The 72089-nt window shown below is 42.0% G+C and overlaps 2 protein-coding genes and 1 pseudogene across 3 annotated transcripts; 1 reads left to right on the top strand and 2 right to left on the bottom strand.

Moving 5' to 3' along the window:
- Window positions 1-5151: 5151 nt before the first annotated feature.
- Window positions 5152-8808, bottom strand: LOC147306263 (GTPase IMAP family member 9-like; annotated as a pseudogene).
- A 710-nt stretch (window positions 8809-9518) lies between these two features.
- Window positions 9519-10475, bottom strand: LOC147306262 (GTPase IMAP family member 9-like). Its single transcript, XM_086274238.1, has one exon. It carries the CDS (start codon window positions 10467-10469, stop codon window positions 9519-9521), a length of 951 nt encoding a protein of 316 aa, XP_086130364.1. The 5' UTR covers window positions 10470-10475.
- An 8005-nt stretch (window positions 10476-18480) lies between these two features.
- Window positions 18481-65872, top strand: galcb (galactosylceramidase b). 2 transcript variants are annotated; one of them, XM_086274722.1, is made up of 17 exons: window positions 18481-18659; window positions 18812-18880; window positions 18956-19019; window positions 19345-19458; window positions 19959-20098; window positions 20986-21024; window positions 30139-30269; window positions 51353-51508; window positions 51715-51839; window positions 52224-52351; window positions 52450-52539; window positions 52625-52714; window positions 52803-52947; window positions 53054-53234; window positions 53408-53571; window positions 64249-64325; window positions 64960-65872. In XM_086274722.1, exons 1-17 carry the CDS (start codon window positions 18519-18521, stop codon window positions 65101-65103), a joined length of 1998 nt encoding a protein of 665 aa, XP_086130848.1. In that variant the 5' UTR covers window positions 18481-18518; the 3' UTR covers window positions 65104-65872. The 2 variants fall into 2 exon arrangements, with proteins under 2 accessions (XP_086130848.1, XP_086130849.1); XM_086274723.1 differs by lacking the exon at window positions 30139-30269 and adding an exon at window positions 21211-21338.
- The last annotated feature ends 6217 nt before the right edge of the window (window positions 65873-72089 follow it).

The following is a 72089-nucleotide window of genomic DNA, read 5'->3' as shown; positions in this document are numbered from 1 at the left end:
TGAGTAAAAACATTGTGTTGGTACCTCCATTTCGTGAATCAGAAGTTGATACATATTTCAATGTGTTTGAACGTGTGGCTGCCTCATTGCACTGGCCGAGAGAAGTTTGGCCATTGCTTCTTCAGTGCAAATTGGTAGGCAAAGCACAAGAAGTCTGTTCTGCTTTGTCTGTGGAAGAAAGTTTGAAATATGATGTAGTGAAGTCTGCTATCCTTGCTGCTTGTTCCCGAAGCGTATAGGCAACGCTTTCGCAATCACACAAGAACAGCAAATCAGACTTTTGTAGAGTTTGCTTGTGAAAAAGCTACTCTTTTTGATAGATGGATAACAGCAAGTAAAGTTCCTGACTACAACTCCTTACGTGAACTGATACTGCTGGAAGAGTTCAAAAATGGCCTGCCAGAACGCATTGTTGTACACCTTAATGAACAGAAGGTTTCCACTTTGAAAGAAGCAGCTGTGATAGCTGATGAATTTGTGCTGACTCATAAAACTGTTTTTGTGCAGAAACGTGAAGTTACCACCAGAGAACCTCCCCCACGAAAGGATCCTTCAAGCCCACGACAGACTTTTGCTCCAAGGACTGAAAGGGAATGTTTCTATTGTCATAAACTTGGTCATGTTGTTGTTGAATGTCCCGCTTTGAAGCGCAAGAACCAGTCACCAAAAGGAGTAGGCTTAATTAAAACCATCCGTGCTGAGAGAAGGGACCAAAGTGAAGGAGTTGATCCCTGCTTCAAACCCTTCCTCTTAGATGGCACTGTGTCATTGACTGGGAAGCCTGAGGATGAAAAACCCATTCGAATACTCAGAGATACGGGAGGGTCAAGATCTGTGATTTTTATCTGATGTATTACCCCTGAGTGACCATTCCTCTTGTCATGGTAGTATTCTGATTCAAGGAGTCGAAATGGGCTATGTCGAAGCTCCTTTGCATTATGTACACATCAAGTCAAAGTTGGTTAATGGCATCTTCTCTGTGGCAGTACGCCCCTCACTTCCCATAAAAGGGGTGCAGTTCATTTTGGGAAATGATATTGCTGGTGGAAAAGTGCAACCTGTTCCCGAAGTAACAAATGATCCAGAATCAAACTTGAAGAGCAACGACCTAGCAACATGTTTCCCATCTGTTTTTCCTGCTTGTGTTCTCACCAGGGCTCAAGCAAGACGTAAAGCTGCAGAAATTGATTTGTCAGACTCTTCGTTGGCTCAGGCTCTGGCTACAGATGATTTGCAAACCCTGATTGATCTTAAAAGTGGTTCAAAGGATACTACTGAGAAGTGGAAGGATCTACATCTTCCACAGTTAGACTTGCCAGTCACATGTGAAAGCCTTGTTGCTGCTCAGAAGTCTGATCCCTCATTGACTAAATGCTTTACTTTTCTTTCTGAAACAGGAAATAAAAAGGCTTCTTATTTCTTGGAAGATGGGGTCTTGATGCGCAAGTGGACTGCCCACCCAAGTCTAACAGCAGACGTAGAGGAAAGCTGTTCTGATGACTGTGACTGGAGCACTACTTATCAGATTGTTGTGCCTCTTGAGTATCGTCACTACGTAGTCTCCCTTGTACATGAGCACCCTCTGTCTGGTCATTTGGGAGTTACAAAAACGTACAACAAGATACTCAACCATTTCTTTTGGCCAGGATTGAAGGCTGATATAGTTGAGTTTTGCCGCACTTGTAAAACATGTCAGATTGCAGGAAAGCCAAACCAGACAGTTCCTATAGCTCCTCTTCATCCTATACCAGTACTTGGTGAACCTTTTGAACGTGTCATTGTGGACTGTGTTGGTCCATTGCCCAAGACAAAGAATGGTAATCAGTTTTTACTGACTGCAATGTGTACTTCGACTCGTTTTCCAGAAGCTGTCCCACTCAGAAGAATAACTGCACCTTTGGTGATTAAAGTTTTGACAAAGTTCTTCACTACTTTTGGTTTACCAAAAGTAGTCCAGACAGACCAAGGAACTAACTTTCTGTCTAAACTTTTCAAGCAGGTCATGCAGACTCTGGGGATTAAGCATGTTGTGTCAAGTGCATACCATCCTGAGTCTCAAGGAGCATTGGAGCGCTGGCATCAGACACTCAAGGCAACATTGCAGAAATACTGCTTGGATACTGCAAAAGAGTGGGATGAGGGAGTACCTCTGATGGTGTTTGCCATGCGCGAAGCTAAGCAAGAGTCCCTTGGGTTTAGCCCAAATGAACTAGTGTTTGGTCATTCTGTCCGGGGACCTTTGAAGTTGTTGAAAGAACAGTTCTTGTCAACAGACCATGTTGTGAAAACTAATGTTCTGGATTATGTTTCACAGTTCAGAGAGCGCCTCCATAAGGCCAGGTTGGCAGCTGCAGAAGCCCTCTCCTCTGCTCAGGGGAAGATGAAGAATTGGTATGATAAGAAAGCCGTTCCTCGATCTTTCAATCCAGGTGACAAGGTTTTGGTTCTTCTACCAACTGCTAGCTCTGCATTGTCTGCCCGCTTCTGTGGACCATACCAGGTGGATAAGAAAGTAAATGACACTGACTATGTGATTAAAACCTCAGACAGGAAGCGTAAAACACGCTTGTGCCATCTCAATATGCTCAAATCTTTTCATTCTAGAGCTGACTCTCTCTGTGGTCCTGCAGATAAGTCTGTGGCATCTCCGTCCGAGCCAATCTCATCTCCAGAACCTCTCTTGTTGAACTCTTCCTCAGGATTGAGGTCAAGTTTAGATGAAGACGGGCTCAAACTTTGTGATGCCAGCTACCAGAATGCCAGAATGCTTAATTCTGAGGTACTGTCCCAGTTGTCTATATATCTGTCTCACTTGACCCGTGAGCAACAGTTGGACATTGAAAGGCTCGTCACCATTCATTTAACACTCTTTGGGGACATGCCTTCCCGTACTACTGTAATAGAGCACGACATTGATGTTGGGAATGCCGTGCCTATTAAGCAGCATGCTTACTGTGTGAATATGGCAAAAAGGGAAATGATGAACACAGAAGTAGACTACCTTCTGAAGCATGGATTGGCTATCCCAAGCTATAGTCCATGGAGTTCTCCGTGCCTGGTTACGCCAAAATCAGATGGAACACCTCGCTTTTGCACAGATTTCCGCAAGGTAAATGCAGTAACAGTACCTGATTCCTTCCCACTGCCCCGTGTTGAGGACTGTATTGACAGCGTCGGATCTGCTGCTTATGTGAGTAAGCTTGACCTTCTTAAAGGTTATTGGCAAGTACCTCTGACAGAAAGAGCATCAGAAATCTCAGCTTTCGTAACACCTGATCACTTTTTACAATATACAGTTATGGCATTTGAAATGAGAAATGCTCCTGCTACCTTTCAGAGGTTAATGTCAACTGTATTATCTGGTGTGGCAAACTGTAATGTTTATCTTGATGATGTGGTCATCTATTCTTCCAGCTGGTCAGAGCATGTTGACACCTTAACCACTGTGTTCAAGCGTTTAGCTGATGCTTCCTTGACCCTCAACTTGGCTAAATGCGAGTTTGGTAAGGCTACAGTGACCTACCTTGGAAAGGAAGTTGGGCAGGGCAAGGTTCGCCCTATCAGTGCAAAGGTTAATGCCATTCTTAACTTTCCTGTGCCAACAACACGCCGTGAGCTGCGCAGATTTCTGGGGATGGTTGGTTACTACAGGTGTTTCTGTAGGAATTTTTCTGAAGTCGTAACACCACTGACAAACCTGTGCAGCCCGAAGGTACCATTCATTTGGAGTCCTGAGTGTCAACATGCTTTTGAATGTGCAAAAGGTCTTCTGTCGAGTTCACCTGTTCTTGTCGCTCCAGACTTTTCTAAACCTTTCAAGCTTGAAGTGGATGCCAGTGAGGTGGGGGCTGGAGCTGTTCTTCTTCAGGATGATGGACAAGGAGTGAGTCATCCTGTCTGCTTCTTTGGCAAGAAGTTCGATACTCATCAAAGGCGGTACTCGACAATTGAAAAGGAGACTCTGGCCATGCTTCTGGCTCTTCAGCATTTTGACGTGTATGTGGGATCTACTTCCCAACCTGTAGAGGTCTTCACTGATCACAATCCTCTCGTGTTCCTCTCTCGTATGTATAACAACAATCAGCGACTGATGAGGTGGGCTTTAATTTCACAAAACTACAACATTGAAATAAAGCATAAAAGAGGATGTGAAAATATTGTGGCTGATGCCCTCTCAAGAATGTGATGGTGTAAGGTTAACAAACTTATACGTTTGTTTTTCTGGGTGGAGGTGTTACATCCCCCAGGAGGATGTCTCTTCTCCCTATTAACCCTTTGTTTTGTCCAGGCTCCACCTCCTCTGTCCTGATTGGATGCTGTGCAGAGTCCGGCTGATTGGTAATCAGCAGAGCACTATTTAAGGCCTGTGGAGCTGTGCTTCTGGGCCCTCCGGCCATTTTGGTTGCCATACTGGTGCAGGCTTGCATGCCTTTGTATTTTGTGTGAGCATTATTGTTTCATGTTCAGACTGCTTGTAGGGGAGAGCTGCCTTTTGTTTTGACACCCTGTTTTCTCCTGTTTATGTGTTGTTAGGTAGGTTATGGTTATAGGTTGTATCTTTTGTTTCTTTGGAGTTAGGTAAGTTTCTTTTATTTCTACGTCAGGGATGTTTTGTTTGTTATGTTGGCCTTGGCTCTCCCTGACGTTACACCTCGGTCTGAACCTACGTCCCATCACCAGTATTAAATAAACCTTTTAAATTTACCATCTTGGCTCCTCCGTCTCTATCCACATTTATGTTCGTCCCTTCAACCCCCTAGACTAGCCAGGGGACGTAACAGTGAGTTTGGTGAGGAAGATTGTGAAAAGTGCGCTTCTGGTCAAAAATTCCAATAAACACACTCCTAAACCTTGTGGAAAGTCTTTCCAGAAGAACTAATCCTGTTGTAGCTGCAAAGGGTGGGCTAACATCAGATTAAACCTACATATTAAATCACATTTTAATGAATTAAAAATAAAATGTCACTCACATTTATATGCGTGGTAAAGCAGATGAGCTAATACTTTTGGCAATGTAGATAATGCTTTGTTAAGCAAAGTTGGCTCTGACTAAAACAAGTTAACAACATAGTCTACAGCCAAAAAGCAATATTATAAAAGTAATACATTAAACTAGGCAATAGTTTTTTGCTTCTATGAAGTTAGAATTTCTTATTGCAACAGACATGTTGCATGCTTCACTGACTGTCCTGTTAAATTCATTTCTCTTTTGACTTCAGCCTTTAGGTTGTTCTTTCTCTGTTGCTCTTCATCCTTTCGTTCCTTTGCAAGTCTCTGTTTCTCTTTCTTTGAGGCCTTCTTTGCCTTTTTCAACATGTTTACTGTGTAGTGACCCCCACAATTCTCCACAGTCATTCTGTTAATTTTCTCTAGAAGCTGCCTGATTTGTTCTGGGTCTTCCACTTCGTTATTGAAGACATGATATCTGCCATAGACACCCTCAATGAGCTCTTGAAGTCATAAATTTTTTGAGATGAAATTTTCAGTAGTTTGTTTCTTTAGTTTGTCTCCATGTGTGAACAGAACTAGCGAGTATTTGGCTGCCTCTTTACCAAAAGTACTTTGAATCATCTTCACAGTGTCTTCCTCTTCTTGTGTGAACCTACCAAGCTTTAGGACCATCAGGAAGGCATGAGGGCCAGAAGCAGACAGAGAAATAGATATTTTAATTTTTTTTAACACTTCTTCTTCAGCCACATTATTGTCAAATACCCCAGGAGTGTCAATGATGGTCACCTTTCGACCTTCCACATCTCCCTGAGCTCTCTTGCACTCAGATGTCCAGGAGGGTGGGGACAGTTCAGACTAGAGATGGACCGATCCGATATTACGTATCGGTCCGATACTGACCTAAATTACTGGATCGGATATCGGAGAAAAATAAAAAATGTAATACGATCCATTAAATATCACGAAAGCACCTCACAAAACTTGCAACACGCCGTAACTCACCTCAGAACGTTAGCACGTCGAAGCAGTATGCATCACGTGATAGAGCGGCTGTGGCATGCGGGATCTGTCGGTGGTCTGGATAGCATTTGGAGCTTCGCTAGCAACCCGGCATTTCATCTCCGACAAAGTTATCCCCGAGAGAAGTAAAGCAAGTGTGTAAGTCCATCTCTGAATGTTTGTAAAGCATTCCTGCGTTAAGCTTAACAAGCGACTGCCTCTTCTTGCTGCTACTTCAATCATGAAACTGCTTAATGATCAGCTGATCGGCTTTTCTGTCGTGAGTCCGTCTCTCTTGTTTGGTTTTGGCCCACTTTGCACCAGAAAGAGGAAACCAGCGGATAAACAACAGCAACACGTTTAAGCTTGATAAGCTGTTGTTAGAATTTATTTAATGTTACTTTCTACTCGAGGATCTTTTTCTACGTAGCTGACGGCTGGTAACTGTGCAGGGGCGGATCTAGCAAAGTTTAGCCAGGGGGGCCGATAGGGCATTAACAGGGAAAAGGGGGCACAAAGACATACTTTTCTTTCTTATTCTCATTTAAAATGTCGAGCTTTTAATAAATAATTATCTGACACCCAAAGTTTTAATTTGATGTAAAAGGAATAGAAGTCAATTACTGTATATAGTGACTATTAAGTCTAATATATATACCCTAGTAAGATATAGTACTTTTTCCTTTGGGAAGGTACCATCTGTGCAGTCTGCAATTTTGTTGAAGAAAGATGTTGAATCTATTTAATATTTCTTGAAAAATAATTGATTTCTGTGCATTTTTTTTCACACTGCATCAAATTAAGGTTGATTACGTCGATTAAGCATCATGAGGTGGAGCGTGAGGGGTGGTTCCCTATTTTTTATTTATTTATTTTTGTTGTTGCTGGGAGTTGGAACCCTATTAGTTAGGTTGCTTAATATTTACGCTAAGTACTCTTTAAAATACCAGAATAGGGAGGATGGTGTAGGTTTAAGTTTATTAGATTGATCAGTATTGCTGAACTATCGGTATCGGACATAAAAAAGTGGTATCGTGCCATCTCTAGTTCAGACTGAAAATCTTTTCTTCCTAAGATGATGTTTCCTGTTGCACTCTTCCCTCCTCCTGTTTTTCCCACCAAAATAATTCGTAGTTCATCACTCTTCTTCTGCTTCCTAGAACCTGCAGACATAAAACATAGGAACATCTTTTTTCTTTTTCAGTTTTTTTTCTTTTTCTGCCGTCATTGTATAAAATATTGAACTTTAGTGTAGATTGTACAGTGTACAAGTTATTTGCTCACCATCACAGTGTAAGATAAAAGCTGGCCTTTCTAGACTGTCAAGCACCCAATTCTAAGAGACTGAAAAAACAATCTCCATAAACTAATAAAATATGAGTGCATAAATTGGTGCCGACGCTCATTAGCAAATAAGCATTTTTATTTTAACCTCTATCTACCAGGCCACCCACAACAAATCTAGGGTTACGTTACTGACCCTTTTTTTAAATCGTATTTTTACCTATTTGGAACACCCAGATGGAAAAAAAGAAACTTTAAATACAAAAACCCTAATGACACAATGTAAGCAACTTAATTTAAAAGGTTTTGTTTTCACCCTACAAGAACATGCTGACTTACAATTTCTTTAAAACATTTGTGTGTGTATAGAATAGAATAGAATAGAATAGAATAGAATAGCCTTTATTGTCATTGTACAGAGTACAATGAAATTGGAGTGCCACTCCCTTGGTGCAAGATAAATAATAAATATAAATGTAAAATATAAAAAGTACAATAAAATAATCGCAAGTACTCAAACAATAGTAAGTACGATATATACAGGATAACGTGTGTGTTTACAACCCTTCAAAGGTCTGTGTGAGGTTCAAGCCTTGATTTTACTGTTGAAGTCCTTAGAGAGACTGCCAGACAAACATGTCTATACACCTATATACCACGTTGAGCAGACAGTCACTCTAGGGCAGGGGTCTGAAACTCAAATGAGCTGGGGGCCACTGCTAGCACTGTCATCTCATTGGAGGGCCACTCAAGTGTTCGAGAAGTACAAAAAAACAAAACAAAAAATACACTGACAAATATTTATGAAAATATAGTGGGTTTTTTAAATTTTAAATATTGTATAACACAAAACTGCAAAAGTGAGTGCAAATCTTTTTTCCTTACTAGACCCCTGCTCTAAGGCAATCACCGATAGCCAAAACACAACAACCATATATCAGTATATCCATGTCCAAAAGATGAACACTGAACATTTTTGAATTGGGTTCAGGTCATTTAAATGGTGACACATATTTCAAAATAAATGAGTTTCTTCCATTTCAAACACCAGCATCAAAATAATTAATTAGAATTAATCAAGAACTTTGAGTTGAATGTGCAAGTCCATTGTTGATCAACAGCAAGGCAAAATCCCCAGAATATTAGAGAGAATAGTATAGAGCAGCGGTCCCCAACCTTTTTTGCGCCACGGACCGATTTGTGCCCGACAATATTTTCACGGACCGGCCTTTAGGGAGTTGCGGATAAATACAAACAAAATAAAACTAGTACCGGTCTCGAAAAAAGAAGATTTATTCATAACACACGTGAAAAGACCCAGGAAAACCGAGTTAATGAAAAAAACGATAACAAAATTACGCTAAAAACCGATAAAAACCCTGAAAACCATACATTTCACACCCAAGTCTCAACTCTCGCGGCCCGGTACCAAATGACTCACGGACTTGTACCAGTCCGTGGCCCGGGGGTTGGGGACCGCTGGTATAGAGATTTCACATAGATAGCTACATCTCTCCTAGAGCTCACATGTCCAAGGTTGTGGAATATCGTACCAGCATGACTGGCTGGTTTCATGTTTGTGCTTGAACAAGCTTAGAATCAGAGATGGGCAGTAACGCGTAATCCGATTACTTTTTTCAAGTAACTTGACCAACACTGCTTAGAATGACACTTTTTCAATCCAGTCTGACAAAAAAAATACAAAATATTCCCAGAACAGAATTTATATAGATACTGATATTCCATTAGTAAATGCCTGCATTTGTATAGCGCTTTTCTAGTCCATAGGACCCCAAAGCGCTTTACACTACATTCAGTCATCCACCCATTCACACACACATTCACACACTGGCGATAGCAAGCTACATTGTAGCCACAGCTGCCCTGGGGCGCACTGACAGAGGCGAGGCTGCCGGACACAGGCGCCACCGGGCCCTCTGACCACCACCAGTAGGCAAACACGGGGTTAGTATCTTGCCCAAGGATATTTGGCATGCAGCCAGGATGCAGCCTGGGATCGAACCACCGACCTTCTGATTAGTGGCTGACCTGCTCTGCCACCTGAGCTACAGCCACCCCATTAGTGATTATAATCATTTACAAATAATAGTGAAGTTATTAACAGTTGAGTATCTCTCACTTGTACATGTTCAAATTATTTCTCTAAGTATTAAAAAGTGATTAGGAAAGTCGTATTCTTTATTTGTGCAAAAAATGTTTCTTGAGATGCAGTTGACCAAAACTGCCAAAATTTTCCTGGGGAATAATTTAATCCTCCAAAATCTTCATTGTATGTGGCAGCAATCTGAGACTCTCACTGCTAAAGCACCAACTGTAGCTCCAACAGCTGCTCCAGCAGCAATTCCAACTGCCAAACCTATCGGACCGCCTGCAATTCCAAGCACACCTCCAATGGCAGCACCACAGGCTGCTGCAACAGCTATTGCTGGTGCTGAAGTGAAGTCATTTGATTTTTCAGCTCTGGCTCTGGCTTCATAATGATATCTCATCTGCACCTTGCACTTCTCTCTGGTGGCCCTTCCTCCATATTTGGCTCTCAGTTTATCAAGCTCTCTCTGCTTCTGTGCTTCCATCTCCTTCAGGAGTCGCTCTTTCTCCTTTTCTATGGCTGCCTCTGCTTTCATGAACATTGCATTGGTATAGTAACCTCCACCATTAACCACAGTCATCTTGTCAATTTTGTCCAGGAGCTGAGAGATTTGTTTGGGATCTTTGATTTCATTGTTGAAGACATGGTATCTGTTACCACACTTTCGAATGATGGCTATGAGATCAGGACTTTCTGAAATAAAGTTTTCAATGGTTTGCTTCTTTAACTGGTCTCCATGTGTAAATAACACCATTGTGTATTTTGCTCCATCTTCACCAAAGGTGGTCTGGATCATCTGAACAGTATCTTTCTCTTCCTGAGTGAACCTGCCCAGCTGAAGAACCACAAGGAAGGCATGAGGACCAGGGGCAGACAGAGAGATGCACATCTTGATCCTATTCAATACTTCTTCTTGAGTGAAATTCGTGTCAAAAAGGCCTGGAGTATCATTGACAGCTACCTTTCGACCGTCAACATTCCCCTTTGCTTTATGGCATTCAGATGTCAGAGAGGATGGTGACAGTTCTGATTCAAAGGCCTCTCTCCCCAGGATTGTGTTTCCTGCTGCACTCTTCCCCACTCCCGTCTTCCCCACAAGAACAATCCTCCTTTCATCTGAATCCATGGCACCTTTGTACCCTGTTGGACAGAAACACACTGTTCATCATACAGTGCTTTGTTGTTCAGGGTGGCATGCACATGCAAAATGCAAAAAACATCTTTTATATGCTGCTTAGAGATGGTGGTAACTCTTAAAGCTGAACCAGTGAGAACCTAATAAGAATCAATAAGAGAACTGATAAGGAAATTCTGACATCCAACAGGTGAAACAGCTCAGAGATTCTCAGTTTCAGTTAATATTGGATTTGAATGCTTATCTCTTGTCTTTGATAATGCCAAAATAAACAAAAAGATTCTAAAGAAATGTTTTGGGGGATTTAAACAGATTTCATGGGAAAAAGGCTTCTCTAGTATTCAATCAGAGTGCTCAAGCCCTGTGTGAAAAGTGATTGCTCCCCTTTCCAGAAATGGCGAAAACATGGAACCATGGTGAAGCTTCCCAGGGGTGTCCAGCTGACCAAGAGTGCAGTGATCACTCATCCAAGAAGTCACAAAAGACCCCAGAACATTTGCCTCAGTTGAAGTCAGTGTTCATGACTCCACCAAAAGAATGTGTCTGGAAGAAAACATCTTGATGATCCCAAAGACCTTTTGGAAAATACTCTGTAAATGAGGGTGTATTGTGATAAACAGCTGAAACACCCAATGAGTTGGGGGTGCACAACTGATGATGTTTCGTATTCGTGACAAATGGTGGTTTACATTAGTCTTCAACTAACTGAAGAATTACATTACTGAAAACACCTAAGGTCAGTTAAAGAAAACTTGCTTCACTGATCCTGTGACAAAGTGGCTGGACTGAATGCCATTTGTCACTTGCATATATTGTTATTTTGTGTTCTGTTATCTTATAGTCAATCATAATGCTTTAATTAGTGATGTGCGATACCACTGATTTCCTTTCCGATCCGACACCAAGTAAAATTCAGGGTGGTATCGACGATACTGATCCGATACTGATACTTTGTACAAAAACGTATTTTATTTATTGCATCTTTTATTGTATCTCAAATTATAGAGTCATAATGATTACAGGACATTCGATTAATTGTTCTTATCACTTAATAATGCAGAATTCATCATATAGAAATAAAAAAACTGAAGTTGTGCGCTATTTGAACACGTTGCCTGCCTGCGGCACTAAAGGACTCCGTGAAAGACGTCTGTCTCGCCCTAGCAGCACCTGTCCTGTCCCTCTCCTCTCCTCCTCTTCAATTTGCCTCAACATATGCTCATCATATTCTGTGATATGATTTACTCTGAGGTGTTTGACAAGGTTAGTGGAGCTGCCACAACACCTTACTTTTTTGCCACATGTATCACAAACCACGCCTCGGCTGTTTGTGGATGTAAAATACGTCCGCACATGACTCCATTTATGCGCAGCCATTGTTGTGAGTGTGCATGCCAAGGGGCTGCAACACATTTATACATCCGTATTTCGCACATGACTATGAAAGGCGGAAGAGGAAGTAGTTCCTTCCTATGTAGACAATCCGAATGATATAGTTTCTTTCCATTGTGTTCCCATTAATGGAACTGGCCTGAGGATCAGCTCTGAAAAGTCGAAGCTCATGCACGTCAGCTCCATGGACCCACGACGGGGGATCTACATCGGGACACAGCTGCTAGAAGAAGTGGAGAACCTACCTCGGTAGCGCGATTTCCCATGACGGCAACGCGGAGGTGGATGTCAAGTGCCACACTGGAAAGGCAGCTGCGGTATTTCGGAGGATGAACAAGATCTGGTTCTCCCCGACCATCTCCCTCAAGATCAAACTCCGCGTGCTTAATTCGATCGTGATCCCAACTGCCATTTATGCCAGCGAAACTTGGAAGGTATCGGCCTGCATCAACACCAAGCTCGACGTCTTCCAGCAGCGATGTCTTCGCCGGATTCTGAAGATCCGCTACACCGACCACATCACCAACGAGGAGGTCCTGCGAAGGAGTGGCACAGTCAAACTTCACAACATCGTTGCATGCCAAAGACTCCGACTGGCCGGCCATATCCTCCGCATGGATGATGCATGGATTCCAAAAACAGCGATGTGCTGGCAACCCCTGGGCATTAAAAGACCACGAGGACATCCCCGCAACACCTGGTGAAGGTCCATCAAGACCTAAAGACATCGAACATATCATTGGAAGAAGCTGAAGCCCGCACACAAGATCGAGCCTGGTGGCGTTCGTTTGCCACCCGATATGCCACATAAGGCATGGGAGGATCTAAGTCTAAGTAAGTAAGTCCTGTTAATGATAAACTACAAATTTACCCTAAATTACTAAAATATCAATATTTTAATGTGAGAATCGATTCTACAACATAAATGACTGGTATCGGAGGAATCGATATTTCAGTATCAATCAGCACATCTCTAGCTTTAATGTAGACACTGCACATGTAACCTTGGCTCTACATACTCTGTTTGGCTCTGTTTGTGGTAGCATTGTCTATATATTGAGGCGATCGTGGCTCAAGAGTTGGCAGTTCGTCTTGTAATCGGAAGGTCGCCAGTTCGAGCTCCTGCTCCGACAGTCTCAGTCATTGTGTCCTTGGGCAAGACACTTCACCTGTTGCCTACTGGTGGTGGTCAGAGGGCCCAGTGGCGCCAGTGTCCGGCAGCCTCGCCTCTGTCAGTGCGCCCCAGGGCAGCTGTGGCTACAATGTAGCTTGCCATCACCAGTGTGTGAATGTGTGTGTGAATGGGTGGATGACTGAATGTAGTGTAAAGCACTTTGGGGTCCTTAGGGACTAAATAAAGCGCTATACAAATACAGGCCATTTACCATTTATTCATTACATCTCTGCAAATGTTCTTAAAGCGAAATGTCACTTCATCATTAGTTGATTTGAATCTTTCATTTGTTTATGTAGTTTGGTTATACTTACCATTGTGTGTTCCTTGGTGCAGGTCCTATATGTGAAACAGGTATATGGGAATGGCCGCCCCAGTACTTCCTGATTTTATAGGATATGATGTCACTGATCATATCAATTGGGTGTAACCAAATGAAGGGCTGTTTCTTTTGTGTAAAATTGTTTATTTCATTTAAAATAACCTCACGAGTCAGATTAAGTGAAGAGATTGACTTTTCACACCGTTTAGTTGGGTAAATGAGTTTGTTAAGTGGAAAAATGATTTTATTCCTGTTTCTTTGTCTAGACTGTGTTATTTAGCCTACCCTATATTCTCGATGGTAGAGGTTAATGAGGTTCAGATGTGAATGGAATTCTGTATAAAGCAGGTGAGATTTTGACTGTCAGGTTCTTATGTTTTGTGAAACATTTGTTGAAAGGCAATGCTAGAAAATAAAGAAGACTTAAAAGTAGGGATGGGTATTGATAAGATTTTCACGATTCCGATTCCATTTTCGATTCTGTTTAACGATTCAATTCTTTATCGATTCTCTTATTGATTCTTTAAAAAAAAAAAGGAGAACACTAAGGCCGATTAGCTTAGAACTTTGTTTTATATCTTCCCTTTGAACAAGATAGAAATTTAGGAGTAGCATGGCCTTATAAACCCAACAGTGAGATATTAAGAGATCTAGCCTATGGCTCTTCAATGGGGTTTCACAGGGTCCCCGGGGAAAAAAATTGTAAATGTAAAATAATAAAATAAATATTCTTCTGTAGCAATAACAAAGTATAACATAAATTATTCTGTAACAATTACACAAGAATATCCAGTAATGTCTCTGCCTACAATTAAACACATTCCCTTACCGAAAATTTGAGGGCATCTGCTGTGGCAAATGGGTGCAAGCCTTTTACCACAAACTGAGTCACTGCTCGGTGACATTCGTCTATCCTGGCCTGAAAGTAGACGCTACCGGTAGACTGCAGCGACAACTGCCAGCGAGCGCCAGCCAGACTCTGTCTGTCTCTCTCATCATGGTCACCTAAATGCAGCACACAGTAATGGCAGGTTTTGTAATAAGGCAGATCACACTAACATAATATGCACTGTTAGTTGATTATTTACCTGCTGCATTAACGGGAGAGGACGTACAAACGTTACCGCTGCTGCTGGGTTGAGATTCATGAGTCTGGAGTGGAATTAAAATCACGACATTCATTTAAGGTCATCGCGTGTTTTGTGAGCAAATGCTTTTGCATATTTGTAGTGTTCCATCCATCCATCCATTTTCATCCGCTTTGTCCGGGGCCGGGTCGCGGGGGCAGCAGCCTAAGCAAAGAGGCCCAGACCTCCCTCTCCCCAGCCACCTCCTCCAGCTTATCCGGGGGAATACCAAGGCGTTCCCAGGCCAGCCGAGAGATATAATCTCTCCAGCGTGTCCTGGGTCTGCCCCGGGGCCTCCTCCCGGTGGGACATGCCTGGAACACCTCACCCAGGAGGCGCCCAGGGGGCATCCTTGTCAGATGCCCGAACCACCTCAGCTGGCTCCTTTCGATGTGGAGCAGCAGCTGCTCTACTCTGAGCCCCTCCCGGATGGCCGAACTTCTCACCCTATCTCTAAGGGAGAGGCCAGCCACCCTTCGGAGGAAGCTCATTTCTGCCGCTTGTATCCGCGATCTCGTTCTTTCGGTCACTACCCACAGCTCGTGGCCATAGGTGAGGGTAGGGACGTAGATCGACCGGTAAATTGAGAGCTTCGCTTTTACACTCAGCTCCCTCTTCACCACGACGGACCGGTGCAGCGTCCGCATTACTGCAGCTGCAGCCCCAATCCGTCTGTCGATCTCCGGCTCCCTTCTCCCATCACTCGCGAACAAGACCCCGAGATACTTGAACTCCTCCACTTGGGGCAGGAACTCATCCCCGACCCGGAGTGGGCACTCCACCCTTTTCCGGCTGAGAACCATGGCCTCAGATTTGGAGGTGCTGATCCTCATTCCCGCTGCTTCACACTCGGCTGCGAACCGCTCCAGTGCGAGCTGGAGGCCCTCACCCGATGAAGCCAACAGAACCACATCATCTGCAAAAATCAGAGATGAGATTCTGAGGCCACCAAAGCGAAAGCCCTCCGCCACTTGGCTGCGCCTAGAAATCCTGTCCATAAAAATTATGAACAGAACCGGAGACAAAGGGCAGCCCTGGCGGAACGCTGGACCAGCTCTTTATCCTCTGCAGGATACTTGAGGGTGCATGGGAGTTTGCCCAACCAGTCTACATGTGTTTTGTGGACTTGGAGAAGGCATTCGACCGTGTCCCTCGGGGTGTCCTGTGGGAGGTGTTGCGGGAATATGGGGTGTCTGGCCCATTGCTACGGGCCATTCGATCCCTATACAACCGTTGCAAGAGCTTGGTTCGCATTGCCGGCAATAAGTCGGACTCGTTCCCGGTGGGTGATGGGCTCCGCCAGGGCTGCCCTTTGTCTCCGGTTCTGTATTTGTAGTGTTTCCTCCCTTAAATTAAATATCTACTATGCAAGTATTGCAAGTTGCCCTGTTGTTCTCGTAAAGTATGACCAAACTTTTTAGCGTTTGCCATGTTTCCTGCCAGGTACTGTAAATGACGCTCTGCAACGTAGTGACATCATTCGGGGTGACTGGAATCGATAAGGAAATTGTTTGCAAAAATGGCAAACAATTCCAAGGAATTGAAACAGTGGGAACCGGTTCTCAACAAGAACCGGTTTTCAATACCCATCCCTACTTAAAAGAAACTTGAACAGTCTGCAGATGCTGTTTTGCTATCACTTTCCATGCTGCTTATGTTATGCTACCTCACACCCCCCCCCCCCCCCCCCCCCCCACCCATTCAAGACTTGTGCTAATTATTTTAGGGATTTTAAAATCTGGTCCTATCAAGCAACCCATTTAGTCGCTTCATATTTTTCCCATAGTATAGGTTTATCTTTCTTTGTAAAATCAGACAGCTGCTACTACACTAGTACTTTAATTAGCATCATTATCAGGAGGCTTAGTTTAAAAAGAAAAGACATGTTTTTCACGGACCATAATAACTACTGTTAGAAATTCTGAACCTAAAAATAAATAATGCTTATGCTAATTGGAAAGCAATAAGTATAACCCTGGCAGAGGGTCTGAGGGGGTGTTCAGACCTTTTTGTAATTTTATACAAACCCTTTTGGAAACAGTTCGGATTCAAAGAATTCTAATGAAGCATGTTTCTGTTCTTGTATGACAGCTTGTTCCAATATTAAACTGTAAAGATATTCACAAGTGGATTTCTTTCAGTTCAGTGGGTTTCTTAGATTTAGATTACAATCAAGTATTGATCAAATAAGAAAAAATCCCCAGCATGAGAAAATGAAGCTGACAAGTTTGAATAAAGTATTCCTTGTGTGGGCCTGGTCCTGCCCTGACATAGATCAGCAGGACACAGCAGCAAGCTCAGCCAGAAGCTACACACAGCTAAGTTGATTCCTGAAAGGAAAAGAAAATGAGCTGTCCCCAGACTCTTCTTTGTCAGTGGTATTAAGGAGGTCCTCAAAGTATTCCTTCCACCGCCTGTCTATATCCCCAGTTATAATCAGTATTACCCCAACTGCCACTATCCACTGTGTAAATAATGCACTATATTCCCCTTCTGAATTGTCTGATGGTTTGCTAGAATCGCTTTGAGTCAGACCTGAGTTTCATGGCCTCGCCGAACTACTTTTGCTTCAGCAAGTTCCTGAGCAAGTTCCTAGTTTTCCAGTGTTAATTCCTAGTTTCCATGTTCAGGGTGTTGGTTTGCTTTTCATGTGTTTATTTAATGGAGTGTTTTTCCCAGCAATAAAGCTACCATTTTAAGTTACATTTCCATGTTCGATTCCTGTATGTAGGTCCTTTCTCCTGCCTGCCACACAGCGAAACATGACAACAGTGACCACTGGGTAATTTGTGTTATAAACATGGATAAACATTACTAATTTGTAACGTGGGTTGTATTAAGTGGTTGAGAGGAGGCCGCAGAAACACTCAGCAGGACACTCATGACCACACTGGTACTGGAAATTCCACAGTGTTCGTCTTTTAATAAACACACTCTTCACCAACCGCTGCTGTCTTACATGGAGCAAGCAATGTTCATACAACCTGTAACATTACTTTGAGTTTGGGAGCTGAAAAAACGAGGTCCATCTCAGTCCATGTGTCCATGTGTAAGCACGTTTCTCCCACACTCTACAGAGGGCAGTAGCACATACTTGTGACATCACTAAACATTAACTTGGGTTGTCTTAAAGAGACATCACACAGTTGAGATTGTTATAACTTCCTAATCAGTGTATATGTGTATATGAATTTAATAACCCATCTCAAAATAGACAGAGCCGGGTCCGTGACACAAATCGTGTTATTTTTATTTTTTAACAATGAATATGTCATTTGATGGTTTTTCCTCATTTCAGTCTTGTTTTTCAATTAGACTTGCTTTAATTTGTTTCACAATAAATATATTTAATAACCCATTACTTTACAAGTTCTCTCATTTAGAAGACTTCACTAAAAGGGATATTGTTTATGGACTCATTATGCACAATAGCAAAGATGACTTTCTGGTGAATGCTATAATCACTCTTTGTACATTTTAAATACACAGATCTAAACATACAAAGCTGGCTTTTGTAAAATTTTTATTTCATACTTTAAAGCCCTTATTTTATGAAAACAAAAGATGCAGTGAAACCTTTGAACACAACTGAAGAATGTGATTTAGTTAGTAAGCCCAAATTTACCCCTTTATTTTCTCTTCCTTTTTTTAAAAAACTGAAAGCTAATTTCTTGTAATCACCTGCTCCAAAGGAATCTTGCAGGAGCCATGTTGTTATATATTAATTCTTGTTTTTGCGTCAATAAAAAAAACAAAACAAAAAAAACTCTTCTAATGCAGCAGACAAATGCCTCACCGTTTTTCCCCGGATTTTAAGGGTGGGTCGTGTGTACCCTTAAAAAAATCATTGCGAACACTGTTTGAAGATTTTTTTTTTTTAAATTGCGGACGTTCGTAGAACGAAATAAACGTTTAAAAGTAAGTACCGGTGTGACGGGTTTCAACATCACGTGGCCGCTCAGCTGCGCTGTCATGTGATAGAGAATGTGCGCGCGCGTACAGCGTCTTGTCAGCTAGCGCTCAGGATGGGCTGCAGAGAGTCGGCGTTATTAGTGTCCGTTCTCCTCTTGGCTTTGGCTTTGTGCTCTGCTCAGAATTATGTCCTGAGCGATGACGGGGGTCTGGGAAGGGTTTTTGATGGAATTGGAGGTTTAAGCGGCGGAGGGGTGAGTTTAGTGTATTTTACTAGAGTACTTCCTTGTACAACACTGCCTCCACAGGAACAATCTGATCTATGCATGCCTGCCTGCATGTTTCTGTTTCTCTGATTAGCTTATTATTTTACTAACATAACATTTCTACGTGTGCCTTAATGTAGGCGACGTCTCGGTTACTGGTGAGTTATGCGGAGCCGTACCGCAGCCAGATACTAGACTTCCTGTTTAAGGTACGACAGAAGCAACTCATTCACACAGTTCAGTTTTAAGCACGGGAACTCACTGCTCTGTGTTCCTATTTTCAGCCAAACTTTGGAGCTTCTTTGCACATTCTGAAGGTGGAGATCGGAGGAGATGCGCAAACTACTGGTAAAGTACATTTAGTCACACTACATTCCTGACAGTTTCTAATTTGTTACTTGTTACATTTCCATTTCTCTGCTGCCAGGTCTGAAATGCATTATGACACACAGCTAAAGTCCAGCAGAATGACATAAATTCCTTCTTAACAAGGAAACACTTGTGACATCTGCTTCATATGGATCTTAAAGTCTTGTATGGATAGGATATTGGCTATAATTACCACATATTTTGGTGCTGGGGTCGTGATAGACACTTTGGATCATAGTATAACTTCAAGAATAAACTGACTCTCTCCATTTTTTTGGTATTATTGAACCTCTGATTTGATCAGATGGAACAGAGCCGTCTCACATGCGCTATGAAAATGATGAGAACTACTACAGAGGCTACGAGTGGTGGCTTATGAAAGAGGCCAAGAAGAGGAACCCAAATATCACACTCATAGGTAAGAAGGAACATTGTTTCCTTTTCTGTCTGATAACTTGACAGCAGTAAACCAAAACCAGTAGACATCAGAGGGAAAATGTCATAGTAGGAAACTGAGATTTAGAATCTACATGTGTTGTTACAAATGACCACTCCTGCTTTTCTTGGCATGAACACATTTGGTATTACTGGCAAACCTCATGGAATTTCTGCCAGAACTTTCCACCCATTTACTTCTATCCGGAGATTTTGTTTTTTTTTTTTCATTTATTTTTTTTAAAAATTTGAATAAAGTAGTTTTGATATAAAGGTTACAATTCAATGCATGCAGTTATTTTATATGGAATGTAAATAATACAATAATATTATTGATATTATTGAAAACTTTAACAAGTCTGCTCAGTTTGTTGGATAGATGGTGGGGGTGATTGGAAATGTGACCAGATAGTGAAATTTATATTAAATGTAACACAAAAAGAATCATTGTCTTTTCTTGTGTGTCTGCTTGTTTTCATATAGGTTTGCCCTGGGCGTTTCCCGGTTGGGTGGGCCGTGGCAAGAACTGGCCCTATGACTACCCGGATGTCACTGCAACATATGTGGTGAACTGGATCCTTGGTGCCAAGCAGTACCATGACCTAGACATTCAGTATGTTGGGGTGTGTATACCACTTCTCAGATTAGAATGCAGCTCTGCACAAACCCACAAAATTCATGCAATAATCATCTCTACTTCAACACATTGCTTTTGTGGTCCTTACAAAGGCTGCTTCCTCAAAAAGTGAGTGCTTTGCAGCTTGGTGGCTTTTGGCATGTTTTGAACTTTCCTTTCATAACAGGATTATAATTAATTAATATAGCTATTAATTATAATTCTTTGTTACATTTCAAACACACACATTCATTTTTGAGCTCTGGTTAAACTGTTTGAACATCTGACTGCTTGCATTATCTCTCAGTATCTCTGGCATTCTCAGGATTTTAATAACCAAAAGTAGTAATGGTCAAAACTTCTAAACACTAAGCAGTTATTTGCAGCCACCTAGTGACAGTAAATTCTCTAATGTAAGTCCTGTTACCAACTTCTGTATTTCATCAAATATAAACCAGGAATTGGAACAAAGATGGACCTCTAGTAGCAGATGTGAATCTGGTCAATGTGACCAAGTGAAAGCCAGCCCACAAACACAGGGAGGAAAAAAGTAGTTCTGTTAATGTTAAATGTTACTTATTGCTCTCTACAGTAACTTACATGGCTTTGATTCATTCATGTTGTCTTAATCCTGTGCGGCTGTTGTTGCATGGAATTAGCCCTGTTAGAAAATGAAGGGTTTCTGTCCACTAAAGTGTGACTTTAACATGGTAAGTGGGAACATATCAAAACCTTTGTTGTAAAATGTGACAGATGACATTTATTAGTTGCTTAGTACTGAAGGCCTGCCTGGAATATAAAAGCTTTACCACGTGATACTGGATTGATGGATTTGCAGGAAATTGAGCCTGCAAAAGTTTGTTTGCAAACTAAAATTCTCTTTCATCCATTTAGATCTGGAATGAGCGAAGCTTTGACATCAAGTACATTAAGGTAAACATAACTTACTGTTATCTTTCATTGTACTTTTGTCATAATGAGTAGCCTGCAGTGTAAATTGAAGTAGAAAAACAGCCACTAACATTGAGTTGTGCTACTGAGAGATGCAGTGTGACGGTGTTTGGGATGATTTTAAAGCTCTAGCCGAGTTCCACTGAGAGCATGTCTTTGTCGCCAAAGGTGCTCCGGAACATGCTGGATAAAGTTGGTCTAATTGGTGTTGGCATCATCGCAGCAGACGGCGATTGGAGCGTCGCTAATTCTATGATCCTTGACCCATATCTTAATAATTCTGTTGATGTGATTGGGTAAGTACAGAGTCTCAAGAAGTTTGAAATGAAATGCTCCCACTGCGTAAATCATTGGACCAGATGGCACAGTAAAAGCAGAACTTTTACCATGTGCTATAAGTTTACTTGAAGGCTATTTGGTGCTTGACAACTGATTGCGTAAATCCGAAATGTCCACTGAGTTTGGGTGCGTCTCTGTTAAAGCACACTCTTCTTCCACAAGTACCCAGCTGAATGTTTGTGGCTGTTATTTTGCTGGACTTGAAAGATAAAGTCGGAGCTGAATCATGTGTAGGTGTGTTGCTGCTGAAAAAAAAATTTCAGATCTGCCACATTTCTTAGGTGGTTTTAAAGCTGCATTAAAAAAATTTTTTTAAATATGAATATTGACCCAATACAGAAAGTAATCATAAGTGCAGAGAAATTTTTTTATTGAATTTGGAGTCTAATTTGCATCTGTCTCTCCTGGGTGACAGCATGTTGATGTGCTACTGTAGGAAAAAACGAATGACTACAGTTGTGCCACACACTTATACAATCAAGCACCTAGGCATGCAGACTGCTTCTACAAACATTTGTAACAGAAGGGGTCGCTCTCAGGAGCTCAGTGAATTCCAGTGTGATGCCGTGATAGGATGCCACCAGGACAACAAGTTGTTTTTCAAGAGTTGGGTTCAGCCTCTTATTTCCAGTGAAAAGAAACAGTCCATAGATCACAGTTTTGAGCCATTTTATTGATTTATTGGTTTTAACTCAGTAGGCGTGATTGCGGATGCCACGCAGTTGCATCCACACTGCCCCACACACCACACCCCACTACAAACACATAGTGAAACACTGTCAGTCATGGACTGACCCATTAACTTTACTGAAGCAGTGTAGGATCATCTTGACAGAACAGAACAAATGGCCTGTAAATGGTAAATGGCCTGTATTTATATAGCACTTTACTAGTCCCTAAGGACCCCAAAGCGCTTTACATATCCAGTCATCCACCCATTCACGCACACATTCACACACTGGTGATGGCAGCTACATTGTAGCCACAGCCACCCTGGGGCGCACTGACAGAGGCAGCTTGTTAAGGAATAAAGGTAACCATACCAAATATCAAGAGTTAGTGTAAAAGCAGATGAAGCTGATCACCAGCCTCAATCCCTGCCCCCCTCAAATTCCCTTTCCTGGACACATGACTGTGATAGCTGGCCTGGTGAAGAGACAGCTGGAGTGAATGCATCTATGTTCCGTTTCCTAGTGTAATATAAAGAAAAAAAAGGAAAGGTTCAAGACTTTACAGTAACATTGTAGCATCAGAGAGCACCAAAATATATCAAACATTATATGAAGGACTGGGAGCCATAACCTCAATGATCACTTATAATATCTTCTCTTCTCTTTTGGCTCTCGGCGAAGGCAGTTGCACTTTTCTCCTCTCCTCCTTCCCCTTATCTTCCCTGCTTAGCCTCTTGTGCCCTTGTCTTGTCTCGTGTTTTTACTTTTCCCTGGAACACTCTCTCACAGTCTGTTCTCTAAAACCTAAAATAGAATTATGGATTTGATCAACTGGTCTCTGAATGCTATTGACACCCTTTTCTCAACGAGAAGTCTGGGCTTGGGAGAGCCCGAGTGCCCTGGAGGTACTTTCCCTGCCGGATACACGATGGACGGGTGGCAGACATGGAGGATCGTGTGCTTGGCGGGACTGTCGATCGAGGACGCTGAAGATATCTACCTATTCGGAACCATGATAACAGGGTTCTTGCTGATCGGAGCTGGCTTGGCCCTGGCTTATCGGAGAATTAAGAAAGCGGAACCGGCTGTTCAAACCCCTCCAAGGCTGCCCACTGGGATTGAAACGGTGGGACGAGGCACGACTTCTCAGAAAGAGCTCACTGAATGCAGCATGGTTAAAATCTTGGAGAAGCTTACAGCTGCCGTGAATACTCAGAATAAGACCTCTGAGTAGAGCTGGGCAATATAAGATTTTTTCACATCACGATATGTTTTTTTTCATTTCAGGCGATAACGATATCTATCATGATATAAGCCAAATAACTATATTTGTAAGATTTAAATGTGCCGTTGCTCACAAGTAAAGTGTGAAATAATCAGCAGCTTGTTTTTATTTAAATATTTATTTCCCATAATAAGTTCAACAGGGTAGATGTACTTAAGGAACATGAGACTTTTTCAGATAAATAAAGGCAAATATTGCAAACTACACAAAAGGCTATGGAACGCCAGGACTGCCATAATGAATTAATTAAATACACCATTAAATAATTAATTAAATGTGACAATAATTAATTAAAATTGGAATTAATTAATTAATTAAATAAATAGTTATGACACATGTAATTAATTAATTATTGACACATTTAATTAATTATTTAATGATATATTTATTTATTTCATTTTGGCAGTCCTGGTGCCTGGCTCTCATCTTGAAATAATTTTATCTGTCAGCCTCACCCATCAAACTCAGGGGGCGGGGTTAACGCTGCCCATGCAGCTTCTCTAACATTTGATTGGTTGCCGTGCAAAGTAAATCAAAACAGGTCGATCCTAGATAATCGATTGCTTGTGTAGACTTGGGGAAGCCAGGTATCCCAGAATGCAGATCAAATCACAGGCAGCAGTGGTGGTGTAGTTTTAAAATACCCCGTTTTTCTGTCACCAACTACACTTTTAACAGTGTTTTAGCCGCGAATGTCGCGCCGTATGTCTGGTCAGGTTGTCAACATAGAACATGTTTGCAAAAGTGCTCAGATGTTTTCAGAGATTTAACTAGCTCTGCTAACAATTAGCATGCAGAGTGCACCCAGGGGGTTACGTTAACCGGTTTGTTTACATATTCCACTCTCCGTGTTCCACATGTTGCATTCGCAGATTCTCATTTTCACCGAACAATCGTCTCTTTCCGCCTGGTTTTGTGTCTCTGTGCTTCTGTAACATAAAGAACGAGCTGACATTTTTCTCACGAAACCAGCGATCAGCTCAACAGACCCTCAGTTTACCTGCATGCATCCTCCTCCTCATCTGTCAGCTGTTTAACACCTGCTGCTAATTCAAGAAACACGCCTACGTTACCTGGTGATAGTCACAGTTTAACTGGGCAGCCGGTGCTCGATATAAAGCAATGTCAGCGCATTTTTCTGCACAAGATAAGTAAATATAGTATTTTTCCCGAGCTGCTGGAGCTTGTTTCCTTACAGAGGACTTTATAGGTGAACAGCTTCATCAGCGGCTGATGTCCAATCACCGGCACACAGCTTTGAAACCTCAGCTGAGTTTTAGCTCTCAGTGGTTAAATGCTGGACTTCATTCACTCAGGTTCTGTCTGTCGGGTCACGTTTACTTCGCTGTTTTATTTACAACTGAGCAAATCGGTTTGGCTGAGGTTAAAGTTACGTTTCATAACTGCATAGTTTCACAGACGTTTAATGGTTCACTGGCACATGTGTTAGACTGAACTATTCGCTTTTCTTTATCTGGTGTGTTTTGGATTTAACAGTGAATTTTGAGATTAAACTGACTTTTATAACGTTTTTATACAAAGAGGAAAGAGAAGGCGCATTTCCACCGAGAGGAGCAGAGTTTGCAACAGCATGTTCATCATGAAGTCTGCAACATGGACAGAAATATTATATCATCTGTTTTTTAATAGTTATTCAACTGTATTCTAAGCACCAGCTGTCTGTTAGAATGAGATTTTTTTTCTTTCTCTCTGTTGGCAGAGGTATAAAAATGCGCAGGAAAATCTGACGTGCATGGCAAACTTCACCGACAATATTTAGGGAGGAATAAACACACATCAAACATAAATGAACCATTTTTTTGCTTTTTCGGTCATGTTATGTTTACCTGTCAAAGGCTTGTTACAAACTATGAAACACATCGTGCAGACTTCTGGATGTTAGAAGAAAACTAATACTGCTCATGAAGGAGACTAAAGGCAGGAAGGTGTCCTTTAAAACTAAACATGTTAATAGGACCTCCCTATTTATATCATAGTTTATGATATAGCACGTGTATTTCAGTAATAGCCTGCTGATTTCAGTGTAGTGGTGAACAGTCGCACAGCTCACATAGGCGTTATCTGTGATACTCCTTAACTATAATTTATCCAAGTTAACTTCAGTTAACCATTCAGACGGTTCTTTTGCAATGAAAAACATAAACACCCATGCTGCCGGTAAGCTTCCTCAGTGCCAGCTGTTAACATTATAGCTGCTTATGCAGTAACCATGGTAACCACGGACTCTGAGCGGCTGGATCGACGGAGGTCAGACAACAATTTTACATGTATGATCTTAAAACAGGACACAGCCACTATACGTGCTGGCCTCATATCAAATGTGACGGCAGACTGAGTCTATGTTTGACATTTTTTAATATCTAATCTTCCTTTTCAAACATTTAAACAGCAGCGAGTCTGCAGCTGAGGGAATACAAACTCAAATTGTCGGAACAGGTTTGCTCGTTTCTTGGATTCATTTGGTGATTTATTAAATGTATAAATGTTATTCTAATCTGCTGCTGAGTCTCTTACACTTTTCTTTATGCTGTATATTTTCACGTCTCTGGAATACTTGGCAGTTAGATAGTCAGCTGGGAAACTTTGTGTTAACTCATGGAGCTGAGGATATCGTGGATATGCTGACCTCGCTCCGTGGTGTACAGGGCCGTTTACCCTCATGATTAATATTCACAATAAAAATATTAGCCGAACATCATGAAGTCTGTATGTGTTTCATAGTGTCGAACAACCTTTGTACAGTTAAAGCCAGCAGTTACTACATGACGGAAACACCAACGTTATCTCTTTTATGCGTTTATACACAGATGACGCTGATTACTGAACAAAAACCCAAAGATCAGATGTTAAACAGATTTATTTGCACTTTCTCCTCCTTAAACATGTTTTTAATGTTAGTTATAATTCAGAATTGGCGACTGAAACACGTAGGACACATAAGAACATCAGGAAATAAAACACAGATAAATATAACCTCAGTAAAAGAAGTCAGCGGGGGTTATTACAGCTGTGTACCGGGGCCTGCGCTTTGTCGGTGGGATTGCTTGCGAGGCAAGCGGTTCTATCCCACGCTTTGCCGTGAGACTGGGCAGACATCTCCGAAATCATCGAAACACTTTTGCAAAGAGGCTGTATCTTGACAAACTGACCAGACACATGAAGATTAAACCACTACATGCTCGGCTACAAAAATATTAAAACGGTATTTGGTGACACACAAACAGGGTTTTTCAAAGTTCAGTTCTGTTAGCTTCCACATGCCGGTTGTTGTGTGCTAGAAACAATGGCCACCAGGCCAAAGCAATGGTTTTGACTCGATCAGCGTTAACCCCGCCCCCTGAGTTTGATGGGTGAGGCTGACAGATAAAATTATTTCAAGATGAGAGCCAGGCGCCAGGACTGCCAAAATGAAATAAATAAATATATCATTAAATAATTAATTAAATGTGTCAATAATTAATTAATTTAATGTGTCAATAATTAATTAATTTAATGTGTCAATAATTAATTAATCAAATGTGTCAATAATTAATTAATCAAATGTGTCAATAATTAATTAATCACATGTGTCATAACTATTTATTTAATTAATTAATTCCAATTTTATTAATTATTGTCACATTTAATTAATTATTTAATGGTGTATTTAATTAATTCATTATGCCAGTCCTGGCGTTCCATAAAAGGCAGCCGCTAAAGCGTTTAAGTTTCAAAATAGAACAAACGAAACAGACTACTAAATTGTCAATTCCACTTAGAAACAAAATATTAATTCTAAAAATAAATCTTAGTTTGTTTTACAGAAGAACAGACAACACTGACTAACTTTTGTCAATATCAAATAAACTGAGAACTAAAAGGAAATTCTCAATCTCTCCTTGTTGTATAGCTGAGCTTTTCAAACAGTTTTAACAGTTACTTTAGTCTGACAAAAGCCGAATGACGAATTAGCGCTTCCAGTCAGAGACTGAGGCTACGTCCACACGTACACGGGTATTTTTGAAAACGGAGATTTTTCGTTTTAAAAAATAATCCCGTCCACACATAAAGGCAGAAATGAAGGAAAACGCTGCTATGAACATGCCAAAGCAGCAGGTGGAGCTAGATTCCTAACCGTGCAGAAATGTTGGCCAATCAGAAGTCTAGAAGCCTCGGTGGGAAAAAGTAAACAAAGCTGGGGCATAGAAGCAGAACCGAGTCGTATGTGTGTGTCACGCTTGGTTGATTTTTCTAGTCGGCACACTCATTTCCTCCATTACCCGGGCGGTACGGTGGCTGGCTGCTTCCCAAACAAATACACATGTGCGGCTTGGCACTTGTGCTGTACGTAACAAGTCACGTGACGTGACGCTGCGGCTGTGATTGGTTCGGCTCTGCGCTACTTAATTTGGATTGGCTGTTCTTTTTTTTCTTTTTTTGTAAGAGGACAAGAGCGGCGAGGTCTATCGCGATATTTTAATTTTTCTATCGAGAAAAAGTTATATCGCGATACATATCGTTATCGTTCTATTGCCCAGCTCTACCTTTGAGCATATATTGGATTACATCAAGGAGAAGATCACTCAGAATAACATCTCTGAGGGAAAGTTGGATTACATCGTGGAGCAGCTCACTGCAGTCGTGAGTAGGGATGGGTATCGTTTAGGTTTTATCCGATACCGGTGCCAAACTGGTACTTTTGAAACGGTGCTGGTGCTTAAACGGTGCTCAAACCGGTGCTTAAAGAATCGAGAACACAAAATTGGTCGAAAAACCTCTCATGTTCAGCTGTTTTTTGTTTTTTGTAAAAAGATAACAATGTTAGCCTTTTCTGCAGCTATGGGGCATATATGGTATCGCTCTTGGATGGAAGCAGTGCTTAATCAATGGAAAAAAACACAAAATTTGTCCAAAAACCTCTCATGTTTAACTGTTTTCCACTTTTTCTTTGGTCATTTTAGCCTTTTTGGCCAGGGTGAAGGGAGTATCTGCCATCAAACAAGAAGACAGCCGCATGTAGCTATGATGGTGTTTGCTAGTTCACTTTACTGCATTAGGTCAGCCTACTCAACGTAAATTACACACGAACAACATTAAGCTACTCACACAGAGAAGAACGGCTGCTGCTGCCATCATCATCTGTCATCATTTCTGCTACACTGGCAGGGCTAGGGGCCAGGACTCTCCTCTTCGAGTTTTTGGGGGATGTTGCTAACTCCGGGTCCGATAACAGGCGCCACACCCGCAGTAGATGTGCACGGTGTGAGGTCTCGCAGCAAGCTATCAAATACGGTGCATTTCTCGGCTTTTAAAAAAACCCGCTATGCGTCGCCAGGTGTTTCATCGGATATGAGGTGTTACTTCCTTTGACAGTATCACAGTATCAGCTTAAAGCACTTGCAGGCTGCTGAGTTTGCATATTTTGCTGTGAAGTACAGCCAGACTTTTGACCGCTTCGCCTTGGGCATTTTTAATCTGTAGCTCTGCTCTAAAAGAACGTACGTACCTGGGCCCGCCTACTATCCTCGGAAACGTAAAATGATTGGCTAGAATCTAAAGTGTATCACAGCTCAGGGAAAAAAAAGCACCGAAATAAAGCACCGAAATGTGCGCTGCTTTTCGGTCTGGTTACTACCGTTTATGTCAGAACCGGTGCCATCATGGCACCGGATACCGGTAACCATCCCTAGTCGTGAGTTCTCAGAATCGGCTATCAGAGCACAAGAATGACAAGACCACGGAGCGCAAGTTTGATAACATCATGGAGAGGCTCGCGGCTCTCCAACAGGAGATTGAGAGACCAGTGTGTGTTAAAGAGCAGCTTTGAAATTCTCATGAGTTGCTCGCATAAAAGAAAAATCACCATTTATTGCGGCTATCCCTTCGGCGCCAGCTGTGGGCTCAAGGCTGGAGCCGAACAAAAACTCCCTGATAACGACTGTGTTTAGACTGTTCCTTCCCATTCCATGCTAGGCCACCTGGGTTGGCTGGAAGACTGTTTCCTTAGCCTGGCAGGCGAAGGACACTGTCTCAGCTGAACTATGGACATGCATACACATACACTGATATGCACACACTCATCACCCCTCCCTTTCCAAACGCCTTCGATGGTTGTTCCCTCCTGGGGAACACGGCGGGTCTGAGCCCGCGCTGGAATGGTAGCGCTGGGCAGGATGGCTGCTGTGTTTGCTTCGGATTACTCCTCACCCCCTACCCATCCCTGTGGCTTGTCACGTGTTACATAATGTTGTGCTGTGGACATTTATGTGCTTTTTTGTGCAGAGGAGTTTTTTTGTTTCTTGTTCTCATGCTGTCCTTCCCGGAGCCCAGCATGAGTAGAGGTCTCTTTTTTTCCTTTTGTACTTTCCCATTGTAGTGTATATTTCAATGTTTTTCTGTAACGCTACCGATCTCCGACCTGTTTCCCCATGTGATGTCTGTGTTGTGTGTGTATGGTCGGGGGGGGGGGCGTCCCATTTCACTGCAGGGCGTCCCATTTCACTGCAGGGCACCCTGCATGTGGTGAATAAAGCCTTGATTGCTTGATTTATAATAAATTGTCCCAAACATGGACAGAATCACTGAAATGTTAACTGTAGTCAGTAGTTTATCCCTCCTATTGCATCAAGTCTCTACAAAAGCATCTTTAATGCCACCAGTTTCTTGAGAAACTAGTTCTGGATATAAAAGTTTTATGTGGAAAGCAGCAAACATTGTATAGACAAATTCTGAATTGTGCTAGCTGTGAATCCGTCTTCTCTGCTGTCAATCTCCTTCTATGACTGTGACTGTCTGCACCAGCTGCTGCGATACACTCTGGATAAGAGTGGTCTGGAGAGGGTCAAGATCATAGCCAGTGACAACCTGTGGGAGCCCATTGCCTTCTCTCTGCTGCTAGACCCTGAGCTGAGCACAGCTGTAGACGTGATAGGGTAGGATCCTCCTCTGTCAATAGTTTGTATACGTAGCTTATGTTCTCTATCCTCAGCAGCTAAAACTTCAGCCAGTTGATGGTTGCTGCTTAAAAATGAACCACCTACAAGGCTTTAAATGGTTTGGCACCTTCATACCTTTCTGATCTTTTGCACCCTTATGTTCCATCTCGTACTCTCCGATCCCAGGATTCTGCCGTTTTAAAGGTTCCTAGAGCCAGAAAAAAAAAACTATCGGGGAACATGATTTTTCTTTTCATGCCCCATTTTTGTGGAACAACCTTCCTCAAGATATTAGGCAGGCATGCTCTGTGGAGGTTTTCAAAGCTAAGTTGAAGACCCACTTGTTCACCCTATCCTACATGTCTTAATTCTTTGCCTTTTAGTTTTGTTTTTTGTTTTTTTTATCGTTTTTAACTTTTATTATGTTTTTAACTTGTTAATTTGTGTTTTTAACTTGTATTGCTATGCATCACTTTTATTTATTTATCTCTTTATTTTCAAATAGCTGTACAGCACTTTGTCTGAAAGCACTTTATAAGTTTATAAGTTGTTGTTGTTGGTTATTATTATTATTATTATGTAAACTACTAGCAGTAAAAACAACATGCTTTTTTCTAATGGCAGTATAGCACAGAGTCGTTTGTTATTCTTTCTTTTGCGTTTAAACAAAGTGCAGCATTTAATACCTTCTAAGACGGATTTCATCCACGTTTCAGAGCCCATCACAGCACAGAAACAGCTTTGGTGAAGGTTACAAATGATCTTCTTATGGCCTCTGACAGTGGACTCATCTTTGTGCTTATTGTGCTAAACCTCAGTGCAGCGTTTGATACTGTTGATCACTTACCTTTCATGACCACGTAAACGGGGTGGTAAAATCAGCATTCTATCACCTCAGACGTTTAATGAAGGTTAAGCCCTTTCTTTCCAAGCGTGACTTGGAAAGTGTTATTCATGCCTTTATTACCTCACATTTAGATTATTGCAATTCTCTTTTGTCCCGAATTCGAAAATATTGAGCAATGGAACAAACCAACAGAGGCCCAGAAGAGTGCAGTCAAACAATGATTTATTGAGTACACGCGTGGGAAGATGTATACAGCAACACCAGCATCGATCTTCACCGAACAGCTCAATTCAGAATGGTTTTATTCATGTCAGGGTTCAACCCCTTCTGCGTCACAAATTAACATAATATGCATCAGTTTCAGTAAATGGTCAATCTTAAACCGCTAAAATTAGACAAAGAAGTTCCTTTTTCTATCACATCTTCCATACAAGGCAATTAGGTTCAGACACAGACGGTCCCTCTGGGCTTGTCCTCTTCTTGACTCATCTTCTGTCATCTGTCACTAAGCAAACTAAAATGCAGTTAGAAGCTAAATGAATACCAGGCCTTCGGCCTGGCCTATGTTTAAATCATATGTCTGTAAGCATGAATGCTGTTTATCCTTCTATTGCTCCAAGTCACCTACACAATATATTGTGAAGACATAGCGCTTCACAAAGCTTGAAACCTTTAATAGACTGAGCATCATCTCTGAATGAGCACAAATATGCAATGTGTGTATAAAGTGATTATGGCTGCACCTGTAATAAAAGGTTAATCCAATGCCAGTATCTTTAATAAACATCTTGATGCTATATCAATGCTGTAGGTTATATTATCAATGCAATGTTAATGATAAAGAATATATTGTAGCAGTAAAATAATTTCTTTTATTTCCACACTTTTAATAGGGGTTGGGCAGGGCACTTTGTCACGCTTGCAACTAGTGCAAAATGCTGCGGCACGATTTTTAACTGGCAAAAGGAAATTTGACCACATCACTCCGATTTTGGCCTCTCTACATTGGCTTCCAATTGAATTTAGGATCTGTTTTAAAGTCCTTTTATTGGTTTTTAAATCTCTAAATGGTCTGGCACCTGTTTATTTGTCTGACTTGTTGAAGCCCCATGTTCTCATTCGTTCTCTTTGATCAGCTGAGCATAGAGCTGGGCGATATGAGATTTTTTCATATCACGATATGTTTTTTTCATTTCAGGCGATAACGATATCTATCACGATATAAGCCAAATAACTATATTTGTAAGATTTAAATGTGCCGTTGCTCACAAGTAAAATTTTAAATAATCAGCAGCTTGTTTTTAAATATTTATTTCCCATAATAAGTTCAACAGGGTAGATGTACTTAAGGAACATGAGACTTTTTCAGATAAATAAAGGCAAATATTGCAAACTACACAAAAGGCAGCCGCTAAAGCGTTTAAGTTTCAAAATAGAACAAATGAAACAGACTAAATTGTCAATTCCACTTAGAAACAAAGTATTAATTCTAAAAATAAATCTTAGTTTGTTTTACAGAAGAACAGACAAAACTGACTAACTTTTGTCAATATCAAATAAACTGAGAACTAAAAGGAAATTCTCAATCTCTCCTTGTTGTATAGCTTAGCTTTTCAAACAGTTTTAACAGTTACTTTAGTCTGACAAAAGCCGAATGACGAATTAGCGCTTCCAGTCAGAGACTGAGGCTACGTCCACACGTACACGGGTATTTTTGAAAACGGAGATTTTCCGTTTTCGTTTTAAAAAATAATCCCGTCCACACATAAAGGCAGAAATGAAGGAAAACGCTGCTATGAACATGCCAAAGCAGCAGGTGGAGCTAGATTCCTAACCGTGCAGAAATGTTGGCCAATCAGAAGTCTAGAAGCCTCGGTGGGAAAAAGTAAACAAAGCTGGGGCATAGAAGCAGAACCGAGTCGTAAGTGTGGAGGGACAGTAACTGTGTGTATATGTAAGCATTTAAACACTGCAGAGAGTAGAATTAACAGTAACAGTATTGTAGAAATTCATTTCACCGAAACAATAACGTGGCGCACAGTGTGACGCATGCACCAGTTTATTGTATTTCCAGACTTGCTTTCGGCACAATTTACAGTGCACGCTACTCTGTTTTTTGTCAGACTTGAAATAGCCGAAATACCTTCACACTACGGAACTTCTATGGCTCTTCCGTTCGACAATCTCTCCGGCGTTGGAACCATCATCTGTTTTCTCTTCGGTCACGCTCGGTTGATTTTTCTAGTCGGCACACTCATTTCCTCCATTATGCGCTGGCTCCATTACCCGCTGGCTGCTTCCCAAACAAACACACGTGCGGCTTGGCACTTGTGCTGTACGTAACAAGTCACACGACGTGACGCTGCGGCTGTGATTGGTTCGGCTCTGCGCTACTGAATTTGGATCGGCTGACCTTTTTTTTTTTTTTTTTTTTATTTAAGAGGACAAGAGTGGCGAGGTCTATCGCGATAGCTTAATTTCTCTATCGAGTAAAAGTTATATCGCGATACATATCGTTATCGTTCTATCGCCCAGCTCTAGCTGAGCAGTTGTTGCTTTTGGTCCCAAAGTCACGGCTGAAACTTAGAGGAGACAGAGTGTTCTCTTTTGCAGCGCCGATGCTTTGGAACAACCTTCCTCTCCATATTAGACGGGCTACATCAGTGACAGTTTTTAAGTCCTTATTAAAAAACTATTTTTATTCCCTGGCCTTTAACTCTGTGGGTAACTGACATTTTTATTAATTTTGATGCTATGTCTGATTTCTGTTATTTTATTACTATATTTATATTTGTATTGTACAGCACTTTTTAAAGTGCTATATAAATAAATGATGATGGATTCCCATTCATTTTCTATGACGGTCACTTTTGAACACCACAGATGTAACAAAATTGATTAAAACACTCAAAATTCAACGAAAGAAGTGCTCATCACTTTAATATGTTCAAGTGCATAGTGTGGAGGATGTCATAAGGCCTTTAGGCAGTTGGATGTAAAACACAATATTTAGGAGTTTTTAAATTTGTAAATCGGTCTGATTTGACCCGAACACGTCAGGAAATGGAGAGTCCTTTTCACACGCTAAATTTAATTATGGAGTTCCACTGGGTTCTTGATATCCCTATGGCAGTATCATTAGAAGGCATAGCATACCACCAGTTCAGAAGTTTTGGCGCGAGATATGTGAAGACTTATCAAAGGCTACGTTCACACCGCAAGTCTTAATGCTCAATTCCGATTTTTTGATCAAATCAGATTTTTTTTGTCTGCTCGTTCACACTACAATAAAATGCGTTCGCGATGTCTTATCGAGCGCTTCTCCGGCGGTGATAATTGGCGTCTGTCTTGTGTCAGTGACGTAAAAAACGGATTTAATGCGACTTGACCATTTACACAGCAGTCGCTTTCTGAAACATCGGATATGTATCGGATTCAGTACCACATACGAAAGTGACCCAGATCGGATTTGAAAATATCGGATTTGTGCCGGTCACACTGTCATACCATGATCGGATATGGGTCGCATAGGGTCAAAAAAATCGGATTTGATGCGCTTTCGCCTGCAGTGTGAACATAGCCAAAGTGTCTGAAATGTAACATTCCAACTTCCCCTTTAGTGTGTTTGTTGGGCAGCTTAGATAATGTCACTACAGATAAGAATATAGCCCATATGGTTTTCACTGCCGTATGCATAGCCAAGAAAACAGTCCTCATGAACTGGAAAAAACAAAAATAATCTTAATTCTAACCAATATAGAAATTATCTATTAGATTACATTAGTCTCGATACAGCCTCTACCACCACATCAGATCAATTGCTCTGGGCTCCTTTGATTAGCTCCATCACCTAGTGGGGGTGGGGGGTCATAGTTTGGTCCCACCTTCGCTGTAGTGATTGGTGTGGGGGTAGGGACAGGCTTAGGGCGTCGGGGGGTTCCCCAGTAGCATCTTCCTTGGGGGGCTCAACCCGGGGTAGCGGTCATGGCCTATTAGGGGCTCTTAGGTGACGGTTTCCTTGTGGCTGCATGCAGCGGGGCTAGGGGAGGGTCTGTGCTGACGGACGTGGGTTACTGACCTGGTAGCCTGGCTGCCCCTGGGTGGGTCCGGGACGGGCGTGAGGTTCTGGGGCGCTCCGTCTCTGGGCTGGGGCCTTGGCCGGGCCTCGGGGGCTTGGGTCCTGGTTGGTATGTTGCTGGGGTTGTGGGTGGGTGGGTGTATGGGGGCCCGGCCCTGGCGCAGGGTTCCGCCAGTGCATCGAGCCACCTGGGGGGCTCTTCAACTGGTGGGGGAGGTTGTTACATCTTGCAGGAGCTCTCCTCTCTTCAGGAACTCACTCTGCAGGAGGGGGAGATACAGGAGAGGTGGAGGAAGATCTCAGCCTGGGCGTCTATTGTCTTGTGTAGTCTGGAAGATGAGTGGATGACGGGGTGGGTGCAGTTTTCTCTGTGGTGGGGTCAGATGGGCTGTCCTGGGCTCTGTGGGGCCGGGTGGCGCTGCTGTTCTGTGCCCCGGTCCGGATGGGCCTGTGCCCCCTTTCCCTGGCGGGTTGCAGAGTATGGGGGTGCCTACTGGGGTCAGCGGGGGAGCTGGCCCCAGGGAGAGGTCACTTGCCCCTCCCTTCCTTCCCTCCCCATCTCCAGCTGCCTCCCTCTTCCCGCTCCACCACAATCACCCACACATGCAGGGCCTTGGAGTAGGGGTGTGTCACCAGGGTGCAGGGGAAGCATCCCCCCTCTGTCCCCTTCTGGCTTCTTGTGCCTCAATTTTATCTCACAACTTAGACATTCACATTATTCACACTCTCATAACACATACATATAGGATCTTGGGGGTGGGCACGCTACACGGACTCCAAAAGACCATCAGGGTGTACACCTCACCCCTGGCGTCATTGCCCACCTCTCAATTTTAAATACACGTAGACACTGAGGGCTATCAGGAGGGGCTATGCGCTTACCTGCTGCTCTCTGGCAGGTAGCTCCATGCCCTCCTGGGTTTTAAATGCACCTTAGAACACACATGCATCAGCACTACATATGAGCGGGTGGAGGGAGGTTTGGAGTCTTCTCTCACCCCCGTTCTCTGCGACCTGCTGGAGCGGGGGGCCAGGAGGAGGAGTTGGCCGTCCGACTGGGGTCTGGAGTGTGGGGCCTCCCTGCTGCTGCGGAGTCGGGGCGGTCTGCTTTTCCCCACTTCAGGGAAAAGGGTAACACCACCTGGGTCTGGGTGCAGTTTCCCCCTCCAGGGGCAAAGGTACCTAGACCCGGTTCTTAGAGTACGCTTGGGGAGTGTGATTGTGTGTACAGTGTCTCTCTATGTCTGTCTCCACGTTGGGTGAGTGTTGAGTAATTGCATATGAGAGCATAAGGGTGGGAATGGATGTTTGTATCTGTGTGTGCCTGTATGTCTGTGTCTATATGTCAGGTTGGGTATCAGACGCCACCTCTCTGGGGACATCTCAGGCCCTCTAAGGTATGGAGGCCTATCTCCCCCCACCACTTCCCCTGCCAGTGGCAGACGCCCTCAGACATCGGTGCTTTGGTGGTTCTTTGTGTCCGGGGATGGGCGCCCGGGTACACACCGGCTCACTCCTTGGTGGCTGCTTGTCGGGGCCTGGAGCCTGGGGCTCGCTTTGGCCACTTCGGGGGTTGGGTGCCCTCGGCCTCTCGGCCTGGGGCTCGGTCACTCTGGCACAGCTGGCTGCCGGCGGAGCTCACGGGCACGTCACTGCAACCCCCCCCCTCCTGGCTTCTGCTCCGCGGCTGCTGAGTGACCCCTCATCTGGGGCTCTCCTCAGCTCTTTCTGGGATAGTGGCGCAGCTGCCCCTGTGTTGGTCTTCCTTGGTCTCTTGTGTTCTGAGGGCCTCTGGATGTCTGGAGTTTTGATCTCCTCCATACCTGCTTCATGCCCTGGTGGACGGGGCTGTGCCCCCCCCCCCCCCCCCACACACACACACACACACACACACACACACCTCCTCTAGCAGATCATTACATGAAGGAACCTTTTAAAAACAAGCGCGTCCATGCTCACAGGTGTACACACGGGTGATCACACACACAAGCTACACCCTTTTTGGCTCCTACCTCAAAGCACACTGTGCGCTGTTGATATTACGTGCTGCACAATAATGTTTAATATTTAGTATTTACTGTCATATTCCCATATATCATCGTGATGTTGCTTATTGTATTGCTCTCCTTTTCTTCTGCTGTTTTTCTTTTTTCTTTCTCAGGTGATCTAGGTTATTGTATTGTATGTATTTTTTTTTGTCTGCTTATTTAGTTTTTTGTTTTTTTTGCCCTTTATCCCCGTCTGTCTTCTCCGCTGTTTTTTCCCCCCCCCCCTCTTCCTTTCTCCCTTTTCTTTTCCTCATTCAAGTCTGTCCCGTATCTAGCAAGTGTAAATAAAAAAATAAATAAAATAAACAATAAAAGGTGAATCAAATAAACCATTACGGCAAAGGCTGGGATGTTCAATTTGGTAAAGTAAATCCGTTGGGCATCTTTCTTGGCCTTTAGACAATAATTCTGATGGCAAAAGAACCAAACGGGACAGGCAAAACAAAAAAAAAGACAGCATACATTTTCACTGCCATGCAGATGACACCCAGCTTTATCTATCCATGGAGCCAGATCACACACACCAATTAGTTAGACTGTAGTAATGTCTTAAGAAGCTCATAAAGATGTCTCATACTGACCTTGATGACCTCTAATTTGTTTTTGCTTCTAGTATCAGAAAAATGGTATCTAACTAGATGCTTACTCTGGATGGGATTACCTTGGCCTGGATGGCATCCTGGATTTAGGATAGGTACTTCTTCCACAATTGTAAAAAGTTAATCAATATTTGATCAGAGCATGTGTTCACTGTTCATCAAAACAGTGATCAGTAATTTTACTAATAACCAGGGAAGTACAGAGCAGAAACAGCTTTTTAATATTGTTCTTGCTCGCACCTTTCTGAACACTTTTAAGATTTAAAATAAACAAATATATAAACTTATTAAACAAAAATTTAAAGAATTTCAAGGAAATTGTGCAAATATTTGTCAGACAGCTAATAGATGTGTGATGTTTCCCTGTGGTCTGCAAGTCCAGGCCCAGAGACCAGACTGATGGATCTAAAACAGATATAACTAAAGTTAATCCAGTGGTTACCTGCACAGAGATAACCACAAAGCATAAACAACTTAGCTGCTGCAAGCTAGGTGTGCTACGAGCTTGCTGTGTAATGTAATATAATATAAGATTTACACAGCATGTTCAGACCAATGAGCTACTTACTAAAGATGTCCAAACCCTTTTCTTTCCAAGCTCCTTAGACTATTAAAGAAACCCTGTCACATCCTTCTCTTCTGTCCACTCCACAGATTGTCTGTTCAGGTTCATCTAGGTAATATTTCAGGCTCTCTAAACTCACAGTTAGTGGAGCTCTGCAGCCAGATGTCTAAGAAACAATTTTACCTTTCTTAGGAATGCTGCATGCTTAAATCATAGAAGCTATGTAATGCTATGTAATGCTGTGCAACAAGCACAGAATTACACAGCATCAATGGGACAGCAGTGCAGAGGATTCAGAGCTTATCTTAGAATCCTCGGGTTTAAAATATTGTTTCAACATTAAAGTAATCCAGTGACACACCAAACAATAACTTGATTGTTCCAAGCTTTATTTTTCAAATTGTAACCAAATGCAGTTTAAAAATGTGATAGCGACAAAGAAAAACTATTTCTTCTTTCCAAAACAAAAACTGAGAAAGGAGTCAAGGATTAAATGGAATTTTAAAAAATATATGATTTTTTGTAACCGTATCATCCAATTTCAATAATATTATAATTCTTTTCTGTTTCTCTTGTTTTCCCCTCTGGTAAATAAATCAGTTCCCTTTCAGTCTATTCACTCAGTACACATAAGTATGGGATAGCCCTCGCACATCCTGCCGAAGAAACCTTTATTCACTCCTTCAAGGCAGATGACCTGTGTTGACATGCACACAGCCCCACCTGCACATATAACCCCTATCATCACAGACGTCTCTCAGTTCTTACGCTCTTCCCCTCGCTGAGAACACCTCTGCTGAGTTGGGCTAGCTATCTGCTGCTAGTTAGGTCCGTTGTCTGCTGACTTGAACTTAACTTAACTGCCGCTGTTGGTGTTAGTCTCCATCGCTGGTTCCTGATGACAAGCCCGCTGGCACCTCTTCTTAACGAGGTCAGAGTTGCCACGGATTACATCATCCATGCGTCCCGCTGTGCAGTGCTCTCCCTGGGCAGAGGGATGGCTTCGACAGTAGTAGCGCAGAGGCACCTGTGACTGACCTTCTCTGGCGTCCCGGATAGGGACAGGGCTGTATATCTGGACTAACCAGTGTCTGCGGCTAAGTTATTCGGACATTCACTAGATTCAATCTGAGGAAGAAGCAGACAGAAGCTTTGCGCGACATCATCCCCAAACGTCAGGCGAAACCCAAACCCACAGCTACCTCGCACAGGCCCGCCACTCCTCTGCCAACTGGCAAAAGACCGGCGCCCACTGCTGCAGTGGGTGTGCCGCCAGCGGGAGCACATCCTCCACCCTGAGCTCCGCACCAGTCAGCCTGGAGCAAAGGACAACCCTTGGACCCCCGGCGGGACCCGACGCCCAGGAGGAAGCCTCAGCCCTCCTACAGTGGCTTGCAAAAGTATTTGGCCCCCTTGAACTTTTCCACATTTTGTCACATTACAGCCACAAACATGAATCAATTTTATTGGAATTCCATATGAAAGACCAATACAAAGTGGTGTACACTTGAGAAGTGGAACGAAAATCATACATGATTCCAAACATTTTTTACAAATAAATAACTGCAAAGTGGGATGTGCGTAATTTATTCAGCCCCCTTTGGTCTGAGTGCAGTCAGTTGCACATAGACATTGCCTGATGAGTGCTAATGACTAAATAGAGTGCACCTGTGTGTAATCTAATGTCAGTACAAATACAGCTGCTCTGTGATGGCCTTAGAGGTTGTCTAAGAGAATATTGGGCGCAACAACACCATGAAGTCCAAAGAACACACCAGACAGGTCAGGGATAAAGTTCTTGAGAAATTTAAAGCAGGCTTAGGCTACAAAAAGATTTCCCAAGCCTTGAACATCCCACGGAGCACCGTTCAAGCGATCATTCAGAAATGGAAGGAGTATGGCACAACTGTAAACCTACCAAGACAAGGCCGTCCACCTAAACTCACAGGCCGAACAAGGAGAGCGCTGATCATAAATGCAGCCAAGAGGCCCATGGTGACTCTAGACGAGCTGCCTCATTTCCGCAGAGTCGTAAACAAGACAGTCAGCATCAAAGCAGCAGGAAGAAAATAAAGGTGCTATTGCAGAAAAGAGCAATACAAGTACAGCCGTTAGTTTGTTCAAAAAAAAAGGGGGGAGGGCTTCATCCCATCCACAACCTGTGAGTCTTGAACATGTATCTACGAATGTACAAGGTCAAGATGCTAACACTCAGACAGCTCTTGAATGCAGTTGGTCCGGGAGATTGGTTTGCAACAATCGATCTAACAGATGCTTATTTTCATATGACTATACACCCGAACTACAGGCAGTTTCTGAGGTTTGCATTCGAGGGCGTAGCCTACAAATACTTGGTGCTGCCTTTTGGGTTCTTGCTTGCTCCTTGCACCTTTGCAAAATGTGCCGAGGTGGCGCTAGCACCCCTCCGAGAGAGAGGCATCCGCATCTTAGCCTACCTAGACGACTGAACTCTCGTAGCTTGCTCCAGAGAGCAGGTGGAGACTCAGTTGTCACTGGTTTTGTGACACATTCACACACTGGGTTTCTCTGTGAACTTTTAGAGCTCGCTAATCCCGAGTCAGCAGATTTATTTCCTCGGTTTAGAAATATGCTTGCTTTCCAGCCGCTCACGTTTGTCAGAGCATCGCTTCCTCATTCAGGTTCAGCTGGATTCTCTCTCATTGCCTGTGGGCATCGTGTCACCTCGGGAGGAGGCATGCTAGCTCTCCGTCCCTGGAGGAAGCCCAGGCTGTTGCATCAGGGCTCTTGGACTGGGAGGGTGTTGTTTTGCTAGGTGGTGTCCACAGATGCTTCCCTAAGGGGGTAGGGAGCGCTGTGCGGTGCATCAGTGAGAGGGATCTGGTCCCCAGCCCGGTGCGAGCTGCACATCAACCACTTAGAGCTGTTAGCAGTGTTCTTAGCTCTCAAACATTTCCGTCCAGTCCTGGAGGGCCAACATGTCCTAGTCAGGACGGACAATTCAACAGTAGTCTCTTACATAAACAGGCATGGAGGAATACGCTCCTCTCAACTGTTGAAGCTGCCTCGCTCTGCTGTTATGGTGCAGTGTTCATTTTCTGTCTCTAAGAGCCATCCATGTTCTGGGTTACCTGAACTTGGGGCCAGACCTTCTCTCTAGCGGGGGGTCCTCTGGTGAGGGAATGGAGGTTGCACCCTTTGATAGTGGCTCAGATTTAGGATCTGTTAGGCAAGGCACAAGTAGATCTTTTTGCCTCCAGGGTAAATACTCACTTCCACATGTTTTTCTCCATAATCAACCACGATGCACCGTTGGGCATGGACACGTTAGCACACCAATGGCCAGACGTGCTCCCTTGTGCATTTCTCCCAGTGAAAATGACATCTCCAGTTCTGGAGAGAGTGCATCAGCAGTCGCTCTCTCTGATTCTAGTGGCCCTTTGGTGGCCCACAAGGTTGTGGTATGCAGAAATAATCAGCCTGCTAGCAGCGAGTCCTTGGCAGCTTCCTCTCCGCGGGGACCTCCTCTCTCAAGGTGCGAGGAGAAGTGGTTCATCCACGCTCGGATCTGTGGCGGCTTTATGCTTACCTGCTGAGAGGTCAAACTTGATTGCTAAGGGTCTGCCAATAAGTGTGATAGCGACAATTCAGAGCATTAGGGCCTCATCCACTAGAGGCTTGTATGCTTACAAATGGTGAGCTTTGAGCAATGGTGCCAGGATTGCCATACTCTCCCATTTCAGTGCTCTATTGTGGTTGTTTTGACATTCCTGCAGGAGCTGCTAGATAAGGGCCTTTCATTTTCAACAATTAAGGTTTATTTAGCAGCTATATCTGCTTGTCATATTGGCTTTGACGGGATGACATCAGATGCATCTCCCCTTGCCTTACGTTTTCTGAAAGGGGTTCACCGGCTGAGACCCATGCTTCTGCCCAGTGTCCCTGCTTGGGTCTTATCTTTGGTGCTGGAGGCCCTTTGTGGCCAACACTTTGAACACATTGAGACTTTGGATATGAAATTTCTCTCATATAAGATGCATTACTTCTCACTTTGGCTTCACCAAACACATGTCTGTGTATTGCGTTCAGATGCTGCCTTTTTTCCCAAGATCATGCCAGCATCTTATAGCTCAATGGAGTTTGATTTGCTGAGCTTTTGCTCCCCTCCTTTTGTATCTGAGGAGCAGAGAGGGCTACATTCTCATTGTCCTGTGCGTGCGCTACGTACCTACATTGAGCATACTCAGAATATGCGTTTATGTAACCAGCTGTTCATCTGTTTCGCTAGTCCAGCCAGAGGTTCCACCAGGGGGATGGCAACTTCATGGGCTCTTTTGGGGTGCCTATAGCTGATATTTGTGCAGCAGCTAGTTGGGCATCACCACACACTTTTGTGTGGTTTTATTGGTTCGACATTAAAGCCCCTTTGGTGGCTCGCACTGTCCTTTCTGCTGGGTCTACTGCACACTAAGGTGGTGGTGGTCCAATTCCAGTTCAGTGGCTGCTCTGCAGGGTGTGTATATATCTTCCATACTTATGTGTTGTACCTCGCTCCTCTCCTTCAGGGAACAGAAGTTATAGACATAACTGTGTGTTCCCTTTCAGTTGATTCACTCGGTACAACACAAGGTGGCCCCACTGAGCAGTTTGGCTCGGTGAAGAGCGGCTATCGAACTGAGGGATGTCTGTGATGACAGCGGTTATATGTGCAGGCGGCGCTATACGCATGTCATCACGGGTCATCTGACTTAAAGGCATGAATAAAGGTTTCCTCAGACAGGACACGTGAGGGCATGATATCCCATACTTATGTGTTGTACCTCGTTCCTCTCCTTCAAGGAACAGAAGTAATAGTGATAGGTTTGTAGCATAAACCTATTCGCTGGAACGTTAAGGACAACTTACTACACAGCAAAAGCAAGACACAAGTAGGCAAAGTTCTCTGTGTTACTCATGCATGAGGGAGGCCTGCCTGGAGCCAAGTGTCGTTCCACCCACTTGACCTCTGTCAGACTCTCAGCCATAGCACTTCTTTTATTGTGGTTACATGAATATACATAGGTTCATTAACATATGACGTCTACATACACACAAAGAGTACCTTGCCTGTGCGTTGTGTAAGTGTCTCCACAGACTACTAAGGATCAAACCTCTACCAACACGACATTGATTATAAAACTCTAAGCATAAATGAGTAGATATTTCTAAGCATAAATGACAATCCGCTATATAACCCTGACAAATAGACATAACTGTTTGCTTCACAAGCTATAAAATACAGGCTTTACAATCTGTGACTGTTTGATACTCAGCTTTAACTCCTTTTGTAGCTACTTTTGTTTTTTGTTTTTTTGCTGTATGGGAACAGCTTGAATACAGAAATCTGAACTGTGATCACCAAGTTTGACCTTTTGTATGTCCAGATGGGACTATTGCAACTCTCTTTACCTGGGCCTCCAACTCTCCCTCCTTCAGCGCCTGTAATTAGTCCAAAATGTGGAAGCATGCCTCTTAACTGGCACTAGAAGGCATGAGCACATCACCCCTACCCTCGCTAACTTACACTGGCTTCCCGTCAAATATCGCATTGATTTCAAAATCCTTCTGCTCACTTTCAAAATTCTAAATAACCTGGCCCCTAGCTACCTAAGTGATCTCCTTGATCTGTACAACCCAAAGAGAGCACTAAGATCCTCCAGCCAACTGCTCGTAATGCAGCCGAGGTCTTGTTTAAAAACCAGAGGGACTTCCGCTTCCGGCCGCATGGAGTGAAGTAGTGGGTGCGTTCAGCTCCGCTTATTATTTTTAAATATTGCATATGCATACTTAATTCTTGGTTAGCAGAAGCCACGCTAAAATGGATACTAAGAAGACCAGAAAATACACACAAAAGACCATAGACATCGATTCGACCATCTCGAGCGGGGAATATGGCGAAGCAACTAAAGCTAAAGCTAATGCTAACGTGGAGACGGGGGAGGAAGCGCCTATATCTGTGGGTACGCTGCGACCAGAAATACGTGCAGGACTGAAACCGTATGAAGACAGTTTGGACAGCATTAAAATCCAGTTGGCTAGTATACATAAAGGAATCAGCAGTGATATATCTGTGTTGCAAGAAGAAGCTAAAGCAGATATTAAAACCACCCGAGACGAACTCATGGGAAAAGTTGAACAGCTGTTCACTATGCAAGCAGAGGCAGCGAGCACACAGAAAGAGATGGAGAAGTCCCTGAGTGACATGACTGACAGGCTGACAACACTGGAAAAGTCCTATATGTCTCTAAAGGCAGACCATCAGAAGCTACAAGAGAAATGCACTAACTTAGAAGATAGAAGTCGCAGACAGAATATCAGAGTAGTTGGTGTTGCAGAAGGCGCAGAAGCGAATAACATCACCGATTTTGCCGCAAAGTTTCTGGCGGAGGTCCTCGGAGCAGACAACTTTGACTCCCCTATTGTTATTGATCGAGCTCACAGAAGCCCCAAACCACGCAGCGGGGAGCGACCGAGGCCCATTATTATCCGATTGCACTACTTCACAGACAAGGAGAAGATCCTGAGACTGTTTCGTAATAAAGGAAACTTACGCTTCAACGGGTCTCCAGTTTATATTTTCCCCGATATAAGTCCTGAGGTTGGGCGGATGCGAGCAACCTTCAATCAACTGAAGCAGAAACTCCGCAGCGCTGGCATCCAATACAGCCTGTATTATCCAGCCAAATTGGTGATTACGGCAAACGGCTCCAGATACACGTTTACCGACGCACAAGCAGCTGAGAAATTTATCTTGTCCAACAAGCTGATCACATCGGAAGATGAAACTGAATGGGAGGCGCTGGCCAGCTGATCGAGAAAGACATTACTGGATGGTCACACTCACTGACTGAGTTGATAAACTCTTATTCAGGTGAAATATATTATTATGCTGTTGAGGATATTTTTACATCTTCTTCCTTTCTTTGTTCTGTTTTGAGAGAATGAATAAGTTTATAGAAGGAGAATGAATTAGAATGTGTTCGCAAGAAAATTCATAGTTAATATTTAAATTGATTAATATTAAGGTAATTTAAGTTATAAGATGATGTTTATTCTCTTACCAATGTAATCTCTTCTTGTATGTAAACCATCATAATAGGAATTAAGGGTAATGGCAGAGCCTGAACTACTTTTTTTCCCCCCTTTATTTATTAATTTTATTATTATTATTGATATTATTATTACTGTGAGTGTGCTTTATCAAAATTAAACTGGATATGAATAATATAATTCTTTAGGAGCTTAGTGGTAAGTCAGATGCTCATATCTCTCTCTGAGTTGAGACTTAAATACTTTTGTTGTATGGAGTCCCCTCTCTGTCCAAGCTCTGTTGGAGTGCTTTGGTCAGGGAGGAGCAGAGAGGAAGTAGGGACTGTTTTTGTGGGGTTTTTTGTTTGGGTTCTCACCTGCACTTTTGTTTGTATTTTGTTTGGAGGCCATTTTATTAAAAAAGGAGGGGGGAAAGGGTTTAATTGGGTTGCAAATCTTTATTTATAAGTTAAATAATGGTTATTGATAATTATAAAAACCTAGTAAATTTTGTGTCATGGAATTGTAAAGGACTCAATAGTGCTGTTAAGCGGGGCAATATTCTAGCACACCTTAAAAAACTGGGGACAAATACTGTATAGGATATTTGCAGGAAACCCATTTGAGAAATCAGGATCATCAGAAGCTATGTAGCAGATGGATTGGGCAGGTGTTTCATTCTAACTTTACAGCTAAGAATAGAGGTGCAGCCATTATTATCAAAAAAGGGATTCCCTTCATAGCGTCAAAAGTATTATTGGACCCTCGTGGACGTTACATCATAGTTACAGGAAAACTTTATAACAATCAGGTTACACTAGCAAATATTTATGCCCCTAATGTTGAGGATGCAGGTTTTATTAAATCATTTATATCCTCTTTACCTAATATGGACACCCATAAACTGATAATTGGTGGCGATTTTAATTTCGTTTTGGATTCTATTCTAGTCTTGATAGATCATCACAAAGATCAGTATTTAAATCAAAATTTGTGAAAACTATTCAAGAATTTATGAAGACATATAAACTGATAGATCCATTTAGAGCTATTTCCCCTAACTCTAAGCAATTTTCATTTTTCTCTTCTGTTCATCATACTTATTCTAGAATAGACTTTTTCTTAATAGATTATAGATTTCTTACACAGATCCAAAGTTGTGACTATAAGGCAATAGTTTTATCTGACCATAGTCCAGTATTGCTACAACTAGCAATAGGAGATAGACCTACTGCACCAAAATGGAGATTTAATAATGGTTTGCTGTTAGATAATATCTTAGTAAATGAAATAAAGGATCAAATCAAGCTATTTATTTCAATAAATGGCACACTTGAAGTTACGAGATCCATACTATGGGACACATTAAAAGCCTACTTGAGAGGCCAAATTATCTCATTGAGTAGCTATAGGAATAAGCAACGAAAAGAAAGAGAGTTAAACATAACAATGGAACTTTTAGAAATAGACAAGGAATATGCTATCTCTCCTTCATCGAAACTTTATAAAAAGGTCCCATTGCAGACAGAACTTAAATTGCTTTATACAAATGACACGATAAGATTACTTACACAACCTCGACATAAATACTATGAACACGGGGAAAAAACAGGTAGTTTACTAGCAAGGCAAATTAAAGAAGTTGCAGCTTCAAGACTGATTACAGAAATAAGAACTAGTGCAGGGCAATTAACAACTGACCCAAAGAGAATTAATGATGTATTCCGAGAATATTATAAAGCACTTTACTCTTCAGACTTAAAAAAAGATCCAAACATAATCGAAAGTTTTTTCGATTCTATTCAAGTTTCATCTATCAATATAGAACACAAACTATTGTTAGAACAACCAATAACATTAAGGGAGATAAATCAGGCTATTCAAAGTATGCAGTGCTCGAAAAGTCCCGGTCCAGATGGGTATAGTGCTGAATTCTATAAGACCTTTAGTGAACAAATTTCACCCGTTCTTTTGGAGGTATATAACGAAGCTCTAACTAAAGGATGCTTACCTTCAACCATGTATGATAGCACTATCTCTCTAATCCACAAGCCTGGTAAGGATCCTTTGGAACCTGGTTCGTACAGACCAATAAGTCTATTGAACGTAGATAATAAAATATTGGCAAAAATTCTGGCTATGCGATTAGAGATAGTTCTCCCAACAGTTGTGTCGGAGGACCAAACGGGATTTGTAAAAAATAGACAGTTATCTTTTAATATTAGAAGGCTATTCAATATTATATACAGGGAGTGCAGAATTATTAGGCAAGTTGTATTTTTGAGGAATAATTTTATTATTGAACAACAACCATGTTCTCAATGAACCCAAAAAACTCATTAATATCAAAGCTGAATGTTTTTGGAAGTAGTTTTTAGTTTGTTTTTAGTTTTAGCTATTTTAGGGGGATATCTGTGTGTGCAGGTGACTATTACTGTGCATAATTATTAGGCAACTTAACAAAAAACAAATATATACCCATTTCAATTATTTATTTTTACCAGTGAAACCAATATAACATCTCCACATTCCCAAATATACATTTCTGACATTCAAAAACAAAACAAAAACAAATCAGCGACCAATATAGCCACCTTTCTTTGCAAGGACACTCAAAAGCCTGCCATCCATGGATTCTGTCAGTGTTTTGATCTGTTCACCATCAACATTGCGTGCAGCAGCAACCACAGCCTCCCAGACACTGTTCAGAGAGGTGTACTGTTTTCCCTCCTTGTAAATCTCACATTTGATGATGGACCACAGGTTCTCAATGGGGTTCAGATCAGGTGAACAAGGAGGCCATGTCATTAGTTTTTCTTCTTTTATACCCTTTCTTGCCAGCCATGCTGTGGAGTACTTGGACGCGTGTGATGGAGCATTGTCCTGCATGAAAATCATGTTTTTCTTGAAGGATGCAGACTTCTTCCTGTACCACTGCTTGAAGAAGGTGTCTTCCAGAGACTGGCAGTAGGACTGGGAGTTGAGCTTGACTCCATCCTCAACCCGAAAAGGCCCCACAAGCTCATCTATGATGATACCAGCCCAAACCAGTACTCCACCTCCACCTTGCTGGCGTCTGAGTCGGACTGGAGCTCTCTGCCCTTTACCAATCCAGCCACGGGCCCATCCATCTGGCCCATCAAGACTCACTCTCATTTCATCAGTCTATAAAACCTTAGAAAAACCAGTCTTGAGATATTTCTTGGCCCAGTCTTGACGTTTCAGCTTGTGTGTCTTGTTCAGTGGTGGTCGTCTTTCAGCCTTTCTTACTTGAGTGGGATTTCCTCTTCTCGACCCTATCAAAGTATGGCATAGGCCCTAATTATATCTCCTTTGTTAAGCTGCTTTACACAAAACCTAAGGCCTCGGTTAATACAAGTAATATATCTTCTAGTCCTTTCCTCCTCCACCGCTCTACAAGACAAGGGTGCCCTTTGTCCCCATTGCTATTTGCACTTGTCATAGAACCTCTTGCCATTCAATTACGCTCTACAAAAGATTATAAAGGAATAAGGAGATTTGGTGTAGAACATAAGGTCTCTCTATGCAGATGATTTTTTTGCTATATATCACTGACCCTACTAAATCATTGCCAAAAATTATGACAGTTTTAACTGAATTTGGGAAAATTTCTGGATACAAAATCAACTTAACAAAAAGCATATTGTTTCCGATTAGTTCTTTAGAAAAATTAGATAGCGCTACATTGGTCTCGTTTCCTTTTACAATCTCAAATACCTTCAAATATCTTGGAATAACTGTAACCCGTGAATTCTCTGGCCTTTTTAAACATAATTTTGTTAATTTATACCATCAAACTGAACAGAACTTGGAAAGACTGTCTAAACTGCCCATCTCGCTTGCTGGCCGAGTAAATATCATTAGGATGAGCACTTTACCCAAATTGTTATTTTTGTTTCAATGTATCCCAATATTGATCACAAATTTTTTTTTAAGAAAATAGACCAGTTTATCTCTCAGTTTATCTGGAACAAAAAGACACCCAGAATAAAAAAGATATTTCTCCAAAGATCCAAGATTACAGGAGGAATGGGGTTGCCTTGTTTTCAGTTTTATTATTGGGCCTGTAATATACGTTGTATGTCATTCTGGGGCGGGGAACATAGACCTGATTGGGAACGGATGGAAAGTATGACTTTTTTCTCCAATACTCTTAAATCTTTGGTTCATTCAAACTCAGATCTGGGTAAGCATAAATGTAAAAATCCGGTAGTGTCTGACTCACTAAAAATTTGGTCTCAAATTAGAAAGCATTTTCATTGGCGTCAATGTTCAATCTTTACACCATTAATTCATAATCAAGCATACACATTGCTCTCAGGATCAACATTCCAGCTATGGAGTTCCAAAGGGATACACACAATCAAGGATCTGTTTATTGATAATCTTTTTCCTTCGTTTCAACAACTTCAGCAAAGATTTTCCATAGAAAACAGAGATTTTTTCAAGTATTTACAAATACGTCATTTTTTTAAAGAAACGTTTCCATCCTTTCCCAATGAACCACAAAAGCTAGTTTCAGATGATCTATTCTTAATGAACCCGCTAAAGAAAGGAGCTATTTCTAGGATCTACAACCAACTTTTGCCAATAGACAGTACAACTACATTGGACCACTTGAGATATGCTTGGAGTGAAGAACTGGCTACTAACATCACTAAAGATCAATGGACTAAGGCACAAGAACTGGTTCACTCCACTTCTGTCTGCTGCAGGCACAGACTACTACAATTTAAGGTCTTGCATAGGCTCCATCTGTCTAAATTGAAGGTTTCAAGGATGTTTCCAGGGGCTGACTCAAGATGTGATCGATGTGGCCAGAATTCTGCCTCATTGTCACATATGTTTTGGACATGTCCTAATATCGCTACCTACTGGTCTAAAATATTTAAAACTTTGTCTGATATTTTTAAAAAACAGCTCCCCCCAGACCCAGTAATGGCACTATTTGCTGTAGCTACAGTTAAAAACTTAAATAATAAACAAATTCGTGCTCTGAGTTTTATAACATTGCTTGCAAGACGCCTTATACTTCTAAATTGGAAAAATAAAGCCCCCCCAACTCATTCTGCTTTATTAAGAGACACAGTGTATCATTTACAGTTGGAGAAAATTTAATTTTCATTAAGAGATAATGTTAAACAGTTTTACCTAATTTGGCAACCCTTTATAGATTACTTTAATAAGTAAAACTGGGAGGTATGGCCTCCTCCCATATCTGCCCCAAGATTATATATATATGGGTCTACGCAGGTGTTGTTGTTTTTTTGTTGTTGTTTTTTGTTTGTTTGTTTGTTTGTTTTTGGGGGGGGGGGGGGGTTCGTTTGTTTTGGTTTGTTGGTTTGTTTTTGTTTTTTCCCTCTCTCCCTCCTTTGAATATACTTATTTAGGATAATAAATGTGTATGTATAGACATAGATATGATTGTTTATATAATGGTAATTATATTTTATGTAAAAAGGATGGGGAGAGGAAGGGAGGGAAGGGGGAAAAAGAGGGGAGGGGAAGGGAGAAGGGGAAAAAAAACCCGATGTCAATGTAAATGAGATATATACTTTGTTGCCTGATTTGAATAAAGAAAGGAAAAAAAAACAAACAGAGGTGACCATGCCTTTGACATTACCGCCCCTAGACTCTGGAATAATCTCCCAGTTGATATCCGTAAATTGGAATCAACTCAGTCGTTCAAATCATGCTTAAAACACACCTGTTCAACTTGGGGATGGCAAGTGTCCTGCACTACACCATGCAATGTAATTTTAATTGTAACTGTACTACTTGTTCCTTGTTCTGCCCGCATTGCAGTACACTAGTCTTTCAAATGTGCTATAGAAATTAATTTTGACTTGACTTGACTTTTGTATGTGGTGATCAGGGCTCACTACCCGGGTACCACCACAATAACAGAGGCCCTGAAGACACAGAAGAAGCTGTGGTCGTCAGAGGACTACAGCACCTTTAACAATGAGGTGGGAGGAGGTTGTTGGGCTCGTATCCTCAACCAGAACTATGTCAATGGACAAATGACAGCGTAAGTTAAAAAACAAGCAGTACATGCCAGTAAAAATATTAAACATTACACAGAATGTTTTTAAATTTATTGAATTTTAATCAATTTGATGGTAAGTTTATTTTTAGTTAGAATAAAGTGTAAACTTGGTGAATACATGCTTTGGACAGACTGTTAAGCCTTAATGTTGAACAATGTGGTTAATATGACTGTGATCCTTCCTCCAGCACCATCTCCTGGAATCTGGTGGCCAGTTATTATGAGGATCTCCCATTCGGCAGGGATGGGCTCATGACAGCTGAGGAGCCCTGGAGTGGCAACTATGTGGTCGAGTCTCCAATTTGGATCACGGGTCTGCATACAGAGACAGATAGTTTGAAAATGTGTTTCAGATCAACATAACATTTCTCATAATAGCAAAGTTATTAGAGAGTGGTCAGTGGTCATAAAGGTCAGCAGTGTACTTTTAAATCCAGAAATCATGACACCAACCCTTAAGGTTCTGAGTAAATATAATTCATTATGTCACTGCATTTTTAGTGTTGACTGTATGTTGCATACTGATGGGGTAGACTGCATAGAAGACATCTCACTTGTGAGACAGATTTGATGGGTTGGCGAAAGTTTTGGCATGAAAGCAATCTGATTTTTTTTTAGAAGTGAATTAGTTTGGTAGTTGTTAGGTCTGGCTAGTGATTGTTTTGTAACCCTTTGTTTTCAAATGTTTTCCTTGCAGCCCACACCACACAGTTCACCCAGCCAGGATGGACCTACCTGCAGACTGTTGGACATCTGGCACAAGGTGGAAGCTATATTGCCTTGACTGATGGGAAGGGAAATCTCACTGTTGTCATAGAAACAATGGTAAGTTAGTTACACACACACACACACACACACACACACACACACACACACACACACATGAATGCTCCTTTTAACAAAGCTTTTTGTTTCCTTTATAGACTCACAATCATTCAGTGTGCATAAGACCTCCACTACCTCCCTTTAATGTAACATCCCAAAATGCAACTTTCTGGCTAAAGGGGTCTATTGTAAGTTCATGTTATCTTCTTGAATCTTGCTTAGAGTTTCTGACTTGTACATCTCTCATGTTCAAGATTATTTATTTCTTCTTAGGCATCCATTAAAGAGCTCCAAGTGTGGCGGTCACAGTTTGACTTTAAGACGAACAAGCCCTCCTTTTTTGAGAAACTAAAACCCCTGAAGGTGCTGTTTACACTCTGAAGAAAGATGCATCTCAGTGATATGTGGGCACCAGTTTGTCAACTGTAACACTGTCTTTATATGACATTAGCTTGTAGATGGCTCGTTTACCCTGAATCTGGCTGAAGACGAGGTTTACACACTGACCACTGTTAGCACAGGAAGCAAAGGCAGCTATCCCGACCCACCTCCCTCAGCTCGCTTTCCTAAAGTGTACAAGGATGACTTTGATGTTCGTAAGTTAACCATGTGCATGAACCCAAAACTCACCGAATTTTTAACGTCCATTAAAATGACATAAAATGTGACCTTTATTTTAAATCTGCTTCTGTGTATGTATAGGAAGCCCACCTTTTTCAGAAGCTCCATACTTTGCTGATCAGACAGGAGTGTTTGAGTACTACATTAACCTGACTGATCCTGGACCTCACGTTTTCACCTTAAGACAGGTTCTAACAGAAAGGCCCATCACATGGGCAACGGATGCTGATCAGACCATTAGTGTCATCGGAGACTATTACTGGTGAGTAGTCCTGTGACTACTATGATTACCTTAGTTGGGTTAGTCACTACTATCACTAACCCAACTAAAGTAATTCATGGGGTGTCTGTGGCTGAGGAGGTAGGCAGACACACACAGACACACAAAATATATATATTTTTTTCTCCACCCTGTTACATTGTTATTTTATACAGGCGGAGCCTGACAGTGACATGTGACGTCTTCATGGAGAAGATGAATGCTGGTGGTGTGTTCATAGCAGCCAGAGTGGATAAAGGGGGACAGTCAATCCGCAGTGCTAAAGGAGTCTTCTTCTGGGTGTTTGCTGATGGCACCTACAAAGTTACCAATGATCTTGGTCAGTACAATCTGTCTCTGCTCCAACCTTCTATAAGAATGATCAAAGATGTCCTACCATTAGTTAATGATTGAGTCTTAAAAAATGATCAATCTGTCTTTATTAATGGGCTGTGTACCACAGGGTTTTGATGTTCCACTAGTTAAACCATTACTTACAAAGCAATCACTTGATCCCGCTGTCTTAGCTAGTTCTAGGCCAGTCTTCAACCTTTTGAAAATTGGCCTAACATTAATATTAGATTTGTCAACTCTTTCTCAAATTTTTGAAAGAATAGTCCTAAAACAAGTAACTGATCATCTACAGCGGGTTGATTCTTATTAAAAATGATAATAATACATTTTATTTAAAAGGCGCCTTTCAGAACACTCAAGGACACTGTACACAGCAGAATAATAAAAGTAACATAAAAGCATGCAGTTTACATAATCATAAAAACATAAGACATAACACAAATATAAAATTAGAATAGTTTCAGTCAAGTTTCACAACTTATCAAAGTACTGAAACAGCATTAGTTAAGGTTGCACATCATCTCAGTACAGCGTTCCATACTGTTGCCCATTAGTGATGGGATTTCCGGCTCTTTTTAGAGATCCGGCTCTTTCGGCTCGGCTCACTAAAAAGAACCGGCTCTTCAGGTTGGTTTGTTGCTTTAATTAATTTATTATCAACAATAATATAAAATTATGCGCAAAAGGAATTACTAATGTAAAAAAGTGGTTTTATTTATATATGTTTAAATATAAATATATTTTCGGTGGCCCCTAGAGACAAAGCACGTGCAAACTCTAAAGCATATACAAACTCCAAAACACATTTCTAGCGTTAACTGAACTTCCAAAACAGAGCTACCTAGATCACTTAAATTACACAATTGAAAGCATATGTGTATTGTTTGTGTATTTATAGACAAGCACTCACATATATTCAAATTTTTTTTTTTTAAAAAAGTTCATTTACCTGTTTCAGCTAAACGGGCTGGCCTCGTTTTGCGCCGACAGAAATGCAGCTCTGTGTGGTAAGACTCGCGGTGGCGGCTTGTGTGTTTACATCAACGCGAAATGGTCCAAGAACTCTGTGCTAGTTTCTAGTTATTGCTTATCGCTGGTGGAGTTTGTGACTGTTAGATGCAGACCTTTTTATTTACCACGGGAATTCACCACTGTTTTCATTATCGGAGTGGCGCTTAGAAGAGCTAGGGCCGAACTTTCTCGGGCCATCAGAGAGGCGAAGCGCGCACACGCCCAGAGAATCCACAACCACTTCAAGGACAGTGGCGACACACGGCGCATGTGGCTGCTGAGCATCAACGGCTCCTCTGTGGAGATCGTCGACAGCACCAAATTCCTGGGCGTCCACATGGAGAAGGACCTTGGGACCAGCCAAGGTCCTTCTCCATGCTCAACACCAGCTCCCTGCACAAGAAAGCCCAACAGCTTCTCTTCTTTCTGAGAAGACTGAGAAAGGCTCGGCTTCCACCACCGATCCTGACCACCTTCTATAGAGGAACTATCGAGAGCATCCTGAGCGGCTGCATCACTGTCTGGTTTGGGAACTGTGCCATATCGAACTGCAAGACCCTACAGCGGATAGTGGGAACAGCAGAGAAGATCATCGGGGTCTCTCTCCCCTCTATTGAGGACATCTACACCACACGCTGCATTCGCAAAGGCACCAGCATTGTGGCTGATCGGACACACCCCTCTCACACACTCTTCACACTCCTGCCATCTGGAAAAAGGTACCGAAGCATTCGGGCACACACATCCAGACTGTGCAACAGCTTTTTTCCACAAGCCATCCGTCTCCTCAGCAAAAAGGGACTGGACTGATAAACACACACACACACACACACACACACACACACACACACACACACACATTATCACTCAGCTTAACTCAACTACCTCAAAACATTGAGACTGCCCTGACTAATCAACACAAGTGCAAACACACTGACCTACACCACCAAACTATCGTACACACCAACCTATTACTGGACTTTTTGCACTAACTTCTTTACTTCCTAATTTTTGCTGCTACACTAAGGAATGTTTACTGTTCCTCCTCTACCTCAACTCATCATCACAAAACCTTATTATTATGTTACGTTGTGTTTTTTTGTCACACTGTCACTTTGCTGCTCTTGTTTGCACATTTACACGTGCACTTTGTTGTCTGCTGTCTGTTAACAAGAAAAAAAAAGTCTTCCTTAGATAGTTAGATAGTTAGTTTTTGTTAATTTATGTTGTAATTTAAGATAAGATAAGATAACCTTTATTAGTCCCACACGTGGGAAATTTGTTTTGTCACAGCAGGAAGTGGACAGTGCAAAAGTTATGACGCAAAAATTAGAATACAATAAGAATAAATACAGTACACAACTGTACAGAATAGAATAAAATAATATACTATATACAGTAGAATAAAATAGAATAAAAATATACAATAAGATAAAAATAGAATACGAATGCTATATACAACTGAGTAAAAATACAACGATGCCAGAAAAGATTATTGCACTTAGTGTTATTGCACATGTGTGGATGTGTGTGTTTGTTCAGTTAAAGTCTTTGTTGTGGAGTCTGACAGCAGTGGGGAGGAAAGACCTGCGAAATCTCTCCGTCCCACACCGTGGGTGCTGCAGTCTCCCACTGAAGGAGCTGCTCAGTGCTGTCACAGTCTGCTGCATGGGGTGGGAGACGTTGTCCAACAGGGATGACAGCTTAGCCGCCATTCTCCTGTCACTCACCACCTCCACTGGGTCCAGAGGGCATCCTAGAACAGAGCTGGCCCTTCGGATCACCCTGTTCAGTCTCTTCCTGTCCCCAGCAGAGATGCTGCCGCCCCAGCAGAGCACACCATAAAAGATAGCAGAAGCCACCACAGAGTCATAGAAGGTCTTCAGGAGTGGGCCCTCCACCCCAAACGACCTGAGTCTCCGCAGCAGGTACAACCTGCTCTGCCCTTTCCTGTAGAGGGCGTCTGAGTTATGAGTCCAGTCCAGTCTGTTGTTCAGATGAACACCAAGGTACCTGTAGCTGTCCACAGCCTCTATGTCCATACCCTGGATGTTCAGTGGTTGCAGTGGAGAATGCTTGTGCCTGCGGAAGTCTACCACCAGTTCCTTGGTTTTACTGGCGTTGATCTGGAGGTAGTTCAGCTGGCACCAGTCCACAAAGTCTTGAGTCAGTCCTCTGTACTCCTTGTCGTCCCCATCAGTGATGAGGCCGACTATTGCAGAGTCATCAGAGAACTTCTGCAGGAAGCACTGGGTGGAATTGTGGGAGAAGTCTGCAGTGTAGATGGTGAAGAGGAACGGAGCCAGAACCGTTCCCTGTGGGGCCCCCGTACTGCAGACGACCCTGTCCGACACACAGCCCTGAGTCCTCACATACTGTGGTCGGTCGGTGAGGTAGTCCAAAATCCAGGTAGTGAGGTGATGGTCCACTCCAGAGTTCTCCAGCTTGTCCTTCAGAACCGAGGGAAGAATAGTGTTGAAGGCACTGGAGAAATCAAAGAACATGATTCTCACAGTGCTTCCAGCGGTCTCCAGGTGAGCGAGGGAACGATGTAGGAGGTGAATGACGGCATCATCCGCTCCAATGCCAGGCTGGTAGGCAAACTGAAGTGGGTCCAGTGATGAGCTTGTTAGGCGCCGAAGCTGAGCCAGGACCAACCGCTCCAGGGTCTTCATCAGGTGGGATGTCAGAGCCACCGGCCTGTAGCTGTTGAGGTCCTTGGGGCGTGAAGTCTTTGTTAGTCTATGTTAGGTCAGTCTGTCTTGTCTCTGCTAGCCAGCTAACTAGGCCTCTTAGTTAGCTAGTTTAGTGTTTTCTGTTAATTTATGTTGTAAATTTATGTTGCATGTAGCACCTTGGTCCTGGAGGAACGTTGTTTCGCTTCACTGTGTACTAACTGTATATGGTTGAAGTGACAATAAAGCCAACTTGACTTGACTTGACTTACTACCACACACCAAATCCGATTGTTGATACTTCCTGGCTTGTGTAGCCACTAGGTAACAAAAGCTCAACACTGCGCCCTAGCATCCTGGAGCACTTCTGTTGTCTTTTGTATGTGCTTCAGAGTTTGTACATGCTTCTGGGTTTTTACGTGTTTTGGAGTTTGTACGTGATTCTGAGTTTGTACATGCTTCTGGGTTTTTATGTGTTTTGGAATTTTTACATGTTTTGGAGTTTGTACGTGCTTTGTCTCTAAGGGCCACCATAAATATACTTTATTTATTCACTCCACATAAAATGTAATAAATAAATCATATACAGTGGGGCAAAAAAGTATTTAGTCAGCCACCGATTGTGCAAGTTCCCCCACCTAAAATGATGACAGAGGTCAGTAATTTTCACCAGAGGTACACTTCAACTGTGAGAGACAGAATGTGAAAAAAAAATCCATGAATCCACATGGTAGGATTTGTAAAGAATTTATTCGTAAATCAGGGTGGAAAATAAGTATTTGGTCAATAAGAAAAATACAACTCAATACTTTGTAACATAACCTTTGTTGGCAATAACAGAGGTCAAACGTTTACTATAGGTCTTTACCAGGTTTGCACACACAGTAGCTGGTATTTTGGCCCATTCCTCCATGCAGATCTTCTCGAGAGCAGTAATGTTTTGGGGCTGTCGCCGAGCAACACGGACTTTCAACTCCCGCCACAGATTTTCTATGGGGTTGAGGTCTGGAGACTGGCTAGGCCACTCCAGGACTTTCAAATGCTTCTTTTTACAGAGCCACTCCTTTGTTGCCTGGGCGGTGTGTTTTGGATCATTGTCATGTTGGAAGACCCAGCCTCGTTTCATCTTCAAAGTTCTCACTGATGGAAGGAGGTTTTGGCTCAAAATCTCACGATACATGGCCCCATTCATTCTGTCCTTAACACGGATCAGTCTTCCTGTCCCCTTGGCAGAAAAACAGCCCCATAGCATGATGTTTCCACCCCCATGCTTCACAGTAGGTATGGTGTTCTTGGGATGCAACTCAGTATTCTTCTTCCTCCAAACACAACGAGTTGAGTTTATACCAAAAAAGTTCTACTTTGGTTTCATCTGACCACATGACATTCTCCCAATCCTCTGCTGTATCATCCATGTGCTCTCTGGCAAACTTCAGACGGGCCTGGACATGCACTGGCTTCAGCAGCGGAACACGTCTGGCACTGCGGGATTTGATTCCCTGCCGTTGTAGTGTGTTACTGATGGTGACCTTTGTTACTTTGGTCCCAGCTCTCTGCAGGTCATTCACCAGGTTCCCCCGTGTGGTTCTGGGATCTTTGCTCACCGTTCTCATGATCATTTTGACCCCACGGGATGAGATCTTGCGTGGAGCCCCAGATCGAGGGAGATTATCAGTGGTCTTGTATGTCTTCCATTTTCTGACGATTGCTCCCACAGTTGATTTTTTCACACCAAGCTGCTTGCCTATTGTAGATTCACTCTTCCCAGTCTGGTGCAGGTCTACAATACTTTTCCTGGTGTCCTTCGAAAGCTCTTTGGTCTTGGCCATGGCGAAGTTTGGAGTCTGACTGTTTGAGGCTGTGGACAGGTGTCTTTTATACAGATGATGAGTTCAAACAGGTGCCATTCATACAGGTAACGAGTGGGGGACAGAAAAGCTTCTTACAGACGACGTTACAGGTCTGTGAGAGCCAGAGATTTCCCTTGTTTGAGGTGACCAAATACTTATTTTCCACCCTAATTTACGAATAAATTCTTTACAAATCCTACCATGTGAATTCATGGATTTTTTTTTTTTTCACATTCTGTCTCTCACAGTTGAAGTGTACCTCTGGTGCAAATTACTGACCTCTGTCATCATTTTAGGTGGGGGAACTTGCACAATCGGTGGCTGACTAAATACTTTTTTGCCCCACTGTAATATGTCTGTGAAGCTTCTCAGTCATCCAGGTCATCGTAGTCAAAGGAGCTTGCAAAGAAAAGCGTCTGGACTTCTTTAAGTTGCTTGAAGACGTTTCACCTCTCATCCGAGAAGCTTCTTCAGTTCTAAGGTCAAATGGTGGAGACAAAACGCCAAAACACAAACTTAACAATGTGGTGTATGCTGTACAGTGCAGCGAGGAATGCTCAGACCTCTACATTGGAGAGACCAAACAGCCACTTCACAAGCGCATGGCACAACACAGAAGAGCCACCTCCACAGGACAAGACTCAGCAGTCCCTCTGCATCTTAAGGATAAAGGACACTCTTTCGAGGATGCCAATGTTCACATTTTGGACAGAGAGGACAGATGGTTTGAAAGAGGAGTGAAAGAAGCCATCTATGTCCACTGTGAGCGACCATCTTTGAACAAAGGCGGGGGTTTACGACACCAACTCTCTGCCATCTATAATCCAGTTTTGAGATCCCTTCCCAGACGCCTTAACGCCCACTCACATCCTGGGCCATCTGACCTCAGGAATTCGCATGATAAGGTGGGGCCAGGTTTCACAATGAACTCACCCGAAACTCTGGCTGATTGGGACCCACACCCAGTTTCACACCTTGGCTCAGGCGAATAGAGGATCATCAGGGGGTCCTTTTGTCCCTCTGTGGGGGGTTACTCCCACTAGGTTTATATCTGGGACTCTCCACCATTTGACCTTAGAACTGAAGAAGCTTCTCGGATGAGAGGTGAAACGTCTTCAAGCAACTTAAAGAAGTCCAGACGCTTTTCTTTGCAAGCTCCTTTGAAATCATATAATACAAAAACCAACTATTTACATTTTAAACTTTTAACAATTTAAATTTTCAGCTTTTTCCTTTTAAACAATTTTAAAGTGAAACAACACAAAACACTGCAAACCACAACACAATTAAATATAAATTAAAATATAAAAACAAAAAGAGCTTGCATATTCTGTCATATGGGCCTGCATGAATAAGCTTTCTGAATCCATTATCATCCGCAACTGAAAATAGTTGTGGATGATTACTATACCTTTCTAATGTGACGTTATTGTCCCTGGCTCTCTTTCTCTCCCGCTCTGTTCCTGTGCTACTGCAAGTGTAACTACCGCCCCTCCCCCCTCTTCCCAGCACAAAGTACAAGCCTCGAATGCGGAGTGAAGCGGAAAAAAGGTGCGAGAGAGAGAGAGGGTGAGAGAAAGAAAAACAACCCCACGGCTCGCGATAAGGAGCCGGCTCGCGTCGTTCACTTCAAAGAGTCGACTCTAAGAGCCATTTCGTTCGCGAACGACACATCACTATTGCCCATAATATTCTATTAGAGCAGTTAAAGCATGTCGTCCCTCTCTGAAACAGCAGGATGGGTGTTGGTGTCCCTGTTTTGTTGGTCAAAGCGGGCAAAAAACTGGTTTAGGGTGTCAGGTAAGGTGATGTCCGGGGAGTTTGTGGGCGACTGTCCTTGTAGCCAGTGAGTGTCTTGATCCCCTGCCACATGTTTCTGGAATTGTTTGTGTTAAAGTGTTCCTTGATGCACTGTTTGTATTTCCGCTTGGCTTCTTTTATGCGTTTAAGCAGAGATTGGCGTGCCTCTTTGTTGGTCTCCTGATTTGAAGGCACTGTCCCATGCTCTTAGTAGGGCTCGCACCTCACTGTTGAGCCATGGCTTCTGGTTCGGGAACACTTTAACAGTCTTTGTTGTTGTTACACTCTCGCTACAGAAGTTGATGAATGAGAGTACAGCAGATGTGTGGCCCCCCAAGTCTGATCCTTCTGCAAATGCACTCCAATTCATGTTATCAAAACAGTTTTGTAGGGCCGTGGTGGCTTCCATGGTCTACTCTCGTACTGTTTTTACAGATGGTTTTTGTCTTTGAATTAGAGGTTTAAAGGGAGGGATCAGGGACAGAGAGAGATGGTCTGAGAGTCCAAGATGAGGCAGTGGGGTGGCTTTGTAAGCATCTGGGATGTTGGTGTAGACCTGGTCAAGTGTGTTGTTTTCGCTTGTTGGGAAGCTCAAGTTTTTAAAGAATCCAGGCAGGACAGATTTCAGGTTTGCATGGTTAAAATCTCCTGCCATGGTCACAGCGCAGTCCGGGTGCGTTGTTAGCTGTTTATTAATCGAGCGCTGGAGTAGCTCCATGGCTGACTGCACTGCAGTGGTTTGAATTACATTCATCTAATACAGGGAGTGCAGAATTATTAGGCAAGTTGTATTTTTGAGGAATAATTTTATTTTTGAACAACAACCATGTTCTCAATGAACCCAAAAAACTCATTAATATCAAAGCTGAATGTTTTTGGAAGTAGTTTTTAGTTTGTTTTTATTTTTAGCTATTTCAGGGGGATATCTGTGTGTGCAGGTGACGATTACTGTGCATAATTATTAGGCAACTTAACAAAAAACAAATATATACCTATTTCAATTATTTCTTTTTACCAGTGAAACCAATATAACATCTCCACATTCACAAATATACATTTCTGACATTCAAAAACAAAACAAAAACAAATCAGCGACCAATATAGCCACCTTTCTTTGCAAGGACACTCAAAAGCCTGCCATCCATGGATTCTGTCAGTGTTTTGATCTGTTCACCATCAACATTGCGTGCAGCAGCAACCACAGCCTCCCAGACACTGTTCAGAGAGGTGTACTGTTTTCCCTCCTTGTAAATCTCACATTTGATGATGGACCACAGGTTCTCAATGGGGTTCAGATCAGGTGAACAAGGAGGCCATGTCATTAGTTTTTCTTCTTTTATACCCTTTCTTGCCAGCCACGCTGTGGAGTACTTGGACGCGTGTGATGGAGCATTGTCCTGCATGAAAATCATGTTTTTCTTGAAGGATGCAGACTTCTTCCTGTACCACTGCTTGAAGAAGGTGTCTTCCAGAAACTGGCAGTAGGACTGGGAATTGAGCTCGACTCCATCCTCAACCCGAAAAGGCCCCACAAGCTCATCTTTTTTTTTTTTTTTTTTTTTAAATGACATCAGAAACAGCAGTATGCGACATTACGTGATGGCAGAGCTTCAGTTCATCCTTTGTCATTTTTTTTTTTTTTTTTTTTTTTTTTTAATAAATAGGACAGGGGGAATGAATGAGAGAGAGAGGGGGAGAGAAAGAAAGAAAACCAAAGAGGAGAAGAGACGGTGAGAAGGGGGGGGAAGAGAGAGAAAAAAAAAAAGAACTCCTGGGTCACCTGTATGGAGAAAAAAAAAAAAAAAAAACAAACAAAAAAAACAAACAGAGGAGACAGCAAACAACAAAGAGCAACATAATAATAGAGAAAACAAAGCACCATCACAATAAACTAGCTAGTCATAGATATCAATATTTACTAAATAATAAACGATATTGTGCAGCACGCAAGATAGACAGCGCACAGTGTGCTTTGAGGCAGCAGCCAAGAAAGCTTTAGTCCGTGTCTGTGAATACCCATGTGTGCATACCTGTGTGGATCAGCATGCTTGCATTCCAAAGGTTTCTCCATGTAATGATCTGCTAGGGAGTGTGGGGGCCCCACAAGCTCATCTATGATGATACCAGCCCAAACCAGTACTCCACCTCCACCTTGCTGGCGTCTTGCTAGAGCTCTCTGCCCTTTACCAATCCAGCCACGGGCCCATCCATCTGGCCCATCAAGACTCACTCTCATTTCATCAGTCTATAAAACCTTAGAAAAACCAGTCTTGAGATATTTCTTGGCCCAGTCTTGACGTTTCAGCTTGTGTGTCTTGTTCAGTGGTGGTCGTCTTTCAGCCTTTCTTACCTTGGCCATGTCTCTGAGTATTGCACACCTTGTGCTTTTGGGCACTCCAGTGATGTTGCAGCTCTGAAATATGGCCAAACTGGTGGCAAGTGGCATCTTGGCAGCTGCGCGCTTGACTTTTCTCAGTTCATGGGCAGTTATTTTGCGCCTTGGTTTTTCCACACGCTTCTTGCGACCCTGGTGACTATTTTGAATGAAACGCTTGATTGTTCAATGATCACGCTTCAGAAGCTTTGCAATTTTGAGACTGCTGCATCCCTCTGCAAGATATCTCACTATTTTTGACTTTTCTGAGCCTGTCAAGTCCTTCTTTTGACCCATTTTGCCAAAGGAAAGGACGTTGCCTAATAATTATGCACACCTGATATAGGGTGTTGATGTCATTAGACCACACCCCTTCTCATTACAGAGATGCACATCACCTAATATGCTTAATTGGTAGCAGGCTTTCGAGCCTATACAGCTTGGAGTAAGACAACATGCATGAAGAGGATGATGTGGACAAAATACTCATTTGCCTAATAATTCTGCACTCCCTGTAGACTCCAATTTTTCCTGTTAAGGAGTCGTCGTCTTCATACAGTAAGGTTAATTATGGAGTTCCACAGGGCTCTATGCTTAGGCTAATTGTATGTACATTATGCCTGCTTTCTTTAGGAAGTGTCATTAGAAGGCATACTATACTGTAATTCATTATTATCAGGATGTCCTAAAAACTCCCCGAAAAGCCTTCAGATGATCCAAAATCCTGCAGCAAGAGTACTGACAGTACTGACAAAGAAACTTGAGGCCACTGCTGTTAAGATTTGGCACTGTATAAATAAAATAGAATTGAATTGGTTCATCACACTTAACTCCAAACTGAAAACCAAAATCATCACTTATAGTCTTTTATTTCGTAGACAGTTTCTCCATAATTTCCATAGTTGGACAGTTTGTTGTTTCTGTGCCTCTCATCACTGTTCTTTTGTCAACAGTTGGCGAGACTGTACTTGCAGAGGGACAGTCTGGTACTGAGGTACATAGCTGGTACACCTTGTCACTCACTGTAAAAGTAAGTAGACACTTTTTACTATTTCTAATGTTTCTTTATACTCTCACTTCTTCCACTGTTATGATGATTAAAGGAGTTTGTAATCCAATAAACCATGTTAGGACGTGGAGATTAGATCAACTCAGATTAGCTACTCTCATTATCAATAGTATTTTGAGTCAGCATCTAAATCACATGAGAGATTTAAGATGATGTATTAGCAAGACAGAGCAAAAAATCTGCCTTTTTCCTACTTGGATTTTATATGGAGGTTTGTTTGTTTTTTAGGTGATTTGTAGATTTGTAGGTGTGTTAATACAGTATGTCAAAATCAAGAAATAACAGACGTCACACTTGAGGTTGTTCTGAAAAAAGGCAAGGTAAACAGTTTGTGATCATATATGAAGACAAAATAAAAGTGAAGGATTATAACCTTGACGACACAGTTAACTGGGGCAGTAATCAGTCCTGCTTGCTGGTAGCTGTGCAGGAACAGTCCTTTCTGGTGTAGGTTATTGTGTTGACACACTGTAACTGAACATTTCAGCAATATGCCTGTCTTGTCACAGCCACATTAATTTACGAATTAACCTATGAAAAGTCTATCTTTTTGCGCGGATTTGAAAATGTAAAGATGTTTTTCTCTTTACTGTAGGGACAGTATGCATCAGGGTCACTGAATGGATACCCTCTGTGGAAGAATGCTGTGATACTGACCCCAAAGGCTGGCTGGGCTGCCATAGGAACACGCTCATTTGAACTGGCCCAGTTTGATAACTTTGCTTTGGTGGCTGAGTGATGAATTAACTTTAAATCATGATTTACACTATGCTGAATGTCCTGATTCATTTATGGACTTGATTAGTACTTTACAGCCGATAGCTTCAAGCATAATAATGTTGTGTGTAAAATTTTGGGCGATGTATTGACAGAAATGGGTTATAGTATTTAATTACCATGTAATTATGCATCACTGTGTTTTTTTTTGTTGGAATGATCCTGTCATATCAAACCTCAGTCCTGAACAGAAATTAATGTCTTTCTACAGCTCACAGCCAACAAAACACTGGTTTAAGACCTTTCTTTGAAGAGATGCCAAGACTTCAAGATAAGGCTGGAATTGTTTTGGGGCATAACTTGTAGTGAATCGTGTGTTTGTAGCACATCAGAATCCATCACACTTGTACAGGATGTGCCTTATAGCCTGGTGTTAGAATCAAATGACCATATTAGTATTTGGTGTTAGCCGTGTAGTTGGCTTGTCACTACCATAGGAGCATCCCTCAGTTCCCTCAATGGGCTCCACCCCTCATTTGTTGCATCTGTTTTCAAAACAGCTAAGTTTCAACACACCACGCTTCTCGGAAATAATACTTAATGTCTTGGTGGTTTCCTCCATCTCCATCTTTTTATATACAGTGTATGTGGAGGAAAAAAATATATCATATGGCACTGAATCCTGGAACTTTGTTTGATGTGATTGTAAATGATTTTATAGTTTGACTTTATATTGTCTTAACTGCTTTGAATAAATCAAATAGAAAGCCAACCACAAGTGTAGTGTAATCCGTGACTCCCCATTAATCATGTCTGCTCCCTACTCCCATATAGCTAACTGCACAGTCACCAGGATAACCTAAGATGGCAACACAAGCACTACATTTTAATTTACATTCATTAAAATCAGCTAAATTTAGGGTCCAATCCTGATTTATTCCCTGTGCTTTGAATACCCTAGTTGTCAAAAGTGGAATAACGCTGGGATTTGGTTTAGTCAGTAGAATCTCCAGGTTAGGATTAGATATACAAATTCTGTGGAGAAGGACAGGGAAAACTACTGGTCTAGGTGTTTGTCTTACTCATTTTTCCAGTCCTAGATTGTCCAAACTAATGTAAACTTCTGAGTACCATGGCCAAAGGATATGGAAATCTTAATTTCAGAAACTCTTATAACACTGTTGCATCCCATGAATATGAGAATTTAAGCAGGCTTACCAAAGGTGATCACATGTTTTGTTTTTGTGTTGTTTTTGTGTTTGTTTTTTTAAACACTCACTCTACTCCATGCTGTTCATGACATCTGTGTTCTTTCTTTGCACCATGATTGGGGTTGTTGAAAAGTCCAATCATCAAGCTCTTCTCACAGTTCCATTGTTCCATGCTGGTCCGGTGTCAGGCTTCCAAGCTCCAAAGTAGAGCTTTCAAGTTACTCTGCAGCTATTTTCATTGAAGAACCTTACACACACAGAACAAGATGGAAAAAAAGTAGCAACAGTTGCCTCTGTTTTCTTGCAGTTTGCATAAGGCTCCATGACACAACAATAAACAAGGCAGCGTTCCCCACTAAAATGTATAATAATATTAAGAAAGCTCAGAAGCTGTTAAAAATCGTGGGATTAAAGTCAAGGATTTAGGTTTAGGTTAAGCTCCATGGGCGTAAACGAAGTTTTATTTTTTATTTGGGGTGGGGAATTTAAGGTATAAGGTTTCAAACCTATATTCAGACGTAGACAGCATATTGAGTGGGTTGGTCAGCACGTACCACATTGCATCTGGCAGATCTGCCCTTTATACTAGTAAATGGACGAACTTTATAAATTGCCTTTCTACAAAGGTATTGCTCATCATTCACACATCACTAATAACTAATAATAACTAATAACTCCAATTTCCTTGGCAGCACCTGGAAATTGGAGTTATGGCAGACTGCACAATTTCCCCTCTGGCATTTATCATGGCAATGGAGTTGGTTATGCAGGTATCCCAGTGGGTAGTGGGATGTGAGAGACTCAAGAGTGGCCTTCGTCTTCTACCCATTAGGGCCTACATGGATGACATGACCATCATTACAACAACAAAACCATGTACTAGGCGATTGCTACAGAAGCTCCAGGAAAACATAGAATGGGCAAAAATGGAGTTTAAGCCAAGTAAATCTTGCAGTATCTCCATCATAAAAGGAAAACTGACAGCCTAGCAATTCTATATCAGTGGAGAACCAATTCCAGCAGTCTTAGAGAAGCCCATAAAGAGCCTGGGATGGTGGTATAATGCAGACCTCAATGATACGTGGCAACTAGAACAACTAAGGCAGATCTTGGCTGATGACCTCAAGCAGATTAACAACACTGCACTCCCAGGGAAACTGAAGCTCTGGTGCTTCCAGTTTGGGTTATTACCCAGACTACTGTGGCCGCTGACAATGTACGAGGTCTCACTCAATCATGCCAATCAACTAGAGAGGCTAGTGAGCTCCTACATTAAGAAGTGGCTCGGACTTCCCAAATGCCTCAGCAGCGTTGGACTCTACAGCGACGGGATACTGTCATTGCCTATCCCTAGCCTGGTTGAGGAGATTAAATGTGCAAAAGTAAGGCTTGAGATGTCACTCACGGGCTCCCGGGACCCCATAGTGAGAGGCACTGCTCCCACCCTAGCAACGGGGAGGAGGTGGACCACAGCCACATCTGTGCTACAGGCGAAATCCGCTCTTCGGCACTGTGATGTGGTCACGTCCAACAGGGTAGAGGAGGATTTGGTCTTGGCGCAGTAACACCTTGGTGGCAACAGGCATCTGTAACTGTTCTGGTTACAGATGCCTGTTTTATTGTTGTGCCTGAAGAATAAATTCCTCGTTTAGAGCCTCTGGGTCTGGGACTGATCCAGCATCGACACTGTCAGCAGAGGATGGTCCAGCTGCTAGTGTAGAACTTTTAGCAGGAGGTGAAGCTGAAAAATGTTAAATATTAAACATTCATTAAAATGGGTTGAAATAAATGTACAGTACACATAATAAGTAGTGATTTGCATGTTTTCAGTTAAGTTTTTACTAAAGTTACAACTTTTAAATATTGGCATCAAATAAGTCATCTCACACACTCACTGACCCAAATCATTCAGTACAAGTGCCCTCTAGGGTAGTGTGACATCTGTAGTGCTTTTCTACATTGTACATTAATAAATTAATGAGTGTGACTATAAATCCAGATAGCTAATGACTTTTTGACACTACTTTCCTGACTTTGTAGTAGAGCTGGGCGATATAAGATTTTTTCATATCACGATATGTTTTTTTCATTTCAGGCGATAACGATATATATCACGATATAAGCCAAATAACTATATTTGTAAGATTTAAATGTGCCGTTGCTCACAAGTAAAATTTTAAATAATCAGCAGCTTGTTTTTATTTAAATATTTATTTCCCATAATAAGTTCAACAGGGTAGATGTACTTAAGGAACATGAGACTTTTTCAGATAAATAAAGGCAAATATTGCAAACTACACAAAAGGCAGCCGCTAAAGCGTTTAAGTTTCAAAATAGAACAAACGAAACAGACTAAATTGTCAATTCCACTTAGAAACAAAATAATAATTCTAAAAATAAATCTTAGTTTGTTTTACAGAAGAACAGACAAAACTGACTAACTTTTGTCAATATCAAATAAACTGAGAACTAAAAGGAAATTCTCAATCTCTCCTTGTTGTATAGCTTAGCTTTTCAAACAGTTTTAACAGTTACTTTAGTCTGACAAAAGCCGAATGACGAATTAGCGCTTCCAGTCAGAGACTGAGGCTACGTCCACACGTACACGGGTATTTTTGAAAACGGAGATTTTCCGTCCACACATAAAGGCAGAAATGAAGGAAAACGCTGCTATGAACATGCCAAAGCAGCAGGTGGAGCTAGATTCCTAACCGTGCAGAAATGTTGGCCAATCAGAAGTCTAGAAGCCTCGGTGGGAAAAAGTAAACAAAGCTGGGGCATAGAAGCAGAACCGAGTCGTATGTGTGGACGGATAGTAACTTTGTGTATATGTAAGCATTTAAACACTGCAGAGAGTAGAATTAACAGTAACAGTATTGTAGAAATTCATTTCACCGAAACAATAACGTGGCACACAGCGTGACGTAAAAAAATGCGCACACCTTTGACGCTGTGTTTTCTCAGTTTTTCTAGTCCACACGTAAATGCAAAAACGGAGTTTTCAAAAATATCCACCCTGGCCGGAGTTTTTAAAAATCTCCGTTTTCAGTGACCAAAAACGCCGTTTACATGTGGACAAAAGGTGCAAATGCATAGAAAAATCTGCGTTTTCAAAAATACCTGTACGTGTGGACGTAGCGCATGCACCAGTCTATTGTATTTCCAGACTTGCTTTCGGCACAATTTACAGTGAACGCTACTCTGTTTTTTGTCAGAGTTGAAATAGCCGAAATACCTTCACACTACGGAACTTCTATGGCTCTTCCGTTCGACAATCTCTCCGGCATTGGAACCATCATCTGTTTTCTCTTCGGTAACCTTCGGTCACGCTCGGTTGACTTTTCTAGTCGGCACACTCATTTCCTCCATTACCCGGGCGGTACGGTGGGTGGCTGCTTCCCAAACAAATACACATGTGCGGCTTGGCACTTGTGCTGTACGTAACAAGTCACGTGACGTGACGCTGCGGCTGTGATTGGTTCGGCTCTGTGCTACTTAATTTGGATTGGCTGTTCTTTTTTTCTTTTTTTTCTTTTTTTAAGAGGAGACGAGCGGCAAGGTCTATCGCAATAGTTTAATTTTTCTATCGAGAAAAAGTTATATCGCAATACATATGTTATCGTTCTATCGCCCAGCTCTACTTTGTAGTGCATAACATTTGACACTTCAAACTAGTACTGTGACTTAAGAGTTTTGTACAATGATGATGCTAACTACCTCAGGGAGGTAATCAGGTAACCTCTTAAGAAGTATATAAGTTATATAAGAATCTTGGTGTTCATATTGGTAACATTATATAACATTTGTTATACTAGAAAGTCTCGAAGAGAATTATCAGGTCTGGTTTTCATGAAGATTTTTAAAATTACATTTGTATATACATGAGTGTGAAGACCATACTACACACACACACAAAATTGTTCAGGTGGGTAACACCAGAGGTTCAGTATGGCTAGCTTTGGTGATGTGAACGACACACGGGGAGGTAATAAGGCATATATAACACTATTTTCACGTTAGCAACAGGACATGTAGGGCAGCTGTCACCTCACAGCAAGTAAGTAAGTAAGTAAAATTTATTTATATAGCACATTTCACAGATAAAAATTAGAGATGGACCGATCCGATATTACGTATCGGTATCGGTCCGATACTGACCTAAATTACTGGATCGGATATCGGAGAAAACTAAAAAATGTAATCCGATCCATTAAATATCACGAAAGCACCTCACAAAACTTGCAACACGCCGTAACTCACCTCAGAACGTTAGCACGTCGGAGCAGTATGCATCACGTGATAGAGCGGCTGTGGCATGCGGGACCTGTCGGTGGTCTGGATAGCATTTGGAGCTTCGCTAGCAACCCGGCATTTCATCTCCGACAAAGTTATCCTGAGAGAAGTAAAGCAAGTGTGTAAGTCCATCTCTGAATGTTTGTAAAGCATTCCTGCGTTAAGCTTAACAAGCGACTGCCTCTCCTGCTGCTACTTCAATCATGAAACTGCTTAACGATCAGCTGATCGGCTTTTCTGTCGCGAGTCCGTGTCTCTAGTTTGCTTTTGGCCCATTTTGCACCAGAAAGAGGAAACCAGCGGCTGAACAACAGCAGCACGTTTAAGCTTGATCAGCTGTTGTTAGAATTTATTTAATATTACTTTCTACTCCAGGATCTTTTCTACGTAGCTGACGGCTGGTAACTGTGCAGGGGCGGATCTAGCAAAGTTTAGCCAGGGGGGCTGATAGGGCATTAACAGGGAAAAGGGGGCACAAAGACATACTTTTCTTTCTTATTCTCATTTAAAATGTCTAGCTTTTAATAAATAATTATCTGACACCCAAAGTTTTAATTTGATGTAAAATGAATAGAAGTCAATTACTGTATATAGTAACTATTAAGTCTAATAAATATATATATATATATATACACACACCCTAGTAAGCTATAGTACTTTTTCCTTTGGGAAGGTACCATCTGTGCAGTCTGCAATTTTGTTGAAGAAAGATGTTGAATCTATTTAATATTTCTTGAAAAATAATTGATTTCTGTGCATTTTTTTTTTCACACTGCATCAAATTAAGGTTGATTACGTCGATTAAGCATCATGAGGTGGAGCGTGAGGGGTGGTTCCCTATTTTTTATTTATTTATTTTTGTTGTTGCTGGGAGTTGGAACCCTATTAGTTAGGTTGCTTAATATTTATGCTAAGTACTCTTTAAAATACCAGAATAGGGAGGATGGTGTAGGTTTAAGTTTATTAGATTGATCAGTATTGCTGAACTATGAAATTTTTTTTTTTTGCATACAGGTATAACAGAATAGCTTTAGTGTAGTTGTTGTTTTAAACTTGAGTATGAACTTATACAAAATGCAGCAAGATATTTAAAAAACAGTTTTGTTGATTAAAAAACACTATATCGGATTCATATCGGTATCGGCAGATATCCAAATTTATGATATCGGTATCGGTATCGGACATAAAAAAGTGGTATCGTGCCATCTCTAATAAAAATCACAAAGTGCTTTACAATAAGATCAGACATACAAGAAGGTTACTGGTCTGAACCTTGGCTGAATAATAGAACAGAATAGAGTAGAGTAGAATAGCTGGTGACTGTTAACTATCCTCATCCTCACCATCTTGTTTGTTTCTGTGTACCCCGTGGTGATCTGCCTTCTTATCTAGGGTGTACTATGAGTATCACCCAAAGACAGCTAGGATAGGCTACCTGATAAGGACACCTGGTTACAGATAATGGACTCATCTTCATGAGGATGTCACGTGCAGCACCTTCCGC

This window comes from Aulonocara sp. 'chitande type north' Nkhata Bay, linkage group LG19 (genome assembly GCF_057382095.1).
Source record: "Aulonocara sp. 'chitande type north' Nkhata Bay isolate Kocher_YH1m ecotype deep benthic linkage group LG19, A_spYH_male_GT1.1, whole genome shotgun sequence".
Lineage (NCBI taxonomy): Eukaryota > Metazoa > Chordata > Actinopteri > Cichliformes > Cichlidae > Aulonocara > Aulonocara sp. 'chitande type north' Nkhata Bay.
Note: the sequence above shows the minus strand (reverse complement) of the source record. Positions and strands in the feature narration are given on the sequence as shown.

What these genes read in the sequence shown, in the direction of transcription:
- LOC147306262 (XM_086274238.1), bottom strand. Translation starts at nt 10,469, where the DNA reads ATGGATTCAGATGAAAGGAGGATTGTTCTTGTGGGGAAGACGGGAGTG.
- galcb (XM_086274722.1), top strand. Translation starts at nt 18,519, where the DNA reads ATGGGCTGCAGAGAGTCGGCGTTATTAGTGTCCGTTCTCCTCTTGGCT. An exon ending in CCCAAATATCACACTCATAG is followed by an intron (nt 19,459 to 19,958) that starts GTAAGAAGGAAC and finishes GTTTTCATATAG; the next exon opens with GTTTGCCCTGGGCGTTTCCC. An exon ending in TCTGGCTAAAGGGGTCTATT is followed by an intron (nt 52,540 to 52,624) that starts GTAAGTTCATGT and finishes ATTTCTTCTTAG; the next exon opens with GCATCCATTAAAGAGCTCCA.